At 43.1% G+C, this 51,595-nt stretch overlaps 1 protein-coding gene across 4 annotated transcripts; it reads right to left on the minus strand.

Annotated features, from left to right (window-relative positions):
• Positions 1 to 714: 714 nt before the first annotated feature.
• On the minus strand, positions 715 to 30,467 carry PDLIM3 (PDZ and LIM domain 3). Of its 4 annotated transcripts, none has more exons than XM_080661556.1 (8): positions 30,063 to 30,467; positions 21,156 to 21,307; positions 19,515 to 19,599; positions 12,169 to 12,236; positions 6,551 to 6,814; positions 4,816 to 4,940; positions 3,135 to 3,246; positions 715 to 1,672 (listed from the first exon to the last, which is right to left on the minus strand). In XM_080661556.1, the coding sequence occupies exons 1-8, from the start codon at positions 30,153 to 30,155 to the stop codon at positions 1,483 to 1,485; spliced, it is 1,089 nt and encodes a 362-aa protein (XP_080517682.1). In that variant the 5' UTR covers positions 30,156 to 30,467; the 3' UTR covers positions 715 to 1,482. The 4 variants fall into 4 exon arrangements, with proteins under 4 accessions (XP_080517682.1, XP_080517683.1, XP_080517684.1 ...); XM_080661557.1 differs by having other exon boundaries at positions 722 to 1,672; positions 6,551 to 6,805; positions 30,063 to 30,270; XM_080661558.1 differs by lacking the exons at positions 6,551 to 6,814; positions 12,169 to 12,236 and adding an exon at positions 12,564 to 12,751 and having other exon boundaries at positions 722 to 1,672; positions 30,063 to 30,429.
• Positions 30,468 to 51,595: the final 21,128 nt, after the last annotated feature.

Consider the following 51,595-nt stretch of genomic DNA (forward strand, 5'->3'; position numbering starts at 1 on the left):
TCCCCAGGTTTGTCCTTGGAGGGGACAGTTTCAGAAGCTCCCATGTGTCCCCAGTGAGGAGCATGGGAAACAGGTAAGACGTGAAGGTCAGGGGCATTGTCTTACCCCACCGTGGGAGAGGCGAGGTGACCAGCAGAGTCAGGGGCCAGCGCTCCCCGAAGTTCAGCCCGGCTCCAGCGAGGGCTGAGCGGCTGCTATGGCAGCGTTGGTGAAGGTGGGGTTATGGCCTAGACCCATGTTGGGCAAACTGCGGCTCGCGAGCCACATGCGGCTCTTCGGCCCCTTGAGTGTGGCTCTTCCACAAAATACCACGGCCTGGGCGAGTCTATTTTGAAGAAGTGGTGTTAGAAGGAGTTTAAGTTTAAAAAATGTGGCTCTCCAAAGAAATTTCAATCGTTGTACTGTTGATATTTGGCTCTGTTGACGAAGGAGCTTGCCGACCGCTGGCCTAGACCCAACTATGCTGAGAAAACAGACCAGGAGGCAAACCAGGGACTGGGGCGGGGGCTGCAAGCAGGGCCCAGGGGACCAGCAGCCCCCCTCTCCCTCAGCTCCCCCCCCCCCACTCCCAACTGTCTCCTCTTGGAGATGCTGCCTTGGGAAGGAGGAGAGGGGTGGTGAGTAACCTGTGAGCACCAAGAAACAGCCTCCATGGAGTCCGCACCTTGAATTGGACTGAATACCGACGGGAAAGAGACATTTAAAATGAAAGAGACTATTTCAAAGCCAAAGAAACTGGTTTAATCGGAAAGTGACGGCATTCCCTTTAACTAGCAAATGTCAGTGCCTCTCCTGTCAGCAGAAATCGGGGGCTCCTAAGAAAGCGTAAATGAGTAATAAACACCAAAGAAGCCACATTTCCTTAAAGTAGCCGAGTTGCACATAGGATTGGGCCCCTCACGGGAATGTTGATGTCGGCCGCATCCGTGGAGATGCAGGCACACGTCAGATCATTCACGTGGTTCTTATGTACGTATGCGCATCCAGCGGTGTGATGGCTGCCGAGGACACTAGCGACACCCAGGGCTCTCCCCGACATGCACTTTATTGGTTGAAGCAGGTAACGGACAACTGCGGGCTGTGTTAGAATACAAGACTATCCTTGGGTACTTACTGCACCGCCAAACCAGCTTGGTAAGGAAAGACAATTAGACTCCCCGCTATAGCCTGATGTTTACACGTTTGATGGTCATAATATAAATGTAAATTGTGGAGTTTGACGTAACAAAACAAAACAAAATGCTCGGTGTACCTGTCCTGAAGTTATTGCTAACCCCAAAGAGAGAAAGCTGCAAACACAGCGGAAGGCGTGTCTGCGCTGCAGCGGGCGCGGCCGCCCACCCCTCTCCTCGGCACGCTGTAGCATGAACATGGAAAGCCGGGGTGTTAGTTTTGGACTCAACCGTTCGCTTGACTTCTTCCCAAAGTCGTGACCGTCGTCCCGTGGAACTGCGTGTGCGTGCAGCTCGGCCTGCGGAGGGCTTAGGCCTTGGGATACAGCGTGACCGTGTCGTAGCCCTCGGGGGGCCTCGTGCGGGCGCGGGCGTGGGTCTCGCAGTACAGCTCCCCCTCCACGAAGAAGTAGCCCTTCTGCTTGAGGTTGAGGTTGCAGTCGGCACACACGAAGCACTCGGGGTGCCGGTACTTGTCCCGGGCCTTCACCACAGCCCCGCTGGGGAGGAAAGGAGACGAGTCAGAGCCACAGAGGCGAGCCCTGGCTCACAGGTGACGGGGGCAGGGGAGGCAGGCGGTGTCTGAGTCACATCGGACGCCAGAGCCCCCGGGGTACGCGGGGCCAGCGGCCGCACGGATGTAAGTGTCGGGGGGATGCATGATGGCCAGGAACTCCATCAGGCGTCTCCCTCTCAGATGACTGCTTTTCAGATTTGCAAACAAGTCGTTGCCGTGAAAACGACAGTTGTTACTTTATCACCCCTCCCCGTTGTTTCTCTGAAAGAGGGAGGCGTGATTCTGCAGAGGTTCCGACCTTGGCCAAGGTCGTTGCCTACACAACTGAACGTCCCTGTCACGGCTCTCTATGGTGGTGGCCCAGCCTCTGCTCTGTGCAGCACAGAGAAACGGATCACGGGGCAGAGGGGGCGTTCCCACAGCGGAGGGGGGTCTTGCCTCTCCTGGCAAACAGTTTGCTGCCATTTAGGAGAAGCAATTGCTTTTGCTGAAGTCACCAGCTCCCTGCGGAGATCCGCTCTACTCCTGAGCTTCCTGTCTCGCCTGCTTCCCCTGCCCCCTTTTTAAAAATACATATTTACTGATTTCAGAAATGAAGAGAGAGACAGAAACATCAATGACAAGAAAGAATCATAGATCGGCTGCCTCCTGCACGCCCCACACTGGGGATGGAGCCTGCAACCCAGGCATGGGCCCCGACTTCGGGAATCGAACCGTGACCTCTTGGTTCATAGGTTGACGCTCAACCACTGAGCCACGCAGACCGGGCTCCTCCCAACCGCTCTGCTCTGACTGGGCTTGTCTCCCACCGCCTTGCCTCCTGGGACGTCCCCTGGACGCTTGGACACGCGGTGCCTCCGTGTGGCTACCGCAGCAGAACACACCGGATGGGAGAAGTGGCCGTGGGGCGTTTGCGGGGAGAGAGGGAGATGACCTGGTTCACGTGAAGATGTGAACTAGCAAGTGTGGGCGTTCAAGCAGAAAGGCCCTGGTCATGGAAGCTGGGACTCTGTTTTTAAAAATCGTGTTTGAGTATCTGTGCCCCTTAAGAAACGGGAAAGAGAATGTGTTGTCAAGAACAACCCAGTGGCCGCCGTGTGTGTTTCCCTGGGTTTGGACAGAACAGGAAAACCTCCAAGTTGGTACCTTAACAAAGTGGGGGGGAGGGGCTCTTTGAAGGGAAGTTTCGATTCTTGGAAATGATTTTTTAAATATACTCTGGGCCATTTTTCTTTTCATGAGAATCATCTGAAATGGTAAGTCGAGATTTGCTGACGCGCATCATGCGCCCATGTGAGGGTACAGCTCAGGAATTCTGGTCAAAGGAGATACAGGTGGTGGACGCTGCATTTCAAGTCAATGAACAGAAACAGCTGCTCCCAAGGTTGACAGGGACCCCCTCCTTCCCCTCCCCCCCCCCCCCCCGGGTTAACCGTGAAACTCACACAATGCCACTCCCACACTTGTCACAGAGCGGCATCCTCTGCGTGCTGCCCGTGCCACCGTGGGCTTTCGTAACCGGAGCTCTCACACTCCGCGTGCCGGAGGGACGGTCATCTGAAAAGCAAAGTGTCGCCTTTTAGGGCAAAGGCACAGCTGGCTGCAGTGCGTAGGTGGCTTCTATTTTAAGGCGTGCGTGCACTTGACCCGGAGGAATTCCCAAGGTGCACCCGCGGCCTCCTTTCCCAAGGAGGGGGGTAGCTCAAGCACGCCCTGCGCCGAGCAGGCCTGCAGAGCAGTCAGGGAGCAGTTCTCGCTGTGGTAGGAAGCTGTTACAAAATGCTCAAAGGAGCAGAGAGCTTGCATTGTTTTTTTAATCGTGGTAAAATATACTTAATATAAAATTGACCATCTTCATGTTGTTAGGGTGTACTTCGGTGGCATTCAGTGCATTCACAACGTTATAAAATGGTTGCCTATATCCATTGTTAGAATTGTTTTGTCATCTCAAACAGAAACTCTTTACCCATTAAGCAATAACTCCCCATTACCCCCTCCTCCCAGACCATGGTAACCTCTGCTGTACTTTCTGTCTCCACGACTTGTCTGTTCCAGGTACCTCATACTCACCTAAGTACAATCATACAGTATTTGTCCTTTTGTCGAACTTACTTCACTGAGGATGTTTCAAAGTTTCATCCATGTTGCGGCATGCCAGAATTTCATTCCTTTTAAAGGCTGAACAGTATTCCATCGTATGCATATACCACATTTTATTTATTCTTCATCAGTAGACATTTGGATTATCTCTATCATTTGGCTTTGGTGACTAACGCTGCTCGGAGCATGGGTGGACCAGCATCTGTCTGAGTCCCTGCCTTAACTCTCTTGAGTGTATACGTAGGAGTGGGATTGCTGGGTCATGAGGTGACGCTATGTTTAATTTTTTTCAGGAACTGCCATGCACTGGCGGGACCATCAGCCATGCACAAGGGTCCTCATTTCTCCACATCCTCACAATACTTGTTATTGTCCCTTTATTTTTGAGAATGGCCATCCTAAGGGGGCATTATGCATTTCTGTGCAACTGGCCAAGGACAGTATCTACCTTTTGGAGGTGGGAAAATATTGGTACGCGTGTGAGCCCTGAAGACAGCGGGAGTCGGCTGCGGACCCAGCTCTGCTTCTTGCCGGCTGTGTGACTTTGAACAAACCCGCCCCCTCAGTGCCCCCGTTTCTCATTTGTTAAGCAGGGAAAGCGATAGCTCCTCCCTCGCAGTCACCGTGAGCGGGAAATGATCGTGTGGGCCAAGTGCTAAGCGCAGAATTGGGAACACACCGCGGGTTCGTCACATTGCTACTTTTAGATTTTGATGATGATACTCTGGAGGATGGGAGGCCGAGAAATGTCCACTCACAACTCTGTTCACAAAGTGGAAGCTCAGCCAGCCCTCCAGCACTGTGGGTGGAATTTGCGTTGGGTGCCCTTTTACAGGGGACACGTCCTGGGAGCGCCTCCCCTCATCCAGGCACCATCCGAGTCCTCTGGGCGAAGACTCATTTGATTTCCGAATACAATCCACGTTTAGACTTCCATTCCCGGTCTGTTTGCTGTCCTCCCCTCCCCCTAGCCTGCCAACAGGCTCTGCCAGTAACTGGCACCAGGCGTCCGTCCCAGCGACTCACCATCGTTCACCAGCTCCTGGAGCACCCTGAAGGAGCCGGACTGGCGGGGCTGGGAGGGCTCATCCCCATTGTCGTGGAGCATCCGGTACACATCGGACTGCGGGGGCACCGAGGCTGTGGGTTCACTGAAACAACACGGCAGGGAGGCAGCGTCAGGGCTGTGAGCAGCAGGCGGGCGCCAAGCCACAGCCATCAGCACACAGTCACACCTGCAGGAACTCGGCGCGGAGATTCAGTATTTCAGGTTCATCTCGGCGGCAGTTCCCAAACAGCGTTTATTCACGCGGCTGCCCTAAAAACGTCATTCACTAACCCCAGGCTCACACCGGCAGGTCTCCATCTGGCCAAATACCATGGAGGGCCACTGAGAGGCGATTGTTAGGAAATAGGAATTTAAAAACAGACTGGTGTCTGATGAATAGATAATTATAAATAGGGCCAAAATAAACTTTTTTTCTCAGAAAAAAAGAGACAACCCATGATGGGAAGTGCAGGAGTGAGCCCAGTGCGATTATTCTCAGTCATCGCATTGTCCTTACGTTCAGATTCATTTCTGATGCGAAACTAAAAGTATGTGGTTTAATTTAGTTTTTAGGATTAATTTGCTTCGTTAACTCCTGGAAACCACCAAGGTATCATTTTGCTTACAAATGGAAGGAATTCATACTGCCAGTGGTTGAAAGCAGCTAAAGTAGAAACTTTCACATATATGTGAGTTATATTGACTACACTACTTTTCCTAAATAGCCACATTAAAATTCATTTACAACAACACTGGAAGCTTTATTTTAATAAACTTCCTACAAACATATTCATGATGAACAATAAAAAATGCTACAATAAAACTACATGTCAGGCACTAAATGCTTTATTAGCTTACGTCATTTAATGATATTACCTAGAAAAGGTAATTACTATCCACACATAATTTTATTACCTATATCATTTGTGAAGACAATTATCTTATATCTGAATTTCCTTGCAAATTGTCTTTGAGATACATTATGCTAATTATTATCTTATTGTAGTCATCCCAAGAAATAGCTTTGGCATATTGTTACATAGCACACTTAAGAATTATACTATTTTAATTTATAAAAAGTGGTTCTGTAATATTAAAAAATAAGATTTTTCTTATAATAAATTTTTAATTGAAAAAAATTGATGGCAAAAGTACTTTAAACAAATGTTTATAATAAAGAAAAATTAATCAAAATAGAGACCATTGGAAGTTAAATATCTACATTAACAGCTTAAGATATTTACTTATAAACCCTTATTTATGGCAGAAATTTTAAATGGAAAATAGTGACTTCTCCATAAGATGCCATTGGAAGGGAGAAGTATCATTTCTTTTAAAAATCCTCTGGACCTCTCATCCCTTCCCAATTTTTGACCCTCCCAGGAGAAACATAGAGTATGCTATATTATTGATCCCTTTTGAAAGGTATTGTACCATAATTTATAAAGTACATTGTAGCTTTTCAAAACACATATACATTTGGCCCTCCCATGATTTTAGTTTATTACGATTGGTCACATAAAGCTCTACTTAATTCTTCAAATCACTGTTATCATTAGACCTAGATATTTGCAATAAATCCTTAGAAATTTCTTCCTTAAAGCTTTTCACATAGTTCTCTTTCAATTAAGACAGTGTTAAAAGACACCCGAAAAGCTGACATTGCCCATGTGTTTAGTTAGTATGCCCATGGTTCAAAATGACTCATATTACCTCATCGAGGGTGCTTCCCCTAGCGCTGTGGAAACCTGACCCTGCAGTGTTTCCATAATATTGTCATCTGAGTACAACTGCATAGGAGTATTAAACTGAGCATGTACAATCTTCACACCGGGAAGTTCCATTTCCAAAGGAATGTTAGGGGCCATCTTAGCAGCAACTTTCAAGTCACCTGGGCAAATAGTACTAACAGTGCTGATGGAAGAAGGGGTGCTACGTCCACTGCTACCGTCAATACCGGACGGAGTACTGCATCCACTGTGTTAATGACCACGTTACACAGAGAGGACACAGGACCAGAAAAACCAGACAGAAGGACACAGAGAACAAGGACAGAGAGGTTAACAGGAATTGAAGACAAAAAGTGAGAAGTGAATTAAGTCAAATTAAAACAAAGTGTTGATTTCTGGCTACGATTTATTTTAACTAGAAAGGACATTTAAAAATTCATGGTTGAAAAAAGTTGCACAAAATTGAAAGGTACAGGTGACAGCGCATTTTTTTGGCTCTGTTCTACCGGGCGATATGCAGGTTGAAGGTCACACATAAACAGGTTGTATATATCAAGTGGAAAAGGTGCGACCAGACTCACTTTTTAAACATAGGCCAGCTCATCTTAAACTTGACAAGATCACAGACAAATGGTGCAGGGAAATGACATTGGCTGGGCATCCTTTTACACTTCTGAGGTGCAATATTTAAAATGAAAAGGTTAATGAATGGTGCATACAAATAGTAACTGAATAGGCCACGTGAAGGTCCAATTAAATATTTAGGCTAGACAGTTTCAAAATAAGTGTGTTTCAGAAATGCAGTTGAGTTTAATTGAATCATGCTTAGAAACATGTAGGTTACGTGATACAGATTATGTTTTAAGGCTATGTTGTAAACATTTTATTGGGACTATTTTAACTTTTTCTATTTCACTCTTTAATTTGGTGAGGAATATGCTTTTAAAAACTGCCCAGTGATTTAATACAGGCTCTAGAACAGCCAACAAATGCTTGTCACCTTGAAATTAATGATTAGAGAGCAAATACGGTGATCTTGGACTCTTCAGAGGCTCTGTAGAGCTAAGGTATATTTCTTTTATACATTGCTATTTCATGCATACTTTTGAAAACACACGTATATTCATGCATACTTATCATTTTTTTTTTTACAGACAAGAAGGGACTTATTAAAACACCAGAATGGCCAGGCATGCAATTTTCAGGACAGCTGGGAGAGAGAGCTCATGTTCTCTATGAAGCTAGGTCGGAGGCTGGTCACAACTGACATGCCAAGGACTAAAATGTCATGTCTCTCCATGCATTTTACATGCAACATGAGAAATGCATTATATGAAAATGAAATATACTGAGATTTTTTTTGAAGCACAGTCATTTAAGACAAAGCCAAAAGAAATATTAGTATTAATGTAACCTCCACCATGCCTGCAGATTAGTGTTGCTGCAAACTCAAGACAGACGATTCATATGGTGTGTTCATCTCAACGTCAGTATTCTCTGAGGGCTCAACTATGATCCATCTCTGCATTTACTCTCTAGAGCTACTCATGTGAACCTCAGCCCCACACAGAGAGCACAAACCAAAAGGATTTGGGGCATTGATGTTGTTGCCTGATTAGTCTGGACAACCCGTGCCACTAAATGGATTAAAAGTTGTTGTTTTTGTGTTATCCAGTTCAACCACATACAGAGCCCAAATGAGGCAGGCAAATATGGACTTGCTCCTTCACTCCTTGGCTTGAGAACTTGTTTAAAACTCAGTCTGTGGATTGGTTGATCACATACCAAAATGTCAAGTGCCTTAGTCACTGTTTCCATAGGCTCAATGTTACACTGGCTCCTGAAAGTGACTTTAGTGGGTAAAGGAATAGAAGGGAAATTTCAGTTGTAATGCAGGTTAGTCAGGATCCTATTGATTTGAAGTGAAGCTTATTACATTGAAAGTTTGGGATTTGAAACACTCGAGTTAAACCTTGGGAGACCTGGGCCTAAAATAGTGAACCTTTTCCACAAGCATTATAACTACTCTGATCTTACTGTGGACCAGGCATCGTGCTAGTGGATGAACGAGGATCAATTCAGAATTTACAGATACTCCTCTTTTTTATAGTTGTAATTAGTAATCCCTTTCCGTTGTTAGTGTTCTTTATTCGTGCATGTTTGTGTATATAACTTTATTTAACAACGAGTGTATTCTATTTCCTAATTTCCTTATCATTCTATTTAGGGGCCCCTGTCTATTGAATAGATAGGAAATAAACTCTAAGCAAACTAGAATTAGTTTTCTTACACATTTTGGGACTATTTAAAAAGACCTCTTGACCTGATGCTTTAAAAAAATGTTTTTTTTTCCTGGTGTGGCTCAGTTGGTTGGTTGTTGTCCCGTGAACCAAAAGGTTGATGGTTCAATTTAGGATGCAAGCTTGGGTTTTGGGCTCAATGGGTGTGCAGGAGGCGGCCCATTGATGTCTTGATCTTATATTGATGTTTTTTTTCTTCTCTCTCTCTCCCTTCCTCTTTCTCTAAAAATCAATAAAAATATCTTTAAAAGAAGTTTTCATAGACTCCAGTCACTGTGAATATCATCATAGGTCATCACCATGACCTATTCCTGTGACTTGGAAAGGTAGGTGCTAATGAGATTTCTTGACGTTGACTTACTGACTTGGCAAGACCACCTATAAAGTTGATGATCCACCCTGTTACTTCACTCCTGGATAGATAGATAGATAGATAGATAGATAGATAGATAGAGAACTGATTTCTCTGGCATATGTATAGGCTTTTTGGGACATACAGGATTGTATTTTATCATTTGGATCTGTAAAATACCTTGTCTATATTTTTAAATGATAACTTTGGCTTTAAAAATTTACATGTTTGCATTAGGGAAATCCTGGCTTTTTAATGTGCTTCAATAATGAAATAATTAAAAGAACCATAACTAGTAGTAAGACAGGGCAGCAATTTTCAACCTTTTTCATCTCATGGTACACATAAACTAATTACTAAAATTTTACAGTGCACCAAAATATATATTTCTTGCCCAATCTGGAAAAAAAAGGTATAATTTTTATTCGTTCATACCAGATGGCTATTGTTGTGATGGCTGTTGTCAATTTTCTATTGGACAATCTAAAGGAAAAGAGGTCAGTGTCCCTGACTAAAAACAGTCAGGTATGGCATATTTTATAAATTTTTTGTGTGTCTCTTGTGGCACATGCATTGAGAACCGTTGCCCCTAGGGAGATAAACATATCAACAATTTGGCATCTCCAATTTAACTTCTGATTAAAAAGTTGGTCATTATGGTGTTCTTATAGCCTTATAGCTTTGTATGTGGCCACTCAAAATTCCACCTTGATGAAGAATCATTTGGCCAGAACAAGAAATTCAGAAGGTAGAGCAACAGTGAGGGAGCAAGGAAGGACAGCAGAGGCGTTTTTACAGTTCTTTGTGATTTGTGTACTGGTACTTGTTTTTAAGCAAATCTCTCATCCTTGTTTCTCCTCTCCCCGCTTCCTAATTCAAGTATACTGAAAGGCACCTTACAATGACAAAATTATGAATGGCTTGTTATTATCTCTGTATTTGAGTTAAAATGAAAATACAGGGTTGGGCAAATAGGTTTACAGTTGTTCACATGGAAAATAATACAACAATAAATAAATAATAATAGAAGAATAAGCTGTGTTTCACGTGCTCACAACTGTAAACCTATATTTGCCCCAACCTGTATAAAAGGCCATCACGTACCTGAATCTCTCTGACTTTCCCTGAAATTTTATAAAATTAAATGTTATTGGTTTTTAGCAAAAACAAAATATGTGTTACTCTAATGTATCATTTTATTCAAGCCTCTTGAAGTCTTATAGCTCAAGGTAGTGAATTTAAGGTATGCTAACCTCAAAGAATACAAGTGTATTTGGTTAACTGTTTTCTTTAGGAAGATGTATATATATATATTTATTCAATAGTAAAATAGCATTTTAACATTTAATTGAGTGTTGTTATAGTATCAGCAGTGGGGTTGGGAAGCTGTTGAATGTGGTGAAATAGGGAAAAGATGCAGAAGAAAATGGAATGGGAACAAGGGGACAAACAGAAGTGAAAAAGGACTGTGCAGAGTAGACGGTGTGAGGGAGGGATCATAGCTCCTTGTTCTTCTTGCCATTGAGGAAATATCAGGCACTCTTTGGGTTGTGTTCCTTTATCTGATGACATTTACTGGGCGTGTACTTGGTGCCAGCTGCATTTGCAGTTGGTGGATATAGTCATGCGTTTCCATCCTAGTGAGGGAAGATGTATTTTGTCGTAATTGCCTTGTTAGCACCTTCCTTCGGTTCTAAGTGATATTACATAAATGTCTGGCTTATTTTGAGGTATCCTCTGCTCCTGAGAAGGTCTGCACATGTGCATCGCATATAAGTGATGACTGACCATCCACAGCTGGCACCATAACCTCAGGTGTCTCCAGGGCCAGGAGGGTCGCATCTATAGGAAAACGGGCCAGGAATCATACACTTAGGAGTGATGGGCATATATTTGGGCAGCTAGAGAGTAGCTGTTCCATCTTAAAGGCACTTACCTAAATTCATGTGAATAATCAGAGGGTTAAATAAAGCACTACCTGTGAATGAATCCACCTGTAGCTCACTAGTTTGGGAAACCTGATATAGATCATCAGCCAATGATCCTAACCTGCTAGGATCCATGCGGCCTGACCATCAGCGTCCTTCCTGGGTGCTGACTGACGTAGCTGAGGCCAGAGTAATGGGTTTGAGGTTTCCTGAAGTCACCATTTCCTGGTGTGGTAAGACAGGGTGTTCATCCCTTCCCTTGGAGGTTGGAGTTCACTTCCTAGGGAAGATATTTGAAGGATCATCTGAAGATGATCTCTTTCCCTGATTGGCAGACAGCTCTGAAGCTTGCTCTTTATCCCAGTGTGTTCACAGTTTTCCTCAAGGGCAACCAATCTACATCCCTGCTCCCAACTCTGTCTTTATTACTTATTTTCCTCCAGGTGGAACAGTTCCTTTTCAATCCCCCCTCTTCCTTTGCAAGTATCCATAGGAATGCAAATTGATGTTTATGTAAGGGCTGGAAGGAGTGGGTTTGCCCAGCTGCTCTGGTGGTGCTTGGGGAGCAGGTGCTGAGGTGGGGATGATGAGGGTCTAACATAAGCAGCTACCAGCGTCCCACCTGTGCCACCCCTCCCCCCACTTCCTTACTCCTGATGGGAGGGCTGGTTTTCACTTTTGTTCCTGCTGGCTGGGCCTTCCCCAGCTGGGACTGGGACATCTGCCTGCCTCAGAGGTCAGTGAGTCCTGATGGGATCCCAGGGGTATTAGTTATAAATATACGTGGTGATGGCATAGCATTTGAAGCTCTGTAATCTTGTCAGTGTTTACTCTTGGAAATGGAGGAGGTTAGTTGGCTCTCTACTCTGTTGAGCTTGTTTCCTTTGCTTTTGAAATAAGCTTCACAATGGGGAAAAAAAGTAGTCACTCCAAACACCTCAAAAGTTACTTTTCTGGGAGATTAGTAAGGGTTCATTAAAGAAGCATGCACTCCAAATTTCACAGTCTCAAAGCTTATGACCTGCTTCGGCCTGGGATTATGAAAGGTTTGGGCCGAATATTGTGCTTGTGTTCAAAGTAGTTCACATCCTGTGAAAACAAAGGGTTAAACAGTCCCTCAGTGGAAGACTAATCTGTGATTTTAGACAAAATTAAACAAACAATAACTGTACAGAGCTGGTTATTTACCACCAAATATTGACATGACTAAGAAGGGTGATGATGGAACCCGAGTGGTTTCTTCCTTTTAACCATCGACTCACTAAATGTTCCAGGACTGGCAGATTGGAACCACGGTCTAGATGCTTGTCTTTAAGTCAGGAAAGTAAAACAGCAAGAGCTGGACTTTGGAAAGGAAGAGAAACCGGGCTATTGCCGTTAGGAAAGCGGTGGCCAGAGGCGGAGGCCGATACTTACTTTTGAGGTGAACTAGGAATGAGACCCCGCAGCTGTCCGTGGAGCGCATCTTGTATATTGCTAGTTGAATAGAGCCCAATGGGTGAGTTATAGGAAGCGCTCACTACCTGTCTTTTGTCATCAATGTTTGCTGCTGCAACAAAAGGCTGGGCCCTTCTGTTGTGCGAGGTACCAATGGGTTTGAACTCCTGTACAATGGCAGACAAAATACACAGAGCCACAGAATGCACAACAGAGCCGTTAATGAGCAAACCAACAGCAATCGCGACTGTTAATCAAGGCTTCTTACCAATACAAGGTTAATGCGAAGTTAAAGGAAGAGTCAGGTATAAACCTTTCTGCATTTTCCGTGAACTTGACCTGTGCTGTCTTCATCCACCAGATGTTCAGGTGCAAAGGAACTGACCTTATTTGTAATATTATAAAAGAATTCAAACACTGTATCTTTTGTCTGTCCCCTGTTGACTTCTAGATCCATAGCTTTTAGAAAGTTCTCATTTCACTCATTTGAATAGAGAAATTTTGTGTTGGAAATGAGATTTTTAGCTTAAAAAACTATACTACTTAACATTTTCTTAAGTAGAACTTACATTTGCTTTATCTTCTATTAATATCTTAATAAAATTTCCCCCATTTTAGGAAGTGAAGGAATAAAATGGCCAGAAAGAGAGTGAGCATTTGTGAATAACTAAATCATTTTAACGAACCCAAGTAAAAGTTCTGCTTTTTCTTTTTCTTTTTTTTTTATTGTTTAAAGTATTACATATGTCTCCTTTTCCCCTGATTGACCCCCCTGCTTTTTCTTAATACCTATAACAAAAAAACAAAATTCTTCATGTGGATTAAGTTATACCTTAAGTTTAGAAAAAATAGTAATTAAAAGACTCTTGTTTCTGATGAAAGTGGGAATAGCATTTATATAAAACCTCCTTTGCTTTTATTGTGACGATTTCACTGCTATGAGTTTAAAGAACTCTTCATGTTTACTCTAGTTCCAGAAAGATTAAAGTCAGTAATGTAGAGATAGCTAATGGGTGTGATTCACAAAAGGATTTTCACTTTATTATTCAGGGAAAAGGGTCCTAAACTCTGAATTGGAAATATGCCCGCATGATCTGAAACTCTGTATCATTATGTTAATGTCAGAACCATGTTTTCTAATTTTTATGTAGATCTATAATGTCATAAAGTTATTACAATTATTTTCTAAGCCACAGAAGAAAACCAAAAGTGAACACTACAATCCACACGAGCTGATTCTCTTTCCAAATCTTTTCATTTGGCGTACTTAGTAAGATAAGTCTTTGCAGCAGTATTTTCACTCACACATTCACATCAGCTTCATTTGTTTTTGCGAATGTGTCACCAGTGTTTCACACAAATTTCAAGTAACACAAACATTTATGATTATTTGGAATGTTACCAGAAAGAGACATTTTATTAAAAAATAAAAAGATCTTATAATATTCTTATTCATGTCATTTTTTTCCTTCTTGTCATTACAGATGAGTAAGTTGTGGGATAGCTTTTTCTTTTTTTTTTTTTTTTTAATTAGAAAAGAGACTATCTCCCTTTTTTAGGGCTGTGTTTTATGATTAACCATTTTGATTAGCCATTACTATGTCATGAAATTATGAACTGGAAATAATTTTAAGTAATGACAGTGGCCATGATTCAAGCCTTTGTTACTCTTTTCAATATGAAAGAAGACAGAAGGCTAATTGCTTAATTGCCTAATTTAGTTTTGGGTGGATTATAAATTTCTCAGGCTAATTAAAAGAGTGAATTGGGCAGGACTGAAGGGCTCACGCTATTTGGAACTTAGCTTTTAAAAAAAAAACACAAAGTAGGGTATGCTCTAAATATTGCTAAATATAATTGAATTTATAAAAACTAGTTAACATCATCTGATGGCTTTATAGGAAACATATTCGGCCATTATTTTATCTTATAGTCTTAAACTGGTAAATAAACATGGATGTCGATTGTCTTTTAAGGGAGGAAACTTTCTGAAAAGGTTTGTGCACTAGCAATCTCTAGTGGTGCATCCAAATAGCAGCACACAGGTTAATCAGCTCCACGCCTTCCTTTGCCATGTTCAGTTTTGGTTATATGTTGCAAAAGTCACAGATGTGTAATTTGTTAGGAAAAAATAATGCCTTTATTTTTAGTCAGATCATAAAAAGAAGTTTTTCTAATACAGGCTTCAAACATCCATATTTAGGCTTTGCAAAGCATTAGCTCATGGGTTGCTAGAGTCATCCCAAAAGCAGCACCATGAAATGTGTCCGCCAAAGGTAAACAACAAATGTAAGACGGCACGGAGGCCGCCTTCCGTCCCTCTCACATCGCCGTTGGTGGCCAAACAGGATGGAGAGACCAACCCAATTGGAAGTCGGCTATTCCACTTTAATTTCCTTTTAATTTTATAGTGGAAAACCATTAGTAATGGAAAATACTGGTAAAAACTTTATATAGCAGTTAATTGAGTCCAGCTCTCATGTTTATTCTACCCAGACAAAAGCATCCAAGTGATTCTTATCTCTTAGGCAGTCCATAAATGACCATTGCAGTTAATTAAATTTTTAAGTATTATTTTTAAACGTTAGGAGCTTACATTAAGGAATGATATTTTGAGTTAATGAGATGCTAGGGCTGTCTGTAAAAGCAGAGATCTGCTGACACTGGGAGAAAGCAGCTCTTGACACCCGTCTCCCAAGTCCCCGAGTGACCTCAGCAGTGGCAGCATCAGCAATGACAGCATCAGCAATGACAGCACTCAGAGACAGTTTTCCTCTCAGTTTCTCACTTGGAGAAGTTGTCACAGGTGAAGATTGAGTCTGAGAACTGAGGCAGTTGTCAACTCCAACCAACAACACGTGTGCAATATACATATAATTTACAAGGAAAAATGGTGGGCGAATAAGGGAAAGATGATATCAAGGGATCATACATTTGATCAAGCCACACTGACTAAATGATTATATTTTATGCCTGAAATTTATGAACACTCACTTCCCCTGCCTCATCCTCATCTCACAAATGAAAAATAAAGTCACCCTATGATTACTTTCTGCACTAATCATAAATTACTGCAGAAAGTTTCCTGTTTTTCCCATTTCTCACTGGGGAAGAATTTGAGGACATGGGGACTGTGAAAACTTGCTTTGTGTAGGCTGCCATCAGTTACCAAAATATTGTAGAACAAGGTTATTTTATGAACATAGAAAGAACTCCAACCCTTAACCCACTTAACAGTACATGTAGTGCATCCTCATCATCAAATCTTCTATGACAAGGATTCAGTCCTTTTTATGGAAGTGGAAACAGCCTTCTTCTCATTTAGAAAAGATCCATTTTTGTTTCGGGAAAGCATCTCTTCTGTCTTGTGAAAGCTACATCATCATGTTGAGTTGTTCAACTCACATTAAACAAACATGAGGGTAATGTTTTGTTTGAGAATGTAGGCTTTGGAGAATGACGTAGAACTCTACGTCATTAGTCTAGAATGCTCTTAGTCTAGATTCAGAACGATGTTTTTAGCCTGCCTTTAGTGTAGAACAATGTTTTATATAGAAAAATGCGTGCCTGTGCTCATAGGCCAGGCTCAGGGTTGAATGAAAGGTATTTATGCCATGGCTTGGGTTAATCTAAATAACCTCTAAAGTTTCAAGTCTAAATTCATAAAAACAAAATTTAACTATTTCATAATGGCATAGAAAAATGAAAAAAAACACCCCGATATATTAAATGTTTGTATCAATTATTACTATAATTGTGTACGAAAACGTCTCTAAAGCCTAACCCTATGCACAGGGGGAAAAAACTGGAAATAAATACACAAAATATATTATTTGTGCCTGTGCTTGGATCTAGGATATACTGTATAGCCGTGGGTTTTCCTCCAACAAACATATGTTACTTTTAAAATGAAAAAGAGTATTTTATTCCAATAGCAAAGGCCACATAACTTACAATAAATGCTTGACTGGGACTGAGGAACAAGAACCCACATTGTGTATTGCTCAGAGGCATTTTACTGCTCACCTGTGTGGCATCTTGAAGCACGCTGTGTTAATGGCATTTGTTTCTCAGACTAACACACCTCTGTTGTCCGGAAGTTTGCCGAGTTCTCATTTGGGCTGTGAGGGTGGGTGTAGGGAAGGCAACTCTTTGCATAGCATTGTGTTAATTAAAAAATAAAAAAGAAGAATATAAACATAACCTCCGTTTAGCTTTCTCCAGCCTCATTCTACAAGTGGCGCGCACTGCTTGGCTTTATCACTGGGTTCTGTTCTAGTGTATGCGGTGGGATTTCAGATAGCAGAGGCTAAAGAAGTGAGCTGTCTTGTGTAGGGAATGTCTGTCCCAAAGTGCTGGTCTCGCAGAAACCTGGCCTGAGGATGTCAGGAGGAGAAATCCGCTGGTCCATTAGGAAAGGAACCCAAGTGGTTCTTATCTCAGAGCCCTTCACACACAGGCCTCTTGGAGAGGGTATCAGTAAGAAGTACTCATGACTCAAAGTAAAGGAATGTTCAGAGGCTCCATCTGACCGGCTTCTGAGCCCTTAACCCAATCTTCACCTTTCTTTTTAAAACCCTACTTCCTTCTCCATCTTTCCCCCATGCATAGTATCATAAATGTCCGTATTGTCTAACCCCAAAAATGCAGGACACGTGGGCTAACCCATGATTGCTGAGAGGGCAGAGTATTTCAAATTAGGGTTATGGTTTAAAATTCAGTTCTTGGAATAGCCGAGTCATAAATTATAATCATAGTCATAAATTAATGCTCATAGTTTACAAAAGGGACCTCTTCTAGCACTAAAACTCAGGCAATTGCCCTTAAATTCCATTCTGGAGAGAGATGTTTGCAAATCACATGCTCCCATTAGCAGAAGCTCCCCCTGAACTTAGTAACTACAGTAGTTGCTGAGTCAGTCACCCACACACCAGAGGGGGCGCTGTGACCTGATCAGGGATCACTGGGGCTCTGGGAATTGGGTCAAATTTGTCTAATTGGCCCCCTATCTTGTCATCTCATGTTGATGAACTTGGGTTTAAAAAATCAGGAGAGATTTTGAAGGAAAAAATAATTTGCAAAAGGGTGCAGTACAATTATGGATGTGTGCTATATGTGGAAGAGGCAATTCAGAATTCTACCCAGTTTGTTCTGGTGATAATGAGATCGGGGTCAGGAAATGCATGTGTCTGAGCCTCAAATTTCCTTTTTTTGGTTTGTTTTTTTAAAGCACCACATGATCTCTTTTTCTACTGTGTTGCCTCTAAGTGATGAATTGATAGGGCGGGAAGAAGCCAGTGGGCTTGGCTATCTACGAGTGACAGCTCTGCATCAAGAACTCCGTTTTTTCTTCTTCCAGCTTTTTTTTTTCTATCAAATATAGCAATTGATTAGTGGTATTATTACTCACCAACCCACCTGGGAGCATTCAGATCTCTTCCCACCCCATTTATTGCCTGTCTTACCCATTGTTTGCTCGCTTACCCTCATCTGACCTAAGTGTCCCCCTCGCCTTGCACAGTCACTTTTACCTGCAGCAGGGAGGGTTTGGGGTGGGGTGGGATGGAGGTGGTCAAGAGCACTGTGCTGGGGATTGGTTCCCAGGATTGGTCCTGGGCAATGTTAGAAAACGCAGCTTATCTTTAGACCCTCCCATTCCTTTCATGTTTGAATCTGAAGGAATCTGTGACAATGAAGAGGAAGGCATCGTGTCTCCAGGCAGCCCTGTCACAGTGGCAGCTTCCTGTCTCACTGGGGAGAATTGGCCAGGGGGCCTTCTGATCACTGCCTGGTGGGAGGGGCTGCTGTACCGATAATGACAAGAGCTCCCACTTAACTCAACATCTCTACGAACAATTCGATGTGCCAACTTATTTTACTTTACTTACTCAAATTTTACTTTATTTTACTCACATCTTCGAGAAACCCTGTGAGATCCATGTACCTATGCTACTCTGCATGTAGCAACAAATGGAGGCTGGCGGAGACAAGTGGGGAACCTGCAGGGCAAACGCCGGAGTTGAGGATCCTTGGGGATCCTGAAGGGAAACAGTGCTGAAGCATCAATGACAAAGATGCCTGGAGTGCATTTTCATTATCTACCTAGGAGAACTACATCTTGGAATGTCTACTCAGTTTAGTAGGAATACTTGTTTTAGAAGGGATATTGAATTTATATATCTGTCTCTCTAAATTTGGGGGGCTTCTCAGTAGAGGTTCTAAAATCCTTTTCTTAATTATATTTTCCATACAGCACAATTGAGAGTTGGTTTACTTTCAGATTTTTGGGGCCTTTGAGAGTAGACATGGTCAGATAAGCATCAGATTATTAAATGAATTGCTCAATTGATAGAGTTGCCTCAAGGGAAAGTCCTTTGTCTTTGTAATTCAACTGCATGAGCAGAATATCACCATGATTACATAATGCAAGACTTTTCCTAGAGTAAACTTAATCACAGAATGCCAGAATTGAGAATTAAAGAAGGATATAAAATAAGATGTGGGTGAAGACCTTGAAGGATTGAAGTTCCCAATAACAGAATAGAGATACTTGTTGCAAATGGTTGCCCATCCCATTTTTGCTTTGTTTTAACATCTTAAACTTCTTGGATTAGCTCCTGGTCATTTGGCAGAAATCCATCATAAGAATGAAAAAAAAAAAGAAGTGGAGTGTGTGTAAATATAGGCAAATTTTTCCTGCTGAGAACATGTTTGTCTTTTGACAAGATGTTCGCCTGGGCATCCATCTTTGTTTTCTTGAAGTAAGAAAACATGGGTAGTCTAAATTAATCTCAGAGAATAAAGGCAGACAACTGCTTCATTAGGGGACTTATCCCAGTTTTTGATATCTGCCACTTCTTCCTCTTGGAAGTTACCCACATCATTTAAAAGGAGGTGTCAAGTGAATATCATTCACTCTAACAGTCATACCTGTGGTTCTGATTCTAAGTTGATTTTGAAAGGATGAGCCTTCCCATCTTCAGATACCTGTGGAGACCATAAGCGAGTTTCCGCCCTGTGAATAAAATAAATTCGTAAACTCCAAATTCTAATATACCTCCAGCTTTAGCATCCTTCAGTTTCCTATGACATTTGTGAAAATACTATTATCCCTTGATAATTTCAGCAAAAGCAATATTCCTTGTTCACTATTCTGCATTCTCCCATCTAATTAGTCTTACATATTGAGTGTACTTTGGGGGAAACTTGAATGGATCAAGATGGGCTGCTATGGACTGTTTGTAAACTGCCCCATCCCTCCCTCCAGCCCCCAAATCATATGTTGAAACCCTAATCCCCAATGTGATGGTAATTGGAGTTGGGGCCTTTGGAGGGAAATTAGGGTTAGATTAGTTTATGAATACGGTGGAATTAATGCCCTTCTAAAAAGAGGGAGAGACACAAAATCTCTCTGTGTGTGTGTGTACTTGGGAAGGCTTCTAGGACAGCCAGGAAGAGGCCTCTCATGGAGAACCTGGCACCCTTATCTCAGACTCGCAGCCTCCGGAACCATGAGAAATAAGTGCTTAAGCCACTGAGTCATTCCGTGGTATTTCTGTTACAGTGACCCAAACTGACCGAGGCAAAGGCATTGTATAATTTCTGGAGAAAGTAGGTGTCCAGTGCATGTGGAAAACAGTATAGGAGGGACATTCTGCAGGGACCTCCTGTACATGACCCAGGGCAAGCTCCCAGGTCTCCTCTAGCTCCCTGCTAGCCTACCCAGGCCACCAAAGGAGACAGGGAGTGACTGGCCAGGTGGATTTGCTGTTGGCACCAAGGATCTGCGCTTTGTCCAATCCTTTTTATGGACCTGTTTGGGATGGTGTGCTTGGCAGCTACACAGGTTATGCACAGACAGGGAAAGCATCAGTTTCACCCCATCAAATGGCAGATCAACTGTGCGCCTTCTGTACCAGCAGGGGAGACGGTGAATCCAACAGCAGCAGGATAAACACGCTAACAACCACAGTCACAAAACATTATTCCCACAGTTGTCTCATATCAGGTCAATGACCTAATACTGTTTTTGGTCAGAAATGTTTCATTATCTAGTACACTCATGCGCACACACTTTCACACCTTGTGAGACTCTTCTGGGCTGAATTCTGTACAAAACAGCCAATGGCCTGCAGCATATCAGCAACCAATTTTTCACATGACCATATTTTGTCAAGCCAAGAGATTCTTTTAGGAGAATCTTTGAATTCCATTTTCAACCACATTTAGAACAGCAGGGCAACTGGCCATGCTGTGTAGTGTTCCCCTGGCCAATACCTTTTATGGTTCTTTTTTCATTGTCCATTAACTGGATCAGTCCAGGAAAAGAATTCCATTAGCCTCTTTCACTATTCTGACATTCTGGAGAATTCCTTTTAGAAATGGTTTTGTTAACAGCGACTAGATTGACTGATGTCAGGGAACAGCAGGCCAAAGGGCTGACCTATGAAAAAGCCAGTCAAACTTTTGAGAAGTGACACCCTTCTCACAGGGAGGATGACATCATTATCGTTTTGGTGTAGGCTCTCCTGCCAAACAGATCACATTTTAGCGCCATCAGTTAAAGAGCACCTGTCAATTTTGAGACACAGCTGGTGTGCCGCCGCTTTAATCCTGTCCTGTGCATCAGCGTGAGTCATGGACTCTGTCCCGAAGCCGTCGATAGCCAGGATGACATCTCCAGGACACAGGTTGGCAGCTGCTGCCTTGCTCCCTGGAGTGATCTGGAAGAAATCATGGCACCGCTTTAAAAAAAATCAGCATCGTGCAGGTATCTTGAGTTTTGTGCCTGACGTCTGTATTTCAGCTTGGTAACACTTTCAATGTTTTACTGGGTAGGCAATCCTAACTCTAACTTACAGTAACTCTTAATTGATCAATTGTGTTAGCTCTCTTTTCCCAACATGGGAAATAATTTTGTTTCTTACAAACCACATTTCATTCATCATGACACGTCTTATTCTTTGTAAAACACCTTCCTATCTCCCTGTTTGAATCATATTTTCTTTGCTTTAAACAAAACAATATTTTTTTCTTTTAGGTTTCTTTTGTCAGCCCAAACTATTTGGGAATAGAACTTCACTGAATTTAGGGGATTTTATATTTGAATTGAAACTGCTTTAGCATCCCTGTAAGCTAGGATTCACTCAGGGGTTACTTAGGATGTGGAAATTGAAAGAGGATCACTTTAGAGTTAATATAAATAATCCACATAATAAACCCAATGGTAACTTTTATGAACTCTTCAGAGAGCTGAAGTTGAAGGGCAACCAATTAGCCTGCAATTTTAGGAAAGACAAGTGCCTCCAAGGAAAGACACACTGTAAGCGTGGGCTACCCTGAATCAGAGCAAGGAGGAAGATGGGGCCACCACACTAGCTGTTAAGAAGAAGTCAAGTAAAATCAGGAACACATTGTTAAAGGCCGAGTGTGAGTTGGTATTGAGAGTCTAGAATCCCCGGGAACTGCAGACACAGGGGAAGTTTATATCCATCCAGTCTCTTCTTCATGAATGGAGAACAGATGGGACAAATAGAAAACAACTAACAAGATGCAACATTTTATTATGCTAAGTGAAATAAACCAGTCAGAGAAAGATAGGTATCACGTGATCTCACTCCTGTGGAATCTACCGAACAACATAAACGGATGAACAAGTAGATCCAGAGACACAGAAGCATGGAGCCGACCCCCGAATCTCAGAGGGAAGGTGGGGGTGAGGTGTGGTGGGGAGAGATTAACTGGGGAACTTATATTTATATATGCATAGCCCATGGACACAGATTATAGTGTGGCGAAGGCCTGGGAGGAGTGGGTGCAGGGTGGAGGGGGTCAATGGGGAAAAAAGGGGGACACCTGTAATACTTGGTTTCTTTTTCTTTTATGCCTGAAGATTAGTGCCATTCATGTCAACCTATCATTGTTACATTTGCAAGTTTCCACTATTTAGAGCAGAATAATACATACATAGAACTTGACTTAAATCTGAAACTGCTCCAGAAATAAACTAGACTGTTTCTAATGTTTTACTTGAGGCTCAGTCATTAACCCATTCCCGCCCCACCCTGTATTTTTTTAGTTTGCCTATTAACTCTATTTCACTTTGTGGCTCTAAGGGAGATCCAAGACTCATCTCACTAAGCAAAATTGCTAAAATAATAAATTCTCATGTGCCCTCGATCTTCAGTTTCATCACTGAGATGCTTCTTGTACTCACTCTATTTCTGTGATCATGATGCTGTAGTGATCATGGTCACTTTCCATTAAGGATAGTTGATGGGATCCGGGTGAAGGCAATTGGGGATGGTTACATCTCAGTCTCTGGGGGGCATTTTATAGATGTTTTCCATTTAGAAATTCTCCCAAACCCAGAACTGTTAGAAGAATAACACGTTTCCAGCCCTGATATGACTTGTAGGAATAAAAATAATCTTAAACTTTCAATTTTCTCTAGCTAGAGTTCATTAAAAATCATTACTACCTAATTTTTAAAATTCTAAAATCAGAATGCTTTTCTTTGAGTCAAAGCATGAGAAAACATGGCTTAATGTATATGCTTTTAAAGCCTCACCGGGCTTTTCTAATATAATCAGATAGATCTGAGTGATATAACACTCACTCTCACTTTAGAAAAGGCTAACTTTTAGCTTTGATTAGGACGAATGAGTGGAAGGGTGAGTTGTGTGTGTATCTGTTTATATAAATTTTAAACAGACATCTGGTGTGCTAAACTTAGATATTGAATATTCTAAATGTTATGAACAGCGTTGATATGGACATTAATAACACTATTTTATATTTACCCCAAATATTACATTTGCAAAGCTCTTTCTAACAAATCTGGCCACTGCAACAGCTCTAAGACAGGGTGGGAAAGGAAGCCTGCCCCTATTTTCAGAGAAGTGTCTAAGTAACCCCGTGGCTTCTTCACTAAAGTTAGGAGCAGCTGTACACAGCTCTGTCACCAGATGTTTCAGAGGTCAACAGGAAAGATGGTTGGTAGTGATGGCTAGAGCCTACTTCAACCCGGATGTCCTGGGATCTCCAAGGAGAGAGTCGGTAAGAAAGAAAAAAGTATGTAGAGAGAGGGGTGAGACAGAAGGAGAAAACACTGTTCTTCACTTCTTCCAAGTTCTCAAGTTCAGTTGGTCTAGTGATCAGAAAATGACCACTATGTTGGTCTGGTTATTTAGTAAGTTAAACTATATGTTTAATCACAAGAATAGATTATTCCCATGCATTACTTGATATTATTATTTTATATTATTACTAACATGTTTTCCCAAATTAGGAGAAAAGAGAGCTAAAATGAGGTAAAGAGTTTTCAATGGATTATTTATTATCCAGGTCAGTAGGGCCTCCGATGTCAAAAGCATTGGAGAGACCATTGGAGATAGTACTGCCATCAATCCCTGAGCGCCGTGTTTTCAGACCTGTCTGACTCGAAGGACCACCTGGGGTCCTTGCTGACCATAGGCTCCCACCCACTCTGGATGTCTGGAATCATGAACAGAAGCTCTGGCAGAGAGGCTAGGGAATGTGTGTTTTTAACAAGGGCCTCAGATGATTTTCATTATCACATCAACCTCTTACTTGGGTCTGTTTGGAAAAAAAAATAATTTAAAACAGAGATGAAACATCTGCAATGTTCTGTTTACTGTGGGAGACACAAGTGAAGTCCAAGATATGGCCCTTATGGGATTTTTATGTTGATAATAAAAATGATTGAAATAGTTATGGAGCAGGAAAAGTGTATACTGATGGGCTTACGGTGGGGCATGGATCAACATGTGGAGAAACCCCATTATTTGGTTGTTCTCCCTTGACTACAAATAAACTCCAGTGCCTCTCCTGGCATTCAAACCCTCTAGCATCCACAGTCTACATCTCTAGAGCCATACCCATACCACTTAACCTAGGATCTCTGTAAGTAGTACCTGGGCATGGGTATGTACTAAAGTTATCAAAAATTATCTGGGTGAGTCTAATGTGCAGCCAGGGTTGAGAACTATTATAATACTAGAGGCCTGTTGCAGGAAGATTCCTGAAAGAATAAGGCTTTGTCGGGCCTATTCCTGCAAGAATAGGGCTTCCTGTGGCTGGAGTGAAGCAGAGAAGGGAGCGAAGCCCGCCGAGGCTCCCTTCTCGGCTACTTCCCTCCCGTCTCTGCTGCTTCACTCCCTCCCTTGTCCGCTGCCTCGCTCCCTTCTTCACTGCTTTGCTCCCTTCTGCAGTGCTTGGTTTCCTTCTATGCTGTCTTCAGTCTTCGCTCCATGCCTGCATATGCAAATTAACTGCCATATTTGTTGGGTTAATTTGCATACTTGCTCCTGATTGGCTGGTGGGCATAGTGGAGGGATGGTCAATTTGCATGTTTCTCTTTTATTAGTGTAAATTACTAGAGGTCCAGTGCACTTGGCCTGTAGGGATTGGGCTGACACCAGCTCTCCAACATCCCCTGAGGGGTCCCGGATTGCGAGAGGGCGATTTTGGGGTGATGCACCCCAGAATCAGGCTCCCTCCTCTCTAGTTCCAGGTGTGTCACCCAAGAACCGCAGCTGCCAAGTCACCGCAGCTCAGCAGCTCCTGCGTTGAGCGTCAGCCCTCTGGTGGTCAGTGTGTGTCATAGCTACTGGTTGGAGTGTCTGCCCCTGGTGGTCATTGTACATGATAGCTACCAGCTGGTTGGCTGGTCACTTAGTCTTTTATATATATAGATTGTTATTGATTTTGTATTATTATTGAGAACTACAATCTCACTGAATTCTCAAGATGATCTTTTAAGACGAGAAAACTGATGCTCAGAAAGTATAAGGAACCTGGCTAAGGTCACACATGCAGTGAAAATGTGAATTTCCCTCATGGATCTTTACAACCCAAGCTCCTCCACTATCCCATCATGCCACTCCTGAAGGTACTCTCTCTCCCCGACTCCTCCTACCTCTTTGGTCATGCTTCAATTCATGGAATCCTGGACAGGTTCTATCACAGTGGTTTATGCAAATGTCCTTTCTCTTCTACTGATATGTGAGCTTCTCAGGGCATAGAAACCAATTAAGTTACGATGGTATCCTCACAGTGTCTTCCACATGCAACACATCCTGCACTTAATAGATATTTATGGGATGGATGAATGTTATGCACATAGGAACCAGCACTTCCATGCAGACATGTCTTTGGCAGAACAAAATTAAATAGATTTTTAATCACATCAACTTTCTTGCTACACTTGAATCCTGGAAAGGGATTGCATTCAGCTGTACACATTTCTTTCTAAAAGTTCAAATTTCAAATACAGTTTATGTTAAAGGAATACACATTTCTATGGTAAAGCCTAAAAAACTCAAGACTGCATTAACATTGCCTGTGTTGGTACCCAAGTGCACATAGCATTCTCAGTTGCAGTGATCTTGAACTTGGGTGTGCTCTGAATAGGGAGGAGGGGAGAGGGGGAAGAGGAATTGAGTGGGAAAGGACATGCTGGCAGCAGATGTATACAATAATTCTCTATCATGTGCACAAACGAACCTTGCACTTTATTCCAGATTGGACCCTTTGTGAAAGCAAATGACCTGTAACTTGGCAGTGATAATAGATCCACCTTCTGGGTGGTCCACACACTTCAAAAAGAAAGACTCCTTAGAATCCTCCTGCTAAGAAAGGAGATGCTGCTCACTTAGAGATTGAGCCCAAAGCTTTCTTCTGTGAAACACTTAGGCCAGTTATATATGGTGGCTGCAAAAACTTCCCACTCCCCCAAACTCAACACCACAACATAACTTATATTGCACAAAGTCTAGAACACCTATTGGTTAGAAATTGCTCTCCTAAAAATTGTGTGTGTTGTTTCAGTTGCTCAATTTTTTGAGAATGTCTGGTCTTTGATATACCTTACTTCTGATGTTCTTTTTTATGATATAATGATCAACCTGACAGATTAATTAGATTGTAAGCAATGGTGGGGTGTATTTCAGTGGATGGAGAGAGTGACATTGATAACCTGGTGCCCCAGCCCTGGTGTAGCAGAGGATCATTATCGAGCAGCATGGCTGAGTCCGGACTTGTATTGTGTGAGGGAGGGAGGTGGGGGTGGCTGGTAGGAGGATAAACATGGATTTAATTGATTTGAGGAATACATCTGACTTATGGGACTTTTTGTGGCATTAAGTGGAAGCATTAGTATCTCAATTCTTTGCATATGTATCTAAAATAGACAAATCAATTAACAAAATAATTGCCATTCATCTTTATCATGGGATATTTTCGAGGACACAATCTGCACTTATTTGTGATAGCTATGTTGAAAAGTGAGCAGTGTAGTCAATCATTCATATTGTGTCATATTTATTCTGTAACATATATGATGTACAAAGCACTGTACTTGGTGCTGAGTAACTCCCAGATTTGAAAGTTCCTGCCCTTGAGGGCCATGTGGTTTGTGGGACACAGATGTGCTCAAACATCTGTGGTATCAGGTGAGATATGAGGAGAGGTCATAGGTCAGAAGCTATGGTAGTCAAAGGGGCCAAATGCTATTTGACTAGGTTACCATAGGCCTAGAGGACAGTGGGGTGGAGTGGGGAAGAGAATTCTGGAGGAAAATGATAGAGGAGCAAAGATTTGTTAGAGAAATCTTGAGTAGTCCAGAGTCACGGCACTGCTGCCTATTGGTGGGTGAGAGGAGGAAAGTGGGGGGGAGGGGGGAAGAGGGCCAGAAAGGGAGGAAATGGAGTTAGAAACTCGAGTTGGGATAGAGGGTGAAAGCCCTGAGTGTGTAAAGACTGCACATTTTATTTACTACTAGAGGCTCAGTGCACGGATTTGTGCACCAGTGGGGTCCCTCGGCCTGGCTTGCAGGGATTGGGCCGAAACCGGCAGTCCAACATCCCCTGAGGGATCCCGGAGTGTAAGAGGGCACTCTGCAAAGCTGCTGTTGCTCGGCAGCTCCTGCATTGAACATCTGCCTCCTGGGGGTCAGTGTGTGTCATAGCTACTGGCCGGCAGGCCTGTCAGCTGGTTGCTTAGGCTTTTATATCTATAGACACTCTGGTGATGCTACTGAGGGGTGTGGAAGAATGGGGAAGATAGGAGCAACCTTGCATCTCCCGAAGATGGCTGGGAAGGACACGCAGGGTGAATTGGGGAGGGAGACAAACAGCTCAGTGGGACGTTATGAAATCTTGAAGAGGTACAGTGGTAGAAACAAAGAAAAGGGGTAGATGTTAAAGATAGAGAATCAACAGAACCAGGTGATGAATTGGATGGCACAAAACACCTATTGGAAATCTCTGTACGGTAAGCAGATTTTTTCCCATGTGTAGACTTCAGAGTGCAGACCTTGGAGGCCGGTAGACCTGGCAGCACTGCTGCCCCACCCCTTGTCCTCAGCAGGTTGATGAATCTCTTGAGGCCTCCCCCTCCTCATCTGTAAAAGGGGATAATAGCACTCCTGCTCTCATTGAATTATGGTGAGATGTAAGTGAGTCTGTGGATATAAATAAAGGGTTTAGAAGAGAGCACTTCCTTTCCACAGAATATAAAGATTCTAAAAGTAATAGAATAATCCTACTACCTACGGACAACAATGAGCATTACTTTTTTGCAATATCTTCTAGTCTTTTTCCAAAGGATTTTTAGTATTCTTACAGTTTCAGTGGAAATAGTCTCAATTAGGTGTTTGCTAAGGCGAAAAAGTTCATGCAGATGTGTTTTCATTCATTCAACATGAATCTCCTACAGTTTGGGGGATCCCTGGAACACAGATCAATTTAGTTTCACCTGCCTTTACCTGCCTCCTTGAGTAAAGTTAATCGAAGAGAAGAGGCGTGGTCAAATGAACAATCATGCATGGTGCTGCACGGCTACTGAACCAACCGTCACAATGATCAATACCATAAGTAATGAGTTAAAAATTCAAGCCAGAATTGGCCTCCCAAGTAATAATTGTCATCATATCAAATATGTTTACAAAGAGCGCCTGCAGTCCAACCCCAGAATGTACGCACGGCTTTAAATAAACATTGTTCCAAATGTCAACAGCTCGACTTTCAAGCACAAGATGAATCATATTGACGTGCTGCATAGCAATAGCAAGATACTCCCTTTTGTAAATCACTTAATTGTTTCTTTAGGGTTTGATATAAATATGATTTATCTTTTGTTAGAATTCAAAAGCTTATTTCATTTAACATAAACAAATGAGAATGATACGTCAGAAACTTTAAAAATATTTCTTAGTAGAGATAATGGAAACTGTTTTCTTTGGTAAATCCATAAAAGGCGTTGCTTGGCCCAGATCGCCAAACCGTTCTCTGCTTAGTTTACTTAGGGACATTTTTGGGGGTATGTTAAGTTTTCATGTCTCATACAAAAACGCATGTCCGATGTGTTTATATGTTTTTGAAAAATGTAAAACAAAGCTTGAAATGTTCCATGGTGTGCCTTTGTATGATACATGTTTGAAGGTATTTTTCAAAGAGATTGGTTCCCAAATCTCACAGACACATAAGAAGAACAGAATTTAAAAGGTATGATCTTGTTCAAAAATCTATGTGAGTAAATCCGATTATAAAGTATACACTTATCAGATGCAGTATAAGCAGTAAGGAAGAGGGGACAACAAAGCATAGAAGTATCAGGTTTACTATGGTTTATAAGTGATGATAGAAATAATTTTCTTTTAAGACAAATACTTGTGTTAGAAAGAAATCATCTAGACTAAGTAGAAGTTTATGGAGAGGACAGAACCCCCGGAGTTTCCTTTTTCTTTCCCTCTGATTAGACAATACTGCAAAGAAGAGCGAGTAAGAAAAGCTTGACGTTAATAGTAAAGCATTCTTTTCAGAGTTATTAGGCTGAATGCCGATTTTCCATCAGGTAAACGAAACTCTCTGACCGTGTTCTTTGTAGTTTCAGTTATAGGTGCTGATTTCGCAGCCAAGTTCCCAGCTTTGGAAAATATTTATTCAAAACGCCTGGAAACCTAGGGATACAGATTAGTAATGTTTTCCCGGTCTGGGCTGATAAGAGTGTTTCCAACTTGGCGGACCCAGGTAGCTCCCGTGAACAGCGCCCGGCTTAAGTTTTCCTCCAGACCAGAAACAGGCCCCCAGTGTCAGTCCTTTCTCCTTCCCGGGTCCCCATCTCTCCTTCCTGCGTCCCCCATTGTGACTGGAAGGAGACCAGAGTGGAGGGTGGCGGGCAGAGGACACGCGCCCTCACAGCCTCGCCCTCTCTGAGCCCAGAGGAAACATGTTGGCGGAAAGTTGCTGGCGACCCAGAGGATGCAGGCAGACCACTGGGGCTGACAGGTCCATTCTCTCAGCTGCTCTGCATCCTCCAAACCTCTCTTTGCCAAGTTGCGGCCGCCCCTCCAACTGCGAGTCCCGGGCAGAGGACCCACCCAGCGCACCAAGGCTCGATGGCCACCCTCCGCTCCACCGGTCCCCGACTTGCAGCAAAAGAAGGGAGAACACCTACCCTGGTGATGATCAGAGGCTGGTTGAAGTCGATGCCCCCTGAGAGTCGGAAGCCCCAGGGCGCAGGGCCAGGAAGGACCACGTTCTGGGGCATGGTGCCTTCTGGTGTCTCCTTCCTCGGGTGGGGGCGCAGCGAGGGGTGGCCGTGCACACGGCAAGAGTCCCTGAGCCGGACAGCCCTCTGTGCGCCCTGGGCAGTGTCCTCGCTGGGGCTGGGGCCCGGGAGCTTTATCCCTGCTCCCGAGTGACGTCACCGGCCCCCTCCCACCAAGGAGAGCTCCAACTTTGGAAGAAAGAGACGCCGGGCCCAGGGGAGTTTAGGACGCGCGCGGCTGTGTGCAGCCTCCAGATCTGCAGGCGCTGCTGGCGCTGGCGGAGGCTTCGGGTTACAACTCCCATCACTCTCTTAAAGTCGCACCTGTCCTCCTGTTTATTTTCTGCTTGGAGCTCAGCGGGGCGCTTCATTAGAAGTTAAAAGCAGTTAAACCACAGCCTCTGTGCTTTCATTAAAGTAAAACACAGCATCATCGATCCAATGAGTTATTTGCAATTTTGAATGCTGTAACATTTGCCCACTAGCTGTGTGACCTTGGCTAAGTTCCTGAATATTCTTAAGCCACAGTTTTCTCAACTGTGAAATAGGGGTAGTAATGGCCCTAGCCAGTTTGGCTCAGGGGGTAGGGCGTTGTCCTGGGGACTGAAGGGTCCCGGGTTCAATTCCGGTCAAGGTCACATGCCTGGTTTGCGGCCCAAGGGAGCCGATCAATCTCTCATCATTGATGTTCCTATCTCTCTTTCCCTCTCCCTTCCTGTTTGAAATCAAGTACAAATATATTTAAAAAAAATAGGGGTAGTAACTGTACTTACATCATAGGTAGTAACTGTACTTTCACTTACTGTGAAAATTATTCCTCCGCACAGTGAAATACCGCAAACATGAGCCACTTCTGCACAGTTTGAATGCTCAGTTACATACACAGTCATACGTACTGATGGGTGTGCATAACATACTTAATATGCATTCAGATAGAGTCTACATTTATTTGTTTAAAATGAAGAAATCTGAAAGTGACGATGTCGTGCAATCATGTACCCAATCCAGTGAAACTTCTAAAAATACATATGAGTAGCCCATAAATCAATAGACTGGAAATATATTTTCATTTTGATTGGAGCAATTGTCACCTCCTTCAAATGCAGTCCCCAAACGTATGTTTTTGACACATGGGAAGTGAGCAGAACGGAAACCTAGGAGTTGAGACTGTCCTGTGTGGACGGACAGGCAGAGGGAGGGTGCGGAGTGGAGTGCTGGTCAGAGGACCCCAAACCGGAAGATGTGCACAGGAGAGAAGGAGGGTTTCCGGGAGCACCAGGTGGTCCCGGTGCTGCGGTGATTGCCTTGTGCGTATGACCCTTCTTCATCCTGACAAATCCATCAGATTGCTGTTATTATTCCCATCTCTCTCTCTCTCTCTCTCTCTTTTTTTTTTTTTTTAGATAAGGAAATCACTTCCTCGAAGTTGAGTAACTTGCATGAGATCACACAGCTGGTAAGTAGTAGAATTGAGATCCCAAACCCAGGTCTGTCCAGCGGCCGCCTGGGGTGGGGCAGAGAGGCCAGGAGAGTGTGGGGAGGGGCGTGCCTAGTCTCAGCGCGGAATCAGTTGTTTCTGGTGTTATACCCAGCATGTTCTGAGTCCCAAGGAGCGGGGGAAGGAGGCTGGAGAGAAGTAGGAAATGCTTTAAAAACCCAGAATGAGGGTCTTGTATGTCATGCCCTATATGCTAGGACGTAATCAGTCCAGGAGAGCAGGCTGCAACAGACTTTTAATCGAGCCATCTGTTTGGAAGTGGTTTGAAGACTCAGAGAGAAAGAGAAAAGATATTTGGGAAGCTGTGAACAAAATGGACCAGCCTGGGGACTGTGTAAATCACAAAACCAGGATGGGTCCTACAGTGCCCACTGAGGTGGAGTGTATAAAAATCCCAGGGAATAGAGGTTTCCTGCCTCCCACTGATGATGGGTTATCAGGGACACACTTATAATATACTTTGTTGATTTTGCCTATTGGACTGGCTATGTTATTGTAAAGCACATATTCTCTGTCAGTCACTAGCTGTCTCTGCTTGGTACACATGTACATATGTGTGTGCCCCCGCCCTCTCCCCACACACATGAAGGTCAATCCAGAAAAAAGTCTCACAAGCTATTTGGTATAGTCTTCTAGATATGTATAAAAGGCTAATATGCAAAGTGTCCCCTCAGGAGTTCGACCAGGAGACCAGGAGTTCTATTGCTTACTATGACGTGCACTGACCACCAGGGGGTGGCGTGGAAGGAAGGAAGGCCCCAGCTGGCAGCTGGAAGGCCGCAATCGGCCCTGATTGCTGGCCAGGCCTAGGGACCACACCCGTGCACGAATTTTGTGCACTGGGTCTCTAGTGTAATTATAATTGCTTATATCTTACCTCATGAGCTGGCTTATATAACCAATCAATTATATATTTTTGTTTTTTTGCCTTTTTCCCAGCCATTTTTGGCATCATTTGGATGTAAGCAGTATCTCTACACTATCAGTACAATACCTGATGAGTCCTTGAGGCTTTGCAGAGAGCATGGGAGGCAAGGGTAACAGAAACCTAGGAGTTGAGGCTGAGTGGTCCCTGCAGCCAGGGTGAGGGTACTGCTCTTAGTGTGGGTATTGTCCTAAGAAGTTATTTTTGGATGAGTCTCTCCTTTAAAAAAATACTTTCCTTTTTAAAGGAGTATGCCAAACTCTTTATGATTCCATTAAGTATTACTTTTGTAATTATTCTTTTAAACCATGTTTAGAAAGTTCTTTAATCTTTTCCTTTTAGAAGAGGGTCAATTTTTCATTCTACTCTGATGTAAGTGGAAAATCTTTCTGTTTGTTAAAAAAATCGTCTCTCTGATTTTAATTCTCAGATCTTTAATTTTAACCTTTGATTCTCTTCTATTTTCTGATCCTTTTTCTATAATTGTCTGCCGGTGCAAATACAATTCAACCTGCGCAAAACCAAACCCATCATTGTCGTTACACCAAACTGATTCCTGGCCCCTGTGCCTTTCTTTCTTTCCTTCCTTCCTTCCTTCCTTCCTTCCTTCCTTCCTTCCTTCCTTCCTTCCTCCCTCCCTCCTTCCTTCCTTCCTTCCTTCCTTCCTTCCTTCCTTCCTTCCTTTCTTCCTTTCTTCCTTTCTTCCTTTCTTTTAAATATATTTTTATTGATTTCAGAGAGGAAGGGAGAGTAGAGAGAGAGATAGAAACATTAATGAGAGAGAGAATCATTGATTGGCTGCCTCCTGCACGCCCCCCTCCTGGGGATCAAGCCCACAACCCGGGCATGTGCCCTTGACCGGAATCAAACCCTGACCCTTTACTCCACAGGCCGATGCTCTATTCGCTGAGCCAAACCAGCTAGAGCCTGTGCCTTTCTTTTTCTTTCCCTTCTTTTCTTTCCTTTTCTCTCTTTTTAAGTCACTGATTTTGAGAGAGAGAGAGAGAGAGAGAGAGAGAGAGAGAGAGAAAGAAACATACATTGATTTTGCTGTTCCACTTACCTATGCATTCATTGGTTGATTCTTGTATGTTCCCCGACGGGGGATGGAACCCACAACCTTAGCGTATTGGGATGACACTCTAACCAACTGGGCTACTCGGCCAGGGCCTCTGTGCCTTTCCGTTTATTTTTCTACTGTTCCAGGCTTCTAGGGTTATAAATTTTCCCTCTTTTAAAATTTCCTATATAGCAAATGTTGCTATGTATTGTGGTTCCATTCACTAATTCATTCAATAAACTTGTGTTGAGCATCCGTGACATGCCAGGCACGGGGAATGCGAAGATGAGTAAGACCCACTTTCTGTCCTCTAGGCAGTCATAAAGTAAGGAAGATGGAGATGGGAAATGTGATCACATCATGTGATGAGCACTGGGACAGTATTGGGTACTAGTATAGTGACGGAATAGGAATGAAGGGTGTAATCAACTCCTCTGGTAAAGGTGTCAGGGAAAGTTTCCAGAGGAAGAGATGTTAGAGCCGGATCATAAAGAGTAAGTGTTCCAGGGAATGGGAATTGGAATGGAAACAGGAAGGAGGATATTCAAGGCAGAAAGAGCTGTATAGGATGTGCAGTGGCGGGAGGCAGAAAACATTGGGGAGGATCGGAGACAACGGTCATAGCATTCAGAAGCTGTATCACAGGGTATGTTACACTAACATTCCAACTTCATCCTATTGGGAGCGGAAGAGTTTTAAGCAGCATGTATCATTTGCCTTTTAGAGGCTTCTTTCTGGGAGGTGGGAGGATGAATCACAATTGAAGGAGATAGGAAGCAAGGAGTCCAGTTAGAATGTACTGCAATAATCCAGGGGAAGATGTTGATTTGGGCAGTGGGATGGAGAAGAGTGGGCAGACATGGGAGTCATTAGGAAGGTAAATTGACACAATCTGGGGACAGATGTTACTTGGAGGATTAGGGAGAGGTTAGGAGATTTGGAAGGCTCCCCAAAGTCTTCATTGGGTATTATGTGAATGGTGGAATTATTAACAAGGAGAAAATATATAAGTACAGAAAGGTATTTTTGTTTTAATTGTGGAATGGTAGGTAGAGGAAAGAACAGTTTTGGTCATGCTGGGTTTGAAATACCAATCCTATATAATAAAAGCATAATATGCTAATTGTCCGACCAATTGGTCAACTGTTGGCCGACTGCTCAACCAGTCACTATGATGTGCACTGACTACCAGGGGGCAGATGCTCCAACCTGTAGGTTAGCTTGCTGCTGGGGTCCAGCCGATTGGGACTGGGCGAGACGGCCCCGATCGCCAGCCAGGCCGAGGGACCCCACCCATGCATGAATTTGTGCATCGGGCCTCTAGTAGTAGTAGAAGTAGTAATAATTATAATAATAATAATGATGATGATGGCAGCAAATGATTACATGCACTTAGCCAGACACACTTCAAATAATTTTATATTTATTAATTCACATAAACTTCACAATAATTCTGGGAGACAAGTACTATTATTATCATTATTTTAACAAAGATGCTAAATAATTTGTCTAAGTTCACAGAGCAAGTACAATGGAGCTAGGGTATCACTGAGACATCTGGCTCCATATTTTGGCCTTTCAATCAGTGCATTATATAGTCAGAAAAACTTCTGAATCTTAGGATAATTTATTAGACAGCAAAGTAACAGATACAGGATGAAATCGCAAAAGGAAATATGGTATGTGAGGTGACAAGAAAAAAGGGTTAATGATTAAGCTCTGAGAAACAGCAGCATTCACAGGCAGGAGAGTAAGAAAACCATAAAATAAAATAGTTTTCCTCTTGCAAAATGTTCAAAGAAAACCATGAAAGTGCTGGCACATAAGACAAATGAGGAGAGAAATTCAAGAAGAGAAAGCAACTATCCCAGGGAAGTGAGGTGAAAGTTGTAATGGTACTAGTAAGTGCCTATTAGGTACAGGTCTCAGAGCAGAGTCAAAGGAACGGTGAGAACCGAAACAGACTACCATGCTGTGAAGAATAATGAGAGGAGAGGAGAATATAGATGTATAGATAATCTGTTCAAGGAATTTATTAATGAAAGGAAAGGGAAGATTGATCAGCTAAGGGGGATGCAGGTCAAGTGAAAACACTTTTTTTTTTTTTTTAAAGATGGAAGCTTAGTAATGTTTTCTGAAGTCAGAATAAAGAAGATGCTAAAGAACCAAGAAGTATGTGGATTAAGCAACTTCAGGGGATTGACATGCGAGATAGAAGTATAGGTCATGAAGAGGACAGGGCCCTTCTGGATGAAGTTCCCGGAAGCTGAGATGTGCTATCAGAATAGACTAGTTCTCTTCATTTAAAATTCTACCTGCTTCTTTCAGGAACTTAGTGACTTTATCTCTGGATAGTGAAGAGTGTTCTGAGATTGCCTACTTGCCCCAAATCTCTCCCATTCTTTGTACCTCACAGACAACTGCCAGATTGAAATACTCCGTCCTTTTGGGTAGGAACCTACAGTAGCACTTCTTTGCCCCTAGGATAGAGCCAAGCTGAGCTAATGAAAGTCTCTGATGGCTTTTTATCATCTGATATGTGCCATGGACATGGCCTCCTCATCACATAACAGTCACTGCAGAGCTTGCCAAGTGGGCTCTGACTTCTCTTCCCAGGTTGTTTTCTATACTTAAGATTTTTTTCTTTTTCTTTTCCCTTTTCTTCTTTCCTTCTTTCCTTCTTTCCTCCCTCCCTCCCTCCCTCCCTCCCTCCCTCCCTCCCTCCCTCCCTCCCTTCCTTCCTTCCTTCCTTCCTTCCTTCCTTCCTTCCTTCCTTCCTTCCTCTCTGCTTCCTTCCCTACCCATTTTTTCTTTCTACCTGACTTTAAGGGAAGAGTATGTCTTTGTGTGAATCTGCAATTACCTTAACCAATGGTTCTGAATTTCGATGAGCATTAAAAGAGTGTGGGTGCTTATTAGAAATGCAAACTCCTGGGTTGCACTCTCAAGAGATTTGAATTCAGTTGCTGGGGCCAAAATTTATTGTAGGTGTTCTATGGACCACCCATTAAGAAACAATAAGTCAAATCAACCTGTAGGATTATAATTTCTTATACTATGTTTTTGTATGTGCTCTTTTCTGGTATGTTCTCTCTTCTCTGTTACTTCCCACTTTCCACATTTTCTGGAATGACATGATTGACCACCTGTATCTATATTAAACTTTCTCTTTACTCAGCTCTTATTTCTAGTCAATATATCATGATTTTGAACTTAGCTATTTTCCATTTAACCAAGCACTTGGCAGTGTGTTAGGTGCTGGGGTTAAACAAAGCAACAGGCATGGATCCGAACTTTGGGAGGATGAATTTTACAAGGATGACTTTTCAGGAGAGCTATTTTTGCATTCCCAACTGGACAGTTGGCTCCCCCAGGACAGGGACTGTATTTCTTTGGAGTCTATCACAACTGCCATCCAGTGCTGGGCCCTGAGGAGGTGGTCAGTAATTACTGATCAGTAGAAACAGGTTTTGGCCTTGAGATTTTTTTGGTTTGGGGAAGCTAATTCTTCTTTCTCAATCTTCCTTCTACAATAGTCCTACAAAGAAGCACCTTCCCTGACAATTGCCGCTATGCCTGTTGTTTACAGTTTCATCTCCTTCAACTTCACCTTGCTGTTGCTGTACTTGAATGTACTTGCTGGCTTGGCTGTGCAAACCAGCTTATCCAGGGGCCTGGGCAGCCAGCCAGTGCTCTCAGGCCCTTCCACGCATTGTGTCTGACTTCCTCTTTGGTCCGAGCCCATGTGATTTCCATGCTTTGGAGGATTTGGGTCTCTGTGAAATCTCTTCTGGGGAATGAGCCAGGCTGAATCCCATGCTTTGTGTCTGCCCTCAGTGCTGGCAGGAACCTTATTGTTTCATTCCCACGTCGTCACACTCCTTGGGACGACGATGTGGTGGCTCGGCTCAAGTTCATTTGGTATTCCCCACCAAAATGTCACTGAATTTTCCCACTATTTGTACTGAATTAACTAATAACAGTCCTGGAAATCATTAGTATGCTGGAGACATGAACTGAGGCATTATGGGCTGAACAGCAAATAGGGGACTCTCTTAGCAACTTCTGTTACTGCTGGTGGCTGTCATGTTGGTGCTAGTGCATTTGCAAATGCAGGGACAGAGAGAGAGAGGAGAGGGGAGGAGAGAGGAGGGAAGGAGAGACGAAGGAGGCGGGGGAGGAAAGGAGTGGAGAGGAGAGAGAAGAGTTGGTCAGGTAGGGGAGATTTCAACATGTTTTCCCATTGAAGCAGCTTACCTGGAATATTCCCATCCTTACTGGATTGTCTTCGTAGACTAATGACCTGTTTCTATGAACGTGAACTTGATCAGAAGATCTACCATAATATGTCTGACATTGTGTTAAGCATTTAATGTGCTGATTTCTAGTTCTTAAAACAATCCTGTCAGATAGATATTATCATCCTAGGCTACAGAGACTGTGAGGAAGTGATAAATTTATCTGAGATCTTATACCTGGTAAGACGGAGCTGGATTCAAACCTTGGTCTGCCCCTTTCTGTCACTTCCTGATTCTTCTACTCTTCCATGTTGCCTCTTAATGAGCGTTTGCTGGGGTTTATGGACCCCAGCATGCTTTCAACAACCTGTACACACTGTTTAGTTCAATGGTTTGAAGTCATTGAAAAGCCAGCAGCTCTGTTCAAACTGAGTGTAGGTCTCCCTGGTGACTAAGGTAGAGTCCTGGACCACTGTGCAAAAGGACTCCTCACAAGGTCAAAGATGACCCCACTCAGCGCAGCCTGTTAATGCTGCTGTCAGGATCCTAGAAATTCCTGCCTGAATGTGTCTCAAGAAATCCCAGGCCCTGTCTTCAGTCCACTGGAATTTTACTTGCTAGGGTTAACTGCCCTCCAAGTCTCTCTCAATGTCCCTTCTCTTTTTTTCTTTTTAAAAATATTTTTATTGATTTCAGAGAGAGGAAGGGAGAGGGAGAGAGAGAAACATCCATGATGAGAGAGAATCACCTATTGGCTGCCTCCTGCACACCCCCTACTGGGGATCGAGCCCACAACCCAGGCATGTGCCCTGACTGGGAATGGAACTATGACCTCCTGGTTCACAGGTTCACGCTCAGCCACGGAGCCATGCTGACTGGGCTCCCTCCACTTTCTTAATGACACTAGAGAGCAAGCAGAAGAGCTGGGGTGTGTGGTTATAACCCATATGCATCTGAGCCCGGGCTTCAGTAACAGAGACCATGTGTTTGGGGCTTTTTTACTTGGAGTCCATTTATCATTACTATGAAAACATTTCAAATGAGAATGGAGTGAATGGAAACCTCGGGGGAGTGTGCAGGGAGCTCTCAGTGTGGATGACTGAATGCCTGGCCTGGGTTTAGTCACTCTGAAGGTTCGGAGCAAAGCACAAATGCTAGAGTTTAATCTATCGCAGACACTTGGGCCCGGCCCTGAGCATTTCCACCTGTTTCCCCACTGGGCTCCGTGGCTGGTCTCCTAACAACTAAAACGTGTGTGTTCTGTACTCAACATGTCAGTTATGGAAAGAAAGGACCAAGCTCCATATATAGTCATTTCAGTGGTGTCCAGTTTTCTTTTTTTAAGACATGCTTTGACTTCAGATGAAAAATATGGATAATAACTAATGACTAATTACGTTGTGTAGTCCATATTTAAATTATATGGAAAATGTCATTCCTCTTCTAGCACAACGGGCTCAGCCTCCTTTTATGTGGGGGACACATTCTGGAGTGAAGGAGAAAAATCCTTCTGCCCTGTTTTGTTCAGTTCTTTTTTGGTGACACTGCGCAGGAAATGAGCATTTTAGGTTCCAAGTGCTGGCCAAGTGGCAGTGGTTGGAGGGAAGGTCTTCTCTCTACAGGAAAGCCATCTGCCAGGAAAATGCACTTGCTGCTCCCCCTGAACAATGGAATCACTAGTGTTAGACATAGACGTGGATGGTCATGGTGCAAATTAAAACCAAACTCAGCGAAGGCCGTGGGCTTAGGCAGTCAGTTAAAATCATCCATCCCTTGGATCCTGTCATACCAGAATCTTCTGGATTTTCTGACAAATGTCACTGAATGCCCCTCATAGTCCCTTCAGAAGGCCCCTCCTATAATTGCCTCTTCAATATCAGTGATTCCCAGACTCATCTCATATTTGAAATATCACTGGGGGTTTCATGAAAACCCAAGGCTTTTCTACTTAAAAATTAAAGCCTGCCTCCCCCCATCAAATCTAGATCCCATTATTAGATGTTTCCCCCCCCCCCCCAGATGCAAGATCCATATATTGAAACATCTATTAAACTTTTCTCTCAGAGGAACTCAAACTTAACTTGACCAATATCCAAATCTTTTGCTTAGTTCTCCCCAACTCCTGTTCTAGTGAAGAGTACCACCATGATAGTCATTCAAGGCTCTCCCACTCCTCCCCTCCCATCCCCCCCTCAAACATGACTGCTCACCAAGTCCCTTAGATGACCTCAGTATGTCACTAGCTCTTGTCCAGTGTCCACTCCTTTAGTTAAGGCACCTGCAGGTTCCTCCTAGGATGACTAGCATGGTCTCCCCTCTTCTTTCCTGGCCTTTGGTTCCCCTCCAGTTCACTCTGCACAATGCTGCCAAACTGATCTCTTCTCAAGTAAGAAGTGTAATCATGTACCTTATCTGTTTAAAATTTCTCAATAGCATTCAGGATAAATATCAAACTCCTTAGCTGAGCCCATAAGGCCTCCATGCTCCGTCTTAAACCAGGTCTCTAGCCTCAAAGTCCATACTTCTGACCAGGCACCTTTTCTCCAACCATGTAACACTTCTTGTGGCTACAGAACTCTCTGAGGGACTCAGTGTAGAAGCCTTTGACTGCAATTTCTCATCCAGTTTCTCTATAACTAGAGACCTCAATACTTTTGGTGGTTGGCTGCACTCATGGCTGCGGTCTGATGGCATGAACTGGATTGAAGCCTGTTTGTGGATATGGCAGTTGAATTCTTTGACTTGCATTTCTTTAACTTCCTTTCTCCAACTAGCAAATTGACCTGCCACAGGTTACAAATGTTCTAAAAGGCAAACTGTAAAAGATATTTTGATTTAAAAGATACTATAAGATGTTTCCAACATCTTAAAAAATGTTAGTTGATTATGTGTTTTACAAGATATTGTGATGCCTAAAAATATGAGCATTAGTTTGAACATTATGCTAATCTGCGAATGAAATATAAATGATGCATTGTGCATTTACCTGGCTGCTTGATATTTAAGGGAAGCCAAGATTTAAAAAAAATGCATCTATAGGTGTCAGAGAGAAGCTACTTTAAAGATTGTCTGCCATTCACGTGCTATATGTTCATCTACTTAGTGGAGACATGCTTAACTAATTGTGCTGTATTGTGTCTCTCTCATGGGTTAAATTTAGGTCCCCCAGCTTACAATGTACTTTTAAATAACACAGGGCCTCATTAGAAGCAAGATACCTTTTTAGCTAAATATTTTTTTGAAGGTTGATGACATGGTGATTGACTTGAGAGGTTGGTCGGAGGCTTAGGCATTCCTAGAATTGCAGGCATGTCCGACTTTATATTACAAAGCAGTTTAAAATAGAAGACACAGAATTAGTCTGTCTAGGAGCTTTACTATTGCTTGGTCATCCAGCTGTGATGGGAGGCCAGAGTAGGGCAGCTGGTGCACTCAGAGCCCTCAGTAGCATCTTCTTAGGGGTCTTCCATTGGAGCCTCACATTAGAAAAGGTCTCTTTAGAATTGTCTACAGAATCTTCAGATCCTCACACTGTTTCCAAATATAATTGATTACTGCAGTTTTAAATGAGTTGTCAAGAATGTGGAACTTCTTTTATTGATGTTAAATATCGCTACCATCTTCTATTAAGTTTTTGATGGACCCTCTCTCAGACTTAGAACACAGGTTTTAACTTATTTAACAAAGATCATGGGCCCTGGCTGAATGGCTCAGTTGGTTGGAGCATTGTTCAGTACCAAAAGGTTTCAGGTTCGATTACAAGTCAGGGCACATACCTAGGTTGCAGTTTGATCCCTGGCCAGGGCACGTAAGGGAGGCAACCAATCAGTGTTTCCCTCTCTCCTTCTTTCCCCCCGTCCTTTCTCTCTAAAATCAATAAACATATCCTGAGGTGAGGATAAAAAAAAAGAAAAGATGATCATAAAATTATTCTAAGGGCATAAACAAAGAAAACAAAAACACCAAGTGGTCAAAATGGAGCTGACCCCCTCTGCAGCTCGAGTTTTGAACTTACAGGTTTCTCCACCAGCTGGCCTGAATAAACATTAGACCATTTCTCATTGTCTTTGAAGTAAATGCTCTCAATAAAAGATATTTGCAGTAGGCGTACCCTGGAATTCAAAATTATTGGGGCATGTGTAGAGGATTTGTGAGCCTACATGGTACTAATTGGATATTTAAGTGAAGAGTAGTTACATAAGAACCCCTTTCTGAAGAAATTGATCCTAAGGGAAGAGGGAATAAGAGGTTGGATAAATACTCAAAGGTTGGTACAAGTCCATGGACTAGTTTAAAAGGGGAGGAGTGTAGCCCTGGCCCGTTTGGCTCAGTGGATAGAGTGTCGGCCTGTGAACGGAAGGGTCCCAGGTTTGATTCAGGTCAAGGGCAAATGCACAGGTTGTGCTCGATCTCCAGTAGTGGACATGCAGGAGGCAGCCAGTCAAAGATTCTCTCTCATCATTGATGTTTTTTTTTATCTCTCTCTCCCTCTCCCTTCCTCTCTGAAATCAATAAAAATATATTTAAAAAAATAAATAAAAGGAGAGGATTATACCCAATAGTTATCGTTCCAGATCAGCCATATCAATGTGTTTCTAAGCCCTAAGGCAAGAAGTTATACAAATGAGAAAGACTGATTTTATCAAAATAGCTATGTGTTTTACACAACATATGGCCAGTTACATAGGTGCCAGCAAACTGGCAGCTTCAGAGAGCATTTTCCTTAGCCAGTCACGCCCTCAGTGCGGGTGTGGGCAGCTGCTGGGCATTGGTGACTGGGCATACATAGGAAGACATTAGCAGCAGGATCATTGCCTCTGGGAGGGCATCACAGATTTGGTATGGTCATATTGCCCACTCTCCTGGGAACTGTTATCACGATCAGTGACTTCTGCGGGCATTGGCAGGGAGATGGCAGCTTCTCTGGGTGTGGGCGATTTTGACTTTATCAAGTTTCATTGGCATAAACTTCTATTTTTGGTGTAAATAGTTGTAGCAGCCAGACCATGAAAGATGGCTTGGGAAGCAGATGGAGAGACTCCCCTGGGGAAGTAAAGGAGAAATGGGGAGGAATTCAAGGGAAGTCTCTTGAAGTTACATTCATTGTGGGGGCAGAGCCAGTATCCTGGTCTTCTGTCTTTAATTGTGACCCTCTTTTTATCCCAGATTAGAACAATTTGAGATTGAGATTTGACTGATTTGGGTCAGAGATTTAGTTTAAATTTTGATGTTCTGAAGTTTTAGGTGTCTAGAGGGAACCCCTCAATAATTGAGGAAGGAGAATTAATTCTAAAGAACTTCTTTCTGTCTTCTTTCTATTCAAGTTTAAGATGTTTAAAATTTCCTTCAAGATTTCCAATTAAAAAAAGTTTGTAAAAGTATTTTGTTACATTCTTTCCACATATGTACAAAGAACATAAATGAGGACAAGTTTTATTGAAGGCCTACAGGTCAGAGCCAAGTAGACAGGTCCTTTAAAAAGATGGATAAGGCCGTTACATCATTATTTTCCATGTTGCCATTTATTCCCCAGTGGCTCAGCTCCATGGTGATAGTTAGAATCAGACACCACCTTGACCAACAGCTGCTCTACTTGGTTTAGGTCTGAGGCCTATTCTGGCAAAGATGGACTTGCTCATCCAGACGAGGAGGTTTGGATGGAAACGGGGTGCTGCCTGCCAGAGCTGCAGGGATCAGAGTGAAGGGCACAGCGTACGTCCATGAGCTGGATCCGGAGTCCAAATGGACTCTGCAGACTCGGGAACCTGTGTACTAGAGGATCACAGAGTGTGCTCCCAGGCCAGAAAAATCCAACGCTGGGACAACTGCATAGCCTTGGACCTGGGCACGTTGTATCATATCCCCTGAAAATGCTTACACGTGGCCAAGGTCAGTTACAGCTCAGTTCTCTTACAAGAGAAGTGTTAGCCCGAGTCCTCATAACAACTTCCTGTCCATATACCATACTTAATGATCCTGGTAATAGAAACAGTAACTTATTATCACTACCAGACATATTCTTAGATAGTATCATATTAAATTAACCATTAAATAGCCACTGTGAACCTACCAACTCCTTGCTTATTTGTTTGTTTGATAAACTTTGTCTGGCCGGCATGGCTCAGTGGTTGAGCATAGATCTATGAACTAGGAGGTTCGATTCCTGGTCAGAGCACATGCCCAGGTTGTAGGCTCGATCCCCAGTGTGGGGCATGCAGGAGACAGTGGATCAATGATTGTCTGACATCATTGATGTTTCTCTTTCTCTCTCTCCTTCTCTGAAATCAATAAAAAATATTTAAAAAAATAAACTTCTATGGGCCTAACATTGTGGAGAGGCAGATAAAAATAAAATAAGAAGTGACATTTCCTGACGTTGAGAAGACAAGATATGCTGTATAAAATAACTTCGGGGTGATACCTGGGTAGAATGAATGTTAGAGTTTTCAAAATTGAAAGATAATACTTAAAAAAGAAGTGTAGGCATGGGAAACAGCTGGGAAGGCTACCTGGATGTCTTGCACATCATGAGGGAAACGTTGGATCTTACTTGGCAGAGAAGAGAGGGAGGATCTAGCTTTGCAGGCTAGTAAACATTAGCAGAACTATGTAGGTAGAAAAAAACATCTTGTATGGATTTAAGGTAACGGAAGAGGCAGTGGAGAGCTTGGGTAATGGCTGGAATGGTGGGAGAGTGGTGAGAAGACCAGCCAACATTTTTTTAAGGTTATTGAAAGGAAACGTTGGCTAGGTTAGGCAGAATCATTTAATGGAGGCTCATAAATGTCTGGCAAGGGCCTTTGGGTCATCATTCATTCATTCATTTGTTTATTTATTAAATCTTTATGTTAGGCACTGGACTGGACATTGGAGACGAACAGGACTGATGCTTGACTTGAGGAATTCATGTGAAAGGAAAGAGGTACGTGAACAGTCATTATAACATAATCACGGCTCTAAGAGCGGTCTGTAGGAAGTAGCTGGTAACAAAGCAGAAGGATTAATTTTGCGTAAAATGAAGGCAGGGCTGAAAAATCAGGGCTGAAACACCTTGGGAAAATAAGTATGCTTAAGCTGATGGAACTGGTACAAAAAAATCGAAAGCAGATGAAACTGAAGAAGCAGGTCCTGGAAGCCGTGTAGATCCATCCAATCACCCAGGGAATAGAGTAAATGCTGTCACGTAAACTGCAGTGGGTGCCACAAACAAGGAGGATGGCAGACATACCTTAAAGGTGAGGCTGAGACAGGTGTGCGGTAGACCTACAGCAAACTAAGCCTGCAACATCATGGGAGGGAGCCATGACAAAACTGAAGCCGTCCCACACAGGGCACATCGTGAGTAGTGGGGCTCTTTGGAAAAGACAACCGTGCTGGGAAAATAGAAGGCAGCAGGAACAGAGGAAGACCAGCTCTGAGATGACTTGAGTCCATGAAAGAAGACACAGGCGTGAGCCCACAGGAGCCGAGCTGGGCTGTGGAGGACAGGCCACAGTGGACATTACCCATTCGTAGGGTTGCCAGGCGTCGGCAGTCGTAGCTGACTCAACGTCACACAGCACACACAGACCTAGACGTGAGCTGCTGGAAAAAGGAATGACACCGAGCAGTGAGGCGCCACGATTAGAAACTGCTGACTTGTCAGCAGAGACGAGGAACTGGCAGCGCAGCAAGTAGCAACATGCTCGATGGGGAGAGACGGCCAGGCTCTCAAGTTCTCATTCACAGAGAGAGCATTTTTGGTCATTTTCTTTGCTGAACCTCCAATACCTCAGGCCTTTTTTTTGTGCCTCTGAATCTGTATTTGACTCCCCTCCCTTTCCCCTCGAAGGCCCTGGAGGGGTTTTATCCACCCAAGGCAGTCCTCACTCCTGTAGGCAAATATCTCTTCTTCACATATGTATTCTGTTGAGTCATTTACATGTAGATCTTCACTGTAGGTTCTCATTCTCTACCAAGGGATTGTGTCTTAGTTATAGCAAATGCAGGACTGAGCCTAGTGTTGGTCTTGAATCCCTGCTTTACCAATTACTAGCTCTGTGACCCTAAGAAATATGGTTAATCTGTTACCTACATTCTTTATTTGTAAAATAGGGCCAATAGCATCTACCTAATAAAGTTACTAATTAAAAATGAAGATAACGGATGCTAAGCACCTGTCATAGTGATTTATTCAGACACTCAGTAAACATTAATTTCTTTTCCTCTTCCTTTCTCACCTTTTGTATTCACAATGCTCAGCACAGTGCCTGATGCGTAGTAGAGACTCAATAAACTTTGGTTGAATTTACAAACTTTGAAGTCCACTGATGCTTTCCACATTCCAGCCACTGTTCTAAGTGCTGTAAATATGTTAACTCACTTAATACTTCTCATAACACCAGGAAGAAAACACCGTTACTATCCCCATTGTATTTATGAGGCAAGCAAGACACAAGCTAGTTAAGTACATACTCTGAGAAGCCCAGATAGTAAATGGCAGAGGCAAGATTTGAATCCAGGCAGATGCAACCCTGAAGTCCATGCTCTTTTTCTTTATTCTGCAGGTTGACTCTATGTAGTTTTCATATGATGTTGAACTTCCTGGAAATTTCTTGCTGGAGATGATCTGGCCCATTCAGAGAGTTCCAAAAGCAGAATTGTGATATGCCTTGAGCAAATCATTCCTAGCCTACCGCTATGAGGTCTTCCGAATGCTCTTAAATTCTTGAGAAGTTATTTCCCATAAGAAAAAAAGAACCTATTCATTCATTCCTGGGAACTTCTCCACTAGTATGGACATCCTTTCAAACTAGTCTATAAATTAACTAAGTAACACGTTCATCAGAGTCCTATTCAGAAGTTGCTTAATTGTTGTTAAGCTCTAGAGCAGTGGTTCTCAACCTTTCTAATGCCGTGACCCTTTAACACAGGTCCTCATGTTGTGGTGAGCCCCAACCATAAAATTCTTTTCGTTGCTACTTCATAGCTGTGATTTTGCTACTGTTAATGAATCGTAATGTAAATATCTGTGTTGAGAATCGCTAGCAGGGTTGCCTAAGACCATTGGAAAACACAGATATTTACATAAGATTCATTAACAATAGCAAAATTACAGTTATGAAGTAGCAACGAAAATAATTTTATGGTTGGGGGTCACCGCAACATGAGGAACTGTGTTAAAGGGTCGCGGCATTAGAAAGGTTGAGAACCACTGCTCTAGAGGTATAAGATATGGCAGGTACCCTTGACAAATAACCATTACCACTATGACAACCAGCTACAATTGACTGAGCTTCTGTATGGCAACACGATGGAAGAAAACTGAAGCTCACAGAGGTAACTAATTTGCATAGAGCAGCCCATGTTTATACCTAAGTCCTCCTGACTCAGGTTCAATAGGGGAAACAAGAGCAATATAATTAGCTCATGATGGCTCCCTAGTGGCTTGTCCTTGGTTTGTCTCAAGAAGAAAGAATAGCCGAAACCGGTTTGGCTCAGTGGATAGAGCGTCGGCCTGCGGACTGAAAGGTCCCAGGTTCGATTCCGGTCAAGGGCATGTACCTTGGTTGCGGGCACATCCCCAGTGGGAGGTGTGTAGGAGGCAGCTGATCGATGTTTCTCTCTCATTGATGTTTCTAATTCTCTATCCCTCTCCCTTCTTCTCTGTAAAAAATCAATAAAATATATTTAAAAAAAAGAAAGAATAGGATATATATTATCGGTGTCCTAGGGCAGAGTTTTCACTACCTGTATGGCATTCATGAGACCCTCCTGTTCAAGTTAAAGCAGTGCAGAAGAGGAGGAAAGAAAAAGACAGAGAAGGCTGCCTTGGGTTTGAGGTTGGCTTCCCCACTTAGGTTGCCGAACTCATTAATTTATTACAAAAATGAGAATACTAATGATACTAGTCTCAAAGGGTTGTTATGAGGATTAGTTGACATTTTGAAGGTGTGTCACTAAGATAAGGTGCTTATAAGGAGATCTTTCTTTGTCTTCCCAGCTTCTATGAGACAGAGACAGGCATTGACCTGTAAGTATGAACATAAATAGAAAAGACACATAGACTCGAGGCAGGAGGGTCTTGAAGGAACCATGAGGAGCCATGAGGAGTATGAGGAGTCAAAAGGCAGAGAATGATGATGTGTACTGCTTGTCTCCAGAATGGTAGGAATTGTCACATTTCTATCCCCGAGGGGCAAGAAGGTAGCTCAGTGTATTAGTTTTCTATTGCTGAATAACAAATGAACACAAACTTAGTGGCTTAAGACACACAAATACATTATCTCACGGTTTCTGTGGGCCAGGAATCCAGGCACCGCTTAGCTGGGTCCTCTGCTTAGGATCTCCGAGGCTGGGAAGTCAAGGTGTTGGCTGGGGCTGCTGTTGGATGAGGCTCAGGGTCTTCTTTCAAGCTCACTGATTATTGTCAGAATTCAGTTCCTTATGGTTGTAGGACTGAGGGCCTCAGCTCATAGATGCTGCCTGTCATTCCCTAACACAGTGGTCGGCAAACTCATTCGTCAACAGAGCCAAATATCAACAGGACAACAATTGAAATTTCTTTTGAGAGCCAAATTTTTTAAACTTAAACTTCTTCTAATGCCACTTCTTCAAAATAGACTCGCCCAGGCCGTGGTATTTTTGTGGAAGAGCCACACTCAAGGGGCCAAAGAGCCGCATGTGGCTCGTGAGCCGCGGTTTGCCGACCACTGCCCTAACACATGGCTCTCTCTACCACATGGCAGTTTGCTTTTTCAGGGCCATTGGGGGATCTCATTCCAGTCTTCTACTGTGGTGTGTTGTGTGACAAGGTAATCAAGGGGAGAGCTATACTCAGTTGTCTCCACATTCAAGGGGTGAAGGTGATGCAGGTGTGTACCCTGGGGGCAGGAAGCTTGGGGCCATCTTAGAATTCTGCCTGCGACACCCAGTCCCAGGGCAGCACCAGAATTTTCAGTTCTTGAGCCGTATTCTGGGTGGGTTCCTGCACAATTCCTGTCTCCCTTATTGCTGGATAGTATATTGCCCAAGTGACTCAAAAGACCCTATTTAACACATGCAAGGAGGAAACGTGAGAAACAGTGTAACTCTTCCGATCTGAGAAATGAACATTTCTAGTGAAAAAGCAAAAAGGATGCTTCCGACACTTTCTTTTACTTATTCCTGATTTACACGTTAGCACTAAATTCTGATTTGACCAAAAGAGTGATTATGTGGCTCAACAGTGTAGTTACTCTACAGCCAGACTTTTTCTTTAAAAAAAGGAGAAAGCTTCAAAAATCAATTCATTTTCTGACTATTTAGATGGAAGAATGTATTTCTATAATAAATTTCATTTTAAAATTAGTTAATGAGGCTATGAAGGTTTTCTCTTTTTTTCACTAACTCACTATATCAATTTTCAATTTGTGGGGAAACCAGATGAATTTCTTTGGAGGAAATGAAATGTTTATAAGTATTTTCTCAGAAGGGGCCTGCTCAGACAATATTAATTATAAGTGATGAAATGGTGTAACCTTATGGCATCTAATTTTGGTTGTGTTTTAGTGTATTGATGGATAGAATCAAATTTCCTTTTCATTTTATTTAAACCTCTTCTTATGGTTTGTGAGCAAAAAGCTTAAAACCGAGCAAACGTGATGAATATGACTAAATGTACAAAGTACGCATTCCCTCCCAAACTGGAAAGTACATACTTTTTTTTCCTACTTGGAGAGCTAAGCACAGGCTGTACTTATGAACTTGTCAAGAATAAAGTCATACACGCCAGTATGCAATGTTGAAAATTACCTGACACGTGAATGTTCACTTAGACAAGATGCCGTGGGAAGTCAGTATTGACGCGAACTAATCACAGAAATGACCATGCCTCTGTCCCCGGTGTGGGGCTCCTGGTGACCCTTGCTTCCCTGTGGCATTAACGTGCTGCAGGAGTCAGTCGGACGGAGATGCCCTACGCCTCTGTCATTGGGAGAACGCGGGGAAGGACATGTGTCAAGCTGTTTAATGTTGTGTTTTTGCAAGGGGTCTGGGTCTCTTCCTCAGACACAAACTCTCAACACAATAGGACCCATCTGCCACTTTGCTTTATCCTGGTCTCTTCCTTTCCACCTGGAGGCAGCCCGGATACAGATGAGGAGAGGACACCTGCTTCTATTTATTCCCATAGTTCTGGTACTTAGGTGATGGCATTTGCATGACAGGTAGGCCTACACGGTCCGGGGAAGATGGGTGTGAGTACCGCTGGCTCATTAAGGCTGGCTCTGCACCTTCAGGTCTCCCGGGTCACTAGCCTCTCTGCCTCCCTGTGCGTGGCCAAAGGGACTGAATGGACTTTCTACTCCTGGTGGTCCCTCATGCTCATGCTCAGCCAAGAACATTGCAAACCAAACTCCCTGGGTCCCAAGCCTTCCAGCTCTTGGTGACACCTGTCTCTTTCTATCCCCATGTGCAGCCATTTGCCTTTCAGCACATGGCCCGGGACAGAGTGCCTGGAGCAGTGGGTGCCAGCCTCTGCTGCACACTGGCCCGGGACCAGTACCCATTTCACTTGGGCCCTGCTGTTGTGTCTGGATCCCTCCTCCACAAGCTTCTCCGTCAACATGCTAGTGTCTCTATTGTCCTTTCCTGTTATCGGGCCTCATGTGGAATTATGCTAGTTCATCGGGCATTATTTTGAAATCTTTGGCCCTTAAACAGAAAGGGTCAAGCCTCTCATCCCTTTTCTTTTCTTTTTAAATATATTTTTATTGATTTCAGAGAGAAAGGGAGAGGGAGAGAGAGACAGAAACATCAATGATGAGAGAGAATCATTGATTGGCTGCCTCCTGCACTCCCCCTACTGGGGATAGAGCCTGCAACTCAGAATGTGCCCTGGCCAGGAATCCAACTGTAACCTCTTGGTTCATAGGTTGATGCTCAACCACGGAGCCACTCCGGCTGGGCTAATCCTGTTTCTTTTAGATCTTCTACCCCTTTGTAAACTCATGGTTGTAAAATAATACACAGGGAAAGAGAGCATCCAGTAATGTCAGCGGCTAGAATGCAGATCAATATGTTGATGGAAGGTGATGCCTGCCCCCTCCATGGGTGGTGTCCAGGGTGTAAGCTCTTGCCATGCCCGATGTTATGTGAGGATAACGGAGGGGTTTGAGTGGACCCATAGGACAATGACTGAGTGTTCACACATCCTGAGAACAGTGCCACTGACTCGCAGTAACAGCGCTTCTGCTGTCGAGTCCTCCCCTACCAGATTCCATTCATTCCTCTTTATGTGTTGAAAACATCAGCTCTCCACCTTTTAAAAAATGCTAAGTAGTATTCTAGCATATGGATAGTCCACAGTTTGTTTATCTGTACCTGTTGGTGAATATTTGGGTTGCTTTCAGTTTGGGGTTATTGTGAATAATGCAGCTGTGAACATTCATGTATAACGTTTTGTGAGGGTTTATGTTCTTCATTTCTTTTGGGTGAATACCTGGAAGTGGATGGAGTGGATTCTATGCAAGGTGAACTTTTAACTTTTTAAGAGACCGCCCAGTGGTTTTTCTAAGTGCCTTTACATTCCTACCAGCAGTGTGTGAGAGTTCCAGTTACTCCATGCCCTTGCCAACACTTGGCACTGTTAGTCTATGTTACATTTTCCTAACGTATAAATTCACATAAACGAATGGTTGCAAATGTGTACAATTATGTGGATTATAAATAATCCTGGAGAACTTTTGTTTTTTAATGACT

Source organism: Plecotus auritus (genome assembly GCF_963455305.1).
Source record: "Plecotus auritus genome assembly, chromosome: 3".
Classification (NCBI taxonomy): domain Eukaryota; kingdom Metazoa; phylum Chordata; class Mammalia; order Chiroptera; family Vespertilionidae; genus Plecotus; species Plecotus auritus.

Excerpts from the sequence above, each read along its gene's own strand:
- PDLIM3 (XM_080661556.1), bottom strand. The coding sequence starts at position 30,155 with ATGCCCCAGAACGTGGTCCTTCCTGGCCCTGCGCCCTGGGGCTTCCGA. Across the intron at positions 12,237-19,514 it reads ACTTAGAATCAGAACCACAG|GATGTGAACTACTTTGAACA; the intron begins GTATGACTGTTA and ends TTGTTTTCACAG. Across the intron at positions 3,247-4,815 it reads CCAGGAGCTGGTGAACGATG|ATGACCGTCCCTCCGGCACG; the intron begins GTGAGTCGCTGG and ends TTTGCTTTTCAG.